At 46.8% G+C, this 72089-nt stretch overlaps 1 long non-coding RNA gene across 1 annotated transcript; it reads left to right on the forward strand.

Moving 5' to 3' along the window:
* Nucleotides 1-21434: 21434 nt before the first annotated feature.
* LOC130646927 (uncharacterized) lies at nt 21435-51263 on the forward strand. Its single transcript, XR_008982794.1, has 2 exons — nt 21435-21492; nt 22884-51263. It is a non-coding gene; the product is annotated as an uncharacterized LOC130646927 (long non-coding RNA).
* The last annotated feature ends 20826 nt before the right edge of the window (nt 51264-72089 follow it).

The following is a 72089-nucleotide window of genomic DNA, read 5'->3' on the forward strand; positions in this document are numbered from 1 at the left end:
CGTAAACCACACGCACACGCCATGAAAAGGCTATGATACGGCCTCTGGACGCCTAATAAAGTCCTTACACGTAAATCACAAGGTTCCACGCGTCCAAGCTTGTTACCATTGGTCTAGTTCTTCCACTCTCGATACACTACGCCGTCCTAAGTAGTTTTTTCTGGTTCCATGGCTTTACAACGCCGTAAATCACATGTACACGCCATGAAAAGGCCATAATACGGCCTTTTGACGCCTATTAAATGCCTTACACGTAATCGTGTGGTTTCGCGTGCCTGCGCAGGTTACCATTGGTCTAGTCCTTCCTCCCTCAATACACTAGAACGTCCTAAGTTGTTTTCTCTGGTTCCATGTGTTTAGAACGCCGTAAACCACATGCACACGCTATTGAAAGGCCATAATACGGCCATTTGCCGCCTATTAAAAGCCTTACACGTAAATCGCGTGTTTCCGCGTGACTGCGCAGGTTACTATTGGTCTAGTTCTTCCACTCTCAATGAACTACGCCGTCCTAAGTTGTTTTTCCTGGTTCCATGGCTTTACAACGCCGTAAACCACATGCACACGCCATGAAAATGCTATAATACGGCCTTTTGACGCCTATTAAATGCCTTACACGTAAATCACCGGGTTCCACGCGTCCAAGCTTGTTATTATTGGTCTAGTTCTTCCACTCTCAATACACTACGCCGTCCTAAGTTGTTTTCTCTGGCTCCATAGCTTTGGAACGCCGTCAACTACATGCACACGCCTTTGAAAAGCTATAATACCGCCTTTGCCGCCTAATAAAGTCCTTACACGTAAATCACGTTGGTCTGCGTGCCTGCGCTGGTTACCATTGGTTTAGTCTTTCCACTCTCAATACACAAGAGCGTCCTAAGTTGTTTTTCCTGTGTCCATGGCTCTACAACGCCGTAAACCACATGCACACGCCATAAAAAGGCTATAATACGGCCTTTTGACGCCTATTAAATGCCTTACACGTAAATCACCGGGTTCCACGCGTCCAAGCTTGTTACCATTGGTCTAGTTCTTCCACTCCCAACACATTACGCCGTCCAAAGTTGTTTTTCCTGGTTCCATGGCTTTACAACGCCGTAAACCACGTGTACACGCCATGAAAAGGCTATAATACGGCCTTTTGACGCCCATTAAATGCCTTACACGTAAATCACGGGGTTCCACGCGTCCAAGCTTGTTACCATTGGTCCAGTTCTTCCACTCTCAATACACTACGCCGTCCTAAGTTGTTTTCCCTGGCTTCATGGCTTTACAACGCCGTAATCAACATGCACACGCCATGAAAAGGCTATAATACGGCCTCTGGACGCCTAATAAAGGCCTTACACGTAAATCACAAGGTTCCACGCGTCCAAGCTTGTTACCATTGGTCTAGTTCTTCCACTCTCAATACACTACGCCGTCCTAAGTTGTTTTCCCTGGTTCCATGGCTTTACAACGCCGTAATCCACATGCACACGCCATGAAAAGGCTATAATACGGCCTCTGGACGCCTAATAAAGGCCTTACACGTAAATCACGTGGTTCCACGCGTCCAAGCTTGGTACCATTGGTCTAGTTCTTCCACTCTCAATACACTACGCCGTCCTAAGTTGTTTTCCCTGGCTCCATGGCTTTACAACGCCGTAATCCACATGCACACGCCATGAAGGCTATAATACGGCCTCTGGACGCCTAATAAAGGCCTTACACGTAAATCACGTGGTTCCACGCGTCCAAGCTTGTTACCATTGGTCTAGTTCTTCCACTCTCAATACACTACGCCGTCCTAAGTTGTTTTTCCTGGTTCCATGGCTTTACAACGCCGTAAACCACACGCACACGCCATGAAAAGGCTATGATACGGCCTCTGGACGCCTAATAAAGTCCTTACACGTAAATCACAAGGTTCCACGCGTCCAAGCTTGTTACCATTGGTCTAGTTCTTCCACTCTCGATACACTACGCCGTCCTAAGTTGTTTTTTCTGGTTCCATGGCTTTACAACGCCGTAAATCACATGTACACGCCATGAAAAGGCCATAATACGGCCTTTTGACGCCTATTAAATGCCTTACACGTAATCGTGTGGTTTCGCGTGCCTGCGCAGGTTACCATTGGTCTAGTCCTTCCTCCCTCAATACACTAGAACGTCCTAAGTTGTTTTCTCTGGTTCCATGTGTTTAGAACGCCGTAAACCACATGCACACGCCATTGAAAGGCCATAATACGGCCTCTGGACGCCTAATAAAGGCCTTACACGTAAATCACGTGGTTCCACGCGTCCAAGCTTGGTACCATTGGTCTAGTTCTTCCACTCTCAATACACTACGCCGTCCTAAGTTGTTTTCCCTGGCTCCATGGCTTTACAACGCCGTAATCCACATGCACACGCCATGAAGGCTATAATACGGCCTCTGGACGCCTAATAAAGGCCTTACACGTAAATCACGTGGTTCCACGCGTCCAAGCTTGTTACCATTGGTCTAGTTCTTCCACTCTCAATACACTACGCCGTCCTAAGTTGTTTTTCCTGGTTCCATGGCTTTACAACGCCGTAAACCACACGCACACGCCATGAAAAGGCTATGATACGGCCTCTGGACGCCTAATAAAGTCCTTACACGTAAATCACAAGGTTCCACGCGTCCAAGCTTGTTACCATTGGTCTAGTTCTTCCACTCTCGATACACTACGCCGTCCTAAGTTGTTTTTTCTGGTTCCATGGCTTTACAACGCCGTAAATCACATGTACACGCCATGAAAAGGCCATAATACGGCCTTTTGACGCCTATTAAATGCCTTACACGTAATCGTGTGGTTTCGCGTGCCTGCGCAGGTTACCATTGGTCTAGTCCTTCCTCCCTCAATACACTAGAACGTCCTAAGTTGTTTTCTCTGGTTCCATGTGTTTAGAACGCCGTAAACCACATGCACACGCCATTGAAAGGCCATAATACGGCCATTTGCCGCCTATTAAAGGCCTTACATGTAAATCGCGTGTTTCCGCGTGACTGCGCAGGTTACTATTGGTCTAGTTCTTCCACTCTCAATGCACTACGCCGTCCTAAGTTGTTTTTCCTGGTTCCATGGCTTTACAACGCCGTAAACCACATGCACACGCCATGAAAAGGCTATAATACGGCCTTTTGACGCCCATTAAATGCCTTACACGTAAATCACGGGGTTCCACGCGTCCAAGCTTGTTACCATTGGTCTAGTTCTTCCACTCTCAATACACTACGCCGTCCTAAGTTGTTTTCCCTGGCTCCATGGCTTTACAACGCCGTAATCAACATGCACACGCCATGAAAAGGCTATAATACGGCCTCTGGACGCCTAATAAAGGCCTTACACGTAAATCACAAGGTTCCACGCGTCCAAGCTTGTTACCATTGGTCTAGTTCTTCCACTCTCAATACACTACGCCGTCCTAAGTTGTTTTCCCTGGTTCCATGGCTTTACAACGCCGTAAACCACATGCACACGCCATTGAAAGGCCATAATACGGCCATTTGCCGCCTGTTAAATGCCTTACACGTAAATCACCGGGTTCCACGCGTCCAAGCTTGTTACCATTGGTCTAGTTCTTCCACTCTCAATACACTACGCCGTCCTAAGTTGTTTTCCCTGGCTCCATGGCTTTACAACGCCGTAATCCACATGCACACGCCATGAAAAGGCTATAATACGGCCTCTGGACGCCTAATAAAGGCCTTACACGTAAATCACGTGGTTCCACGCGTCCAAGCTTGTTACCATTGGTCTAGTTCTTCCACTCTCGATACATTACGCCGTCCTAAGTTGTTTTTTCTGGTTCCATGGCTTTACAACGCCGTAAACCACATGTACACGCCATGAAAAGGCCATAATACGGCCTTTTGACGCCTATTAAATGCCTTACACGTAATCGTGTGGTTTCGCGTGCCTGCGCAGGTTACCATTGGTCTAGTCCTTCCTCTCTCAATACACTAGAACGTCCTAAGTTGTTTTCTCTGGTTCCATGTGTTTAGAACGCCGTAAACCACATGCACACGCCATTGAAAGGCCATAATACGGCCATTTGCCGCCTATTAAAAGCCTTACACGTAAATCGCGTGTTTCCGCGTGACTGCGCAGGTTACTATTGGTCTAGTTCTTCCACTCTCAATGAACTACGCCGTCCTAAGTTGTTTTTCCTGGTTCCATGGCTTTACAACGCCGTAAACCACATGCACACGCCATGAAAATGCTATAATACGGCCTTTTGACGCCTATTAAATGCCTTACACGTAAATCACCGGGTTCCACGCGTCCAAGCTTGTTATTATTGGTCTAGTTCTTCCACTCTCAATACACTACGCCGTCCTAAGTTGTTTTCTCTGGCTCCATAGCTTTGGAACGCCGTCAACTACATGCACACGCCTTTGAAAAGCTATAATACCGCCTTTGCCGCCTAATAAAGTCCTTACACGTAAATCACGTTGGTCTGCGTGCCTGCGCTGGTTACCATTGGTTTAGTCTTTCCACTCTCAATACACAAGAGCGTCCTAAGTTGTTTTTCCTGTGTCCATGGCTCTACAACGCCGTAAACCACATGCACACGCCATAAAAAGGCTATAATACGGGCTTTTGACGCCTATTAAATGCCTTACACGTAAATCACGGGGTTCCACGCGTCCAAACTTGTTACCATTGGTCTAGTCCTTCCACTCTCAATACACTACGCCGTCCTAAGTTGTTATTCCTGGTTCCATGGCTTCAGAACGCCGTAATCCACATGCACACGCCATGAAAAGGCTTGAATACGGCCCCTGGACGCCTAATAAAGGCCTTACACGTAAATCACAAGGTTCCACGCGTCCAAGCTTGTTACCATTGGTCTAGTTCTTCCACTCTCACTACACTACGCCATCCTAAGTTGTTTTCCCTGGTTCCATGGCTTTACAACGCCGCAATCCACATGCACACGCCATGAAAAGGCTATAATACGGCCTCTGGACGCCTAATAAAGGCCTTACACGTAAATCACAAGGTTCCACGCGTCCAAGCTTGTTACCATTGGTCTAGTTCTTCCACTCTCGATACACTACGCCGTCCTAAGTTGTTTTTTCTGGTTCCATGGCTTTACAACGCCGTAAACCACATGTACACGCCATGAAAAGGCTATAATACGGCCTTTTGACGCCTATTAAATGCCTTACACGTAATCGTGTGAATTCGTGTGCCTGCGCAGTTTACCATTGGTCTAGTCCTTCCACTCTCAATACACTAGAACGTCCTAAGTTGTTATTCCTGGTTCCATGGCTTCAGAACACCGTAATCCACATGCACACGCCATGAAAAGGCTTTAATACGGCCCCTGGACGCCTAATAAAGGCCTTACACGTAAATCACAAGGTTCCACGCGTCCAAGCTTGTTACCATTGGTCTAGTTCTTCCACTTTCAATACACTACGCCGTCCTAAGTTGTTTTCCCTGGTTCCATGGCTTTACAACGCCGTAATCCACATGCACACGCGATGAAAAGGCTATAATACGGCCTTTAAACGCCTAAAAAGGCCTTACACGTAAATCACGTGGTTTCACGCGTCCAAGCTTGTTACCATTGGTCTAGTTCTTCCACTCTCAATACACTACGCCGTCCTAAGTTGATTTCCCTGGCTCCATGGCTTTACAACGCCGTAATCCACATGCACACGCCATGAAAAGGCTATAATACGGCCTCTGGACGCCTAATAAAGGCCTTACACGTAAATCACGTGGTTCCACGCGTCCAAGCTTGTTACCATTGGTCTAGTTCTTCCACTCTCAATACACTACCCCGTCCTTAGTTGTTTTTCCTGGTTCCATGGCTTTACAACGCCGTAATCCACATGCACACGCCATGAAAAGGCTATAATACGGCCTTTTGACGCCTATTAAATGCCTTACACGTAATCGTGTGGTTTTGCGTGCCTGCGCAGGTTACCATTGGTCTAGTCCTTCCTCTCTCAATACACTAGAACGTCTTAAGTTGTTTTTGTCTGGTTCCATGTGTTTAGAACGCCGTAAACCACATCCACACGCCATTGAAAGGCCATAATACGGACATTTGCTGCATATTAAAGGCCTTACACGTAAATCGCGTGTTTTCGCGTGACTGCGCAGGTTACTATTGGTCTAGTTGTTCCACCCTCAATGCACTACGCCGTCCTAAGTTGTTTTTCCTGGTTCCATGGTTTTACAACGCCGTAAACCACATGCACACGCCATGAAAATGCTATAATACGGCCTTTTGACGCCTATTAAATGCCTTACACGTAAATCACCGGGTTCCACGCGTCCAAGCTTGTTATTATTGGTCTAGTTCTTCCACTCTCAATACACTACGCCGTCCTAAGTTGTTTTCCCTGGCTCCATGGCTTTACAACGCCGTAATCCACATGCACACGCCATGAAGGCTATAATACGGCCTCTGGACGCCTAATAAAGGCCTTACACGTAAATCACGTGGTTCCACGCGTCCAAGCTTGTTACCATTGGTCTAGTTCTTCCACTCTCAATACACTACGCCGTCCTAAGTTGTTTTTCCTGGTTCCATGGCTTTACAACGCCGTAAACCACACGCACACGCCATGAAAAGGCTATGATACGGCCTCTGGACGCCTAATAAAGTCCTTACACGTAAATCACAAGGTTCCACGCGTCCAAGCTTGTTACCATTGGTCTAGTTCTTCCACTCTCGATACACTACGCCGTCCTAAGTTGTTTTTTCTGGTTCCATGGCTTTACAACGCCGTAAATCACATGTACACGCCATGAAAAGGCCATAATACGGCCTTTTGACGCCTATTAAATGCCTTACACGTAATCGTGTGGTTTCGCGTGCCTGCGCAGGTTACCATTGGTCTAGTCCTTCCTCCCTCAATACACTAGAACGTCCTAAGTTGTTTTCTCTGGTTCCATGTGTTTAGAACGCCGTAAACCACATGCACACGCCATTGAAAGGCCATAATACGGCCTCTGGACGCCTAATAAAGGCCTTACACGTAAATCACGTGGTTCCACGCGTCCAAGCTTGGTACCATTGGTCTAGTTCTTCCACTCTCAATACACTACGCCGTCCTAAGTTGTTTTCCCTGGCTCCATGGCTTTACAACGCCGTAATCCACATGCACACGCCATGAAGGCTATAATACGGCCTCTGGACGCCTAATAAAGGCCTTACACGTAAATCACGTGGTTCCACGCGTCCAAGCTTGTTACCATTGGTCTAGTTCTTCCACTCTCAATACACTACGCCGTCCTAAGTTGTTTTTCCTGGTTCCATGGCTTTACAACGCCGTAAACCACACGCACACGCCATGAAAAGGCTATGATACGGCCTCTGGACGCCTAATAAAGTCCTTACACGTAAATCACAAGGTTCCACGCGTCCAAGCTTGTTACCATTGGTCTAGTTCTTCCACTCTCGATACACTACGCCGTCCTAAGTTGTTTTTTCTGGTTCCATGGCTTTACAACGCCGTAAATCACATGTACACGCCATGAAAAGGCCATAATACGGCCTTTTGACGCCTATTAAATGCCTTACACGTAATCGTGTGGTTTCGCGTGCCTGCGCAGGTTACCATTGGTCTAGTCCTTCCTCCCTCAATACACTAGAACGTCCTAAGTTGTTTTCTCTGGTTCCATGTGTTTAGAACGCCGTAAACCACATGCACACGCCATTGAAAGGCCATAATACGGCCATTTGCCGCCTATTAAAGGCCTTACATGTAAATCGCGTGTTTCCGCGTGACTGCGCAGGTTACTATTGGTCTAGTTCTTCCACTCTCAATGCACTACGCCGTCCTAAGTTGTTTTTCCTGGTTCCATGGCTTTACAACGCCGTAAACCACATGCACACGCCATGAAAAGGCTATAATACGGCCTTTTGACGCCCATTAAATGCCTTACACGTAAATCACGGGGTTCCACGCGTCCAAGCTTGTTACCATTGGTCTAGTTCTTCCACTCTCAATACACTACGCCGTCCTAAGTTGTTTTCCCTGGCTCCATGGCTTTACAACGCCGTAATCAACATGCACACGCCATGAAAAGGCTATAATACGGCCTCTGGACGCCTAATAAAGGCCTTACACGTAAATCACAAGGTTCCACGCGTCCAAGCTTGTTACCATTGGTCTAGTTCTTCCACTCTCAATACACTACGCCGTCCTAAGTTGTTTTCCCTGGTTCCATGGCTTTACAACGCCGTAAACCACATGCACACGCCATTGAAAGGCCATAATACGGCCATTTGCCGCCTGTTAAATGCCTTACACGTAAATCACCGGGTTCCACGCGTCCAAGCTTGTTACCATTGGTCTAGTTCTTCCACTCTCAATACACTACGCCGTCCTAAGTTGTTTTCCCTGGCTCCATGGCTTTACAACGCCGTAATCCACATGCACACGCCATGAAAAGGCTATAATACGGCCTCTGGACGCCTAATAAAGGCCTTACACGTAAATCACGTGGTTCCACGCGTCCAAGCTTGTTACCATTGGTCTAGTTCTTCCACTCTCGATACATTACGCCGTCCTAAGTTGTTTTTTCTGGTTCCATGGCTTTACAACGCCGTAAACCACATGTACACGCCATGAAAAGGCCATAATACGGCCTTTTGACGCCTATTAAATGCCTTACACGTAATCGTGTGGTTTCGCGTGCCTGCGCAGGTTACCATTGGTCTAGTCCTTCCTCTCTCAATACACTAGAACGTCCTAAGTTGTTTTCTCTGGTTCCATGTGTTTAGAACGCCGTAAACCACATGCACACGCCATTGAAAGGCCATAATACGGCCATTTGCCGCCTATTAAAAGCCTTACACGTAAATCGCGTGTTTCCGCGTGACTGCGCAGGTTACTATTGGTCTAGTTCTTCCACTCTCAATGAACTACGCCGTCCTAAGTTGTTTTTCCTGGTTCCATGGCTTTACAACGCCGTAAACCACATGCACACGCCATGAAAATGCTATAATACGGCCTTTTGACGCCTATTAAATGCCTTACACGTAAATCACCGGGTTCCACGCGTCCAAGCTTGTTATTATTGGTCTAGTTCTTCCACTCTCAATACACTACGCCGTCCTAAGTTGTTTTCTCTGGCTCCATAGCTTTGGAACGCCGTCAACTACATGCACACGCCTTTGAAAAGCTATAATACCGCCTTTGCCGCCTAATAAAGTCCTTACACGTAAATCACGTTGGTCTGCGTGCCTGCGCTGGTTACCATTGGTTTAGTCTTTCCACTCTCAATACACAAGAGCGTCCTAAGTTGTTTTTCCTGTGTCCATGGCTCTACAACGCCGTAAACCACATGCACACGCCATAAAAAGGCTATAATACGGGCTTTTGACGCCTATTAAATGCCTTACACGTAAATCACGGGGTTCCACGCGTCCAAACTTGTTACCATTGGTCTAGTCCTTCCACTCTCAATACACTAGAACGTCCTAAGTTGTTATTCCTGGTTCCATGGCTTCAGAACACCGTAATCCACATGCACACGCCATGAAAAGGCTTTAATACAGCCCCTGGACGCCTAATAAAGGCCTTACACGTAAATCACAAGGTTCCACGCGTCCAAGCTTGTTACCATTGGTCTAGTTCTTCCACTTTCAATACACTACGCCGTCCTAAGTTGTTTTCCCTGGTTCCATGGCTTTACAACGCCGTAATCCACATGCACACGCGATGAAAAGGCTATAATACGGCCTTTAAACGCCTAAAAAGGCCTTACACGTAAATCACGTGGTTTCACGCGTCCAAGCTTGTTACCATTGGTCTAGTTCTTCCACTCTCAATACACTACCCCGTCCTTAGTTGTTTTTCCTGGTTCCATGGCTTTACAACGCCGTAATCCACATGCACACGCCATGAAAAGGCTATAATACGGCCTTTTGACGCCTATTAAATGCCTTACACGTAATCGTGTGGTTTTGCGTGCCTGCGCAGGTTACCATTGGTCTAGTCCTTCCTCTCTCAATACACTAGAACGTCTTAAGTTGTTTTTGTCTGGTTCCATGTGTTTAGAACGCCGTAAACCACATCCACACGCCATTGAAAGGCCATAATACGGACATTTGCTGCATATTAAAGGCCTTACACGTAAATCGCGTGTTTCCGCGTGACTGCGCAGGTTACTATTGGTCTAGTTGTTCCACCCTCAATGCACTACGCCGTCCTAAGTTGTTTTTCCTGGTTCCATGGTTTTACAACGCCGTAAACCACATGCACACGCCATGAAAATGCTATAATACGGCCTTTTGACGCCTATTAAATGCCTTACACGTAAATCACCGGGTTCCACGCGTCCAAGCTTGTTATTATTGGTCTAGTTCTTCCACTCTCAATACACTACGCCGTCCTAAGTTGTTTTCTCTGGCTCCATAGCTTTGGAACGCCGTCAACTACATGCACACGCCTTTGAAAAGCTATAATACCGCCTTTGCCGCCTAATAAAGTCCTTACACGTAAATCACGTTGGTCTGCGTGCCTGCGCAGGTTACCGTTGGTCTAGTCTTTCCACTCTCAATACACGAGAACGTCCTAAGTTGTTTTTCCTGGTTACATGGCTTTACAACGCCGTAAACCACATGCACACGCCATGAAAATGCTATAATACGGCCTTTTGACGCCTATTAAATGCATTACACGTAAATCACCGGGTTCCACGCGTCCAAGCATGTTACCATTGGTCTAGTTCTTTCACTCTCAATACACTACGCCGTCCTAAGTTGTTTTTCCTGGTTCCATGGCTTTACAACGCCGTAAACCACTTGCACACGCCATGAAAATGCTATAATACGGCCTTTTGACGCCTATTAAATGTCTTACACGTAAATCACCGGGTTCCACGCGTCCAAGCTTGTTACCATTGGTATAGTTCTTCCACTCTCAATACACTACGCCGTCCTAAGTTGTTTTCCCTGGTTCCATGGCTTTACAACGCCGTAATCCACATGCACACGCCATGAAAAGGCTATAATACGGTCTTTTGACGCCCATTAAATGCCTTACACGTAAATCACGGGGTTCCACGCGTCCAAGCTTGTTACCATTGGTCTAGTTCTTCCACTCTCAATACACTATGCCGTCCTAAGTTGTTTTCCCTGGCTCCATGGCTTTACAACGCCGTAATCCACATGCACACGCCATGAAAAGGCTATAATACGGCCTCTGGACGCCTAATAAAGGCCTTACACGTAAATGACCGGGTTCCACGCGTCCAAGCTTGTTACCATTGGTCTAGTTCTTCCACTCTCAATACACTACGCCGTCCTAAGTTGTTTTCCCTGGTTCCATGGCTTTACAACGCCGTAATCCACATGCACACGCCATGAAAAGGCTATAATACGGCCTCTGGACGCCTAATAAAGGCCTTACACGTAAATCACGTGGTTCCACGCGTCCAAGCTTGGTACCATTGGTCTAGTTCTTCCACTCCCAATACACTACGCCGTCCTAAGTGGTTTTTCCTGGTTCCATGGCTCTACAACGCCGTAAACCACATGCACACGCCATAAAAAGGCTATAATACGGGCTTTTGACGCCTATTAAATGCCTTACACGTAAATCACGGGGTTCCACGCGTCCAAACTTGTTACCATTGGTCTAGTCCTTCCACTCTCAATACACTAGAACGTCCTAAGTTGTTATTCCTGGTTCCATGGCTTCAGAACACCGTAATCCACATGCACACGCCATGAAAAGGCTTTAATACGGCCCCTGGACGCCTAATAAAGGCCTTACACGTAAATCACAAGGTTCCACGCGTCCAAGCTTGTTACCATTGGTCTAGTTCTTCCACTTTCAATACACTACGCCGTCCTAAGTTGTTTTCCCTGGTTCCATGGCTTTACAACGCCGTAATCCACATGCACACGCGATGAAAAGGCTATAATACGGCCTTTAAACGCCTAAAAAGGCCTTACACGTAAATCACGTGGTTTCACGCGTCCAAGCTTGTTACCATTGGTCTAGTTCTTCCACTCTCAATACACTACGCCGTCCTAAGTTGATTTCCCTGGCTCCATGGCTTTACAACGCCGTAATCCACATGCACACGCCATGAAAAGGCTATAATACGGCCTCTGGACGCCTAATAAAGGCCTTACACGTAAATCACGTGGTTCCACGCGTCCAAGCTTGTTACCATTGGTCTAGTTCTTCCACTCTCAATACACTACCCCGTCCTTAGTTGTTTTTCCTGGTTCCATGGCTTTACAACGCCGTAATCCACATGCACACGCCATGAAAAGGCTATAATACGGCCTTTTGACGCCTATTAAATGCCTTACACGTAATCGTGTGGTTTTGCGTGCCTGCGCAGGTTACCATTGGTCTAGTCCTTCCTCTCTCAATACACTAGAACGTCTTAAGTTGTTTTTGTCTGGTTCCATGTGTTTAGAACGCCGTAAACCACATCCACACGCCATTGAAAGGCCATAATACGGACATTTGCTGCATATTAAAGGCCTTACACGTAAATCGCGTGTTTCCGCGTGACTGCGCAGGTTACTATTGGTCTAGTTGTTCCACCCTCAATGCACTACGCCGTCCTAAGTTGTTTTTCCTGGTTCCATGGTTTTACAACGCCGTAAACCACATGCACACGCCATGAAAATGCTATAATACGGCCTTTTGACGCCTATTAAATGCCTTACACGTAAATCACCGGGTTCCACGCGTCCAAGCTTGTTATTATTGGTCTAGTTCTTCCACTCTCAATACACTACGCCGTCCTAAGTTGTTTTCTCTGGCTCCATAGCTTTGGAACGCCGTCAACTACATGCACACGCCTTTGAAAAGCTATAATACCGCCTTTGCCGCCTAATAAAGTCCTTACACGTAAATCACGTTGGTCTGCGTGCCTGCGCAGGTTACCGTTGGTCTAGTCTTTCCACTCTCAATACACGAGAACGTCCTAAGTTGTTTTTCCTGGTTACATGGCTTTACAACGCCGTAAACCACATGCACACGCCATGAAAATGCTATAATACGGCCTTTTGACGCCTATTAAATGCATTACACGTAAATCACCGGGTTCCACGCGTCCAAGCATGTTACCATTGGTCTAGTTCTTTCACTCTCAATACACTACGCCGTCCTAAGTTGTTTTTCCTGGTTCCATGGCTTTACAACGCCGTAAACCACTTGCACACGCCATGAAAATGCTATAATACGGCCTTTTGACGCCTATTAAATGCCTTACACGTAAATCACCGGGTTCCACGCGTCCAAGCTTGTTACCATTGGTATAGTTCTTCCACTCTCAATACACTACGCCGTCCTAAGTTGTTTTCCCTGGTTCCATGGCTTTACAACGCCGTAATCCACATGCACACGCCATGAAAAGGCTATAATACGGTCTTTTGACGCCCATTAAATGCCTTACACGTAAATCACGGGGTTCCACGCGTCCAAGCTTGTTACCATTGGTCTAGTTCTTCCACTCTCAATACACTATGCCGTCCTAAGTTGTTTTCCCTGGCTCCATGGCTTTACAACGCCGTAATCCACATGCACACGCCATGAAAAGGCTATAATACGGCCTCTGGACGCCTAATAAAGGCCTTACACGTAAATGACCGGGTTCCACGCGTCCAAGCTTGTTACCATTGGTCTAGTTCTTCCACTCTCAATACACTACGCCGTCCTAAGTTGTTTTCCCTGGTTCCATGGCTTTACAACGCCGTAATCCACATGCACACGCCATGAAAAGGCTATAATACGGCCTCTGGACGCCTAATAAAGGCCTTACACGTAAATCACGTGGTTCCACGCGTCCAAGCTTGGTACCATTGGTCTAGTTCTTCCACTCCCAATACACTACGCCGTCCTAAGTGGTTTTTCCTGGTTCCATGGCTTTACAACGCCGTAAACCACGTGCACACGCCATGAAAAGGCTATAATACGGCCTTTTGACGCCCATTAAATGCCTTACACGTAAATCACGGGGTTCCACGCTTCCAAGCTTGTTACCATTGGTCTAGTTTTTCTAATCTCAATACACTACGCCGTCCTAAGTTGTTTTCCCTGGTTCCATGGCTTTACAACGCCGTAATCCACATGCACACGCCATGAAAGGCTATAATACGGCCTCTGGACGCCTAATAAAGGCCTTACACGTAAATCACATGGTTCCACGCGTTCAAGCTTGGTACCATTGGTCTAGTTCTTCCACTCTCAATACACTACGCCGTCCTAAGTTGTTTTCCCTGGCTCCATGGCTTTACAACGCCGTAATCCACATGCACACGCCATGAAGGCTATAATACGGCCTCTGGATGCCTAATAAAGGCCTTACACGTAAATCACGTGGTTCCACGCGTCCAAGCTTGTTACCATTGGTCTAGTTCTTCCACTCTCAATACACTACGCCGTCCTAAGTTGTTTTTCCTGGTTCCATGGCTTTACAACGCCGTAATCCACATGCACACGCCATGAAAAGGCTATAATACGGCCTTTTGACGCCTATTAAATGCCTTACACGTAATCGTGTGGTTTTGCGTGCCTGCGCAGGTTACCATTGGTCTAGTCCTTCCTCTCTCAATACACTAGAACGTCTTAAGTTGTTTTTGTCTGGTTCCATGTGTTTAGAACGCCGTAAACCACATCCACACGCCATTGAAAGGCCATAATACGGACATTTGCTGCATATTAAAGGCCTTACACGTAAATCGCGTGTTTCCGCGTGACTGCGCAGGTTACTATTGGTCTAGTTGTTCCACCCTCAATGCACTACGCCGTCCTAAGTTGTTTTTCCTGGTTCCATGGTTTTACAACGCCGTAAACCACATGCACACGCCATGAAAATGCTATAATACGGCCTTTTGACGCCTATTAAATGCCTTACACGTAAATCACCGGGTTCCACGCGTCCAAGCTTGTTATTATTGGTCTAGTTCTTCCACTCTCAATACACTACGCCGTCCTAAGTTGTTTTCTCTGGCTCCATAGCTTTGGAACGCCGTCAACTACATGCACACGCCTTTGAAAAGCTATAATACCGCCTTTGCCGCCTAATAAAGTCCTTACACGTAAATCACGTTGGTCTGCGTGCCTGCGCAGGTTAGCGTTGGTCTAGTCTTTCCACTCTCAATACACGAGAACGTCCTAAGTTGTTTTTCCTGGTTACATGGCTTTACAACGCCGTAAACCACATGCACACGCCATGAAAATGCTATAATACGGCCTTTTGACGCCTATTAAATGCATTACACGTAAATCACCGGGTTCCACGCGTCCAAGCATGTTACCATTGGTCTAGTTCTTTCACTCTCAATACACTACGCCGTCCTAAGTTGTTTTTCCTGGTTCCATGGCTTTACAACGCCGTAAACCACATGCACACGCCATGAAAATGCTATAATACGGCCTTTTGACGCCTATTAAATGCCTTACACGTAAATCACCGGGTTCCACGCGTCCAAGCTTGTTACCATTGGTCTAGTTCTTCCACTCTCAATACACTACGCCGTCCTAAGTTGTTTTCCCTGGTTCCATGGCTTTACAACGCCGTAATCCACATGCACACGCCATGAAAAGGCTATAATACGGCCTTTTGACGCCCATTAAATGCCTTACGCGTAAATCACAAGGTTCCACGCGTCCAAGCTTGTTACCATTGGTCTAGTTCTTCCACTCTCAATACACTACGCCGTCCTAAGTTGTTTTCCCTGGTTCCATGGCTTTACAACGCCGTAAACCACATGCACACGCCATTGAAAGGCCATAATACGGCCATTTGCCGCCTGTTAAATGCCTTACACGTAAATCACCGGGTTCCACGCGTCCAAGCTTGTTACCATTGGTCTAGTTCTTCCACTCTCAATACACTATGCCGTCCTAAGTTGTTTTCCCTGGCTCCATGGCTTTACAACGCCGTAATCCACATGCACACGCCATGAAAAGGCTATAATACGGCCTCTGGACGCCTAATAAAGGCCTTACACGTAAATCACGTGGTTCCACGCGTCCAAGCATGTTACCATTGGTCTAGTTCTTTCACTCTCAATACACTACGCCGTCCTAAGTTGTTTTTCCTGGTTCCATGGCTTTACAACGCCGTAAACCACTTGCACACGCCATGAAAATGCTATAATACGGCCTTTTGACGCCTATTAAATGCCTTACACGTAAATCACCGGGTTCCACGCGTCCAAGCTTGTTACCATTGGTATAGTTCTTCCACTCTCAATACACTACGCCGTCCTAAGTTGTTTTCCCTGGTTCCATGGCTTTACAACGCCGTAATCCACATGCACACGCCATGAAAAGGCAATAATACGGTCTTTTGACGCCCATTAAATGCCTTACACGTAAATCACGGGGTTCCACGCGTCCAAGCTTGTTACCATTGGTCTAGTTCTTCCACTCTCAATACACTACGCCGTCCTAAGTTGTTTTCCCTGGTTCCATGGCTTTACAACGCCGTAATCCACATGCACACGCCATGAAAAGGCTATAATACGGCCTCTGGACGCCTAATAAAGGCCTTACACGTAAATGACCGGGTTCCACGCGTCCAAGCTTGTTACCATTGGTCTAGTTCTTCCACTCTCAATACACTACGCCGTCCTAAGTTGTTTTCCCTGGTTCCATGGCTTTACAACGCCGTAATCCACATGCACACGCCATGAAAAGGCTATAATACGGCCTTTTGACGCCCATTAAATGCCTTACACGTAAATCACGTGGTTCCACGCGTCCAAGCTTGTTACCATTGGTCTAGTTTTTCTAATCTCAATACACTACGCCGTCCTAAGTTGTTTTTCCTGGTTCCATGGCTTTACAACGCCGTAAACCACGTGCACACGCCATGAAAAGGCTATAATACGGCCTTTTGACGCCCATTAAATGCCTTACACGTAAATCACGGGGTTCCACGCGTCCAAGCTTGTTACCATTGGTCTAGTTTTTCTAATCTCAATACACTACGCCGTCCTAAGTTGTTTTCCCTGGTTCCATGGCTTTACAACGCCGTAATCCACATGCACACGCCATGAAAGGCTATAATACGGCCTCTGGACGCCTAATAAAGGCCTTACACGTAAATCACATGGTTCCACGCGTTCAAGCTTGGTACCATTGGTCTAGTTCTTCCACTCTCAATACACTACGCCGTCCTAAGTTGTTTTCCCTGGCTCCATGGCTTTACAACGCCGTAATCCACATGCACACGCCATGAAGGCTATAATACGGCCTCTGGACGCCTAATAAAGGCCTTACACGTAAATCACGTGGTTCCACGCGTCCAAGCTTGTTACCATTGGTCTAGTTCTTCCACTCTCAATACACTACGCCGTCCTAAGTTGTTTTTCCTGGTTCCATGGCTTTACAACGCCGTAAACCACACGCACACGCCATGAAAAGGCTATAATACGGCCTTTTGACGCCTAATAAAGGCTTTACACGTAAATCACGTGGTTCCACGCGTCCAAACTTGGTACCATTGGTCTAGTTCTTGCACTCTCAATACACCACGCCGTCCTAAGTTGTTTTCTCTGCTTCCAAGTGTTTAGAACGCCGTAAACCACATGCACACGCCATTGAAAGGCCATAATACGGCCATTTGCCGCCTATTAAAACCCTTACACGTAAATCACCGGGTTCCACGCGTCCAAGCTTGTTACCATTGGTCTAGTTCTTCCACTCCCAACACACTACGCCGTCCTAAGTTGTTTTTCTGGTTCCATGGCTTTACAACGCCGTAATCCACATGCACACGCCATGAAAGGCTATAATACGGCCTCTGGACGCCTAATAAAGGCCTTACACGTAAATCACATGGTTCCACGCGTTCAAGCTTGGTACCATTGGTCTAGTTCTTCCACTCTCAATACACTACGCCGTCCTAAGTTGTTTTCCCTGGTTCCATGGCTTTACAACGCCGTAAACCACGTGCACACGCCATGAAAAGGCTATAATACGGCCTTTTGACGCCCATTAAATGCCTTACACGTAAATCACGGGGTTCCACGCGTCCAAGCTTGTTACCATTGGTCTAGTTCTTCCACTCTCAATACACTACGCCGTCCTAAGTTGTTTTCCCTGGCTCCATGGCTTTACAACGCCGTAATCAACATGCACACGCCATGAAAAGGCTATATAACAGGCCTCTGGACGCCTAATAAAGGCCTTACACGTAAATCACGGGGTTCCACGCGTCCAAGCTTGTTACCATTGGTCTAGTTCTTCCACTCTCAATACACTACGCCGTCCTAAGTTGTTTTCCCTGGCTCCATGGCTTTACAACGCCGTAATCAACATGCACACGCCATGAAAAGGCTATAATACAACCTCTGGACGCCTAATAAAGGCCTTACACGTAAATCACAAGGTTCCACGCGTCCAAGCTTGTTACCATTGGTCTAGTTCTTCCACTCTCAATACACTACGCCGTCCTAAGTTGTTTTCCCTGGTTCCATGGCTTTACAACGCCGTAAACCACATGCACCCGCCATGAAAAGGCTATAATACGGCCTTTTGACGCCTAATAAAGGCCTTACACGTAAATCACGTGGTTCCACGCGTCCAAGCTTGGTACCATTGGTATAGTTCTTCCACTCTCAATACACCACGCCGTCCTAAGTTGGTTTCTCTGGTTCCAGGTGTTTAGAACGCCGTAAACCACATGCACACGCCATTGAAAGGCCATAATACGGCCATTTGCCGCCTATTAAAACCCTTACACGTAAATCGCCTGTTTCCGCGTGACTGTGCAGGTTACTATTGGTCTAGTTCTTCCACTCTCAATGCACTACGCCGTCCTAAGTTGTTTTTCCTGGTTCCATGGCTTTATAACGCCGTAAACCACATGCAAACGCCATGAAAATGCTATAATACGGCCTTTTGACGCCTATTAAATGCGTTACACGTAAATCACCGGGTTCCACGCGTCCAAGCTTGTTACCATTGGTCTAGTTCTTCCACTCTCAATACACTACGCCGTCCTAAGTTGTTTTCCCTGGCTCCATGGCTTTACAACGCCGTAAACCACATGCACACGCTATGAAAAGGCTATAATACGGCCTTTTGACGCCTATTAAATGCCTTTCACGTAATCGTGTGGTTTCGCGTGCCTGCGCAGTTTACCATTGGTCTAGTCCTTCCACTCTCAATACACTAGAACGTCCTAAGTTGTTATTCCTGGTTCCATGGCTTCAGAACGCCGTAATCCACATGCACACGCCATGAAAAGGCTTTAATACGGCCCCTGGACGCCTAATAAAGGCCTTACACGTAAATCACAAGGTTCCACGCGTCCAAGCTTGTTACGATTGGTTTAGTTCTTCCACTCTCAATACACTACGCCATCCTAAGTTGTTTTCCCTGGTTCCATGGCTTTACAACGCCGTAATCCACATGCACACGCCATGAAAAGGCTATAATACGGCCTCTGGACGCCTAATAAAGGCCTTACACGTAAATCACAAGGTTTCACGCGTCCAAGCTTGTTACCATTGGTCTAGTTCTTCCACTCTCGATACACTACGCCGTCCTAAGTTGTTTTTTCTGGTTCCATGGCTTTACAACGCCGTAAACCACATGTACACGCCATGAAAAGGCTATAATACGGCCTTTTGACGCCTATTAAATGCCTTACACGTAATCGTGTGGTTTCGCATGCCTGCGCAGTTTACCATTGGTCTAGTCCTTCCACTCTCAATACACTAGAACGTCCTAAGTTGTTATTCCTGGTTCCATGGCTTCAGAACGCCGTAATCCACATGCACACGCCATGAAAAGGCTATAATACGGCCCCTGGACGCCTAATAAAGGCCTTACACGTAAATCACAAGGTTCCACGCGTCCAAGCTTGTTACCATTGGTCTAGTTCTTCCACTCTCAATACACTACGCCATCCTAAGTTGTTTTCCCTGGTTCCATGGCTTTACAACGCCGTAATCCACATGCACACGCCATGAAAAGGCTATAATACGGCCTTTGGACGCCTAATAAAGGCCTTACACGTAAATCACGGGGTTCCACGCGTCCAAACTTGTTACCATTGGTCTAGTTCTTCCACTCTCAATACACTACGCCATCCTAAGTTGTTTTCCCTGGTTCCATGGCTTTACAACGCCGTAATCCACATGCACACGCCATGAAAAGGCTATAATACGGCCTCTGGACGCCTAATAAAGGCCTTACACGTAAATCACAAGGTTCCACGCGTCCAAGCTTGTTACCATTGGTCTAGTTCTTCCACTCTCGATACACTACGCCGTCCTAAGTTGTTTTTTCTGGTTCCATGGCTTTACAACGCCGTAAACCACATGTACACGCCATGAAAAGGCTATAATACGGCCTTTTGACGCCTATTAAATGCCTTACACGTAATCGTGTGGTTTCGCGTGCCTGCGCAGTTTACCATTGGTCTAGTCCTTCCACTCTCAATACACTAGAACGTCCTAAGTTGTTATTCCTGGTTCCATGGCTTCAGAACGCCGTAATCCACATGCACACGCCATGAAAAGGCTTTAATACGGCCCCTGGACGCCTAATAAAGGCCTTACACGTAAATCACAAGGTTCCACGCGTCCAAGCTTGTTACCATTGGTCTAGTTCTTCCACTCTCAATACACTACGCCATCCAAAGTTGTTTTCCCTGGTTCCATGGCTTTACAACGCCGTAATCCACATGCACACGCCATGAAAAGGCTATAATACGGCCTTTGGACGCCTAATAAAGGCCTTACACGTAAATCACGGGGTTCCACGCGTCCAAACTTGTTACCATTGGTCTAGTTCTTCCACTCTCAATACACTACGCCGTCCTAAGTTGTTTTCCCTGGTTCCATGGCTTTACAACGCCGTAAACCACATGCACACGCCATAAAAAGGCTATAATACGGCCTTTTGACGCCTATTAAATGCCTTTCACGTAATCGTGTGGTTTCGTGTGCCTGCGCAGTTTACCATTGGTCTAGTCCTTCCACTCTCAATACACTAGAACGTCTTAAGTTGTTTTTCCTGGTTCCATGGCTTCAGAACGCCGTAATCCACATGCACACGCCATGAAAAGGCTATAATACGGCCCCTGGACGCCTAATAAAGGCCTTACACGTAAATCACAAGGTTCCACGCGTCCAAACTTGTTACCATTGGTAAACTGCGCAGGCACGCGAAACCACACGATTACGTGTAAGGCATTTAATAGGCGTCAAAAGGCCGTATTATAGCCTTTTCATGGCGTGTACATGTGGTTTACGGCGTTGTAAAGCCATGGAACCAGAAAAAACAACTTAGGACGGCGTAGTGTATCGAGAGTGGAAGAACTAGACCAATGGTAACAAGCTTGGACGCGTGGAACCTTGTGATTTACGTGTAAGGCCTTTATTAGGCGTCCAGAGGCCGTATTATAGCCTTTTCATGGCGTGTGCATGTGGATTACGGCGTTGTAAAGCCATGGAACCAGGGAAAACAACTTAGGATGGCGTAGTGTATTGAGAGTGGAAGAACTAGACCAATGGTAACAAGTTTGGACGCGTGGAACCCCGTGATTTACGTGTAAGGCCTTTATTAGGCGTCCAAAGGCCGTATTATAGCCTTTTCATGGCGTGTGCATGTGGATTACGGCGTTGTAAAGCCATGGAACCAGGGAAAACAACTTAGGATGGCGTAGTGTATTGAGAGTGGAAGAACTAGACCAATGGTAACAAGCTTGGACGCGTGGAACCTTGTGATTTACGTGTAAGGCCTTTATTAGGCGTCCAGGGGCCGTATTAAAGCCTTTTCATGGCGTGTGCATGTGGATTACGGCGTTCTGAAGCCATGGAACCAGGAATAACAACTTAGGACGTTCTAGTGTATTGAGAGTGGAAGGACTAGACCAATGGTAAACTGCGCAGGCATGCGAAACCACACGATTACGTGTAAATCATTTATTAGGCGTCAAAAGGCCGTATTATAGCCTTTTCATGGCGTGTACATGTGGTTTACGGCGTTGTAAAGCCATGGAACCAGAAAAAACAACTTAGGACGGCGTAGTGTATCGAGAGTGGAAGAACTAGACCAATGGTAACAAGCTTGGACGCGTGGAACCTTGTGATTTACGTGTAAGGCCTTTATTAGGCGTCCAGAGGCCGTATTATAGCCTTTTCATGGCGTGTGCATGTGGATTACGGCGTTGTAAAGCCATGGAACCAGGGAAAACAACTTAGGATGGCGTAGTGTATTGAGAGTGGAAGAACTAGACCAATCGTAACAAGCTTGGACGCGTGGAACCTTGTGATTTACGTGTAAGGCCTTTATTAGGCGTCCAGGGGCCGTATTAAAGCCTTTTCATGGCGTGTGCATGTGGATTACGGCGTTCTGAAGCCATGGAACCAGGAAAAACAACTTAGGACGGCGTAGTGCATTGAGAGTGGAAGAACTAGACCAATAGTAACCTGCACAGTCACGCGGAAACAGGCGATTTACGTGTAAGGGTTTTAATAGGCGGCAAATGGCCGTATTATGGCCTTTCAATGGCGTGTGCATGTGGTTTACGGCGTTCTAAACACCTGGAACCAGAGAAACCAACTTAGGACGGCGTGGTGTATTGAGAGTGGAAGAACTATACCAATGGTACCAAGCTTGGACGCGTGGAACCACGTGATTTACGTGTAAGGCCTTTATTAGGCGTCAAAAGGCCGTATTATAGCCTTTTCATGGCGGGTGCATGTGGTTTACGGCGTTGTAAAGCCATGGAACCAGGGAAAACAACTTAGGACGGCGTAGTGTATTGAGAGTGGAAGAACTAGACCAATGGTAACAAGCTTGGACGCGTGGAACCTTGTGATTTACGTGTAAGGCCTTTATTAGGCGTCCAGAGGCCTGTTATATAGCCTTTTCATGGCGTGTGCATGTTGATTACGGCGTTGTAAAGCCATGGAGCCAGGGAAAACAACTTAGGACGGCGTAGTGTATTGAGAGTGGAAGAACTAGACCAATGGTAACAAGCTTGGACGCGTGGAACCCCGTGATTTACGTGTAAGGCATTTAATGGGCGTCAAAAGGCCGTATTATAGCCTTTTCATGGCGTGTGCACGTGGTTTACGGCGTTGTAAAGCCATGGAACCAGAAAAACAACTTAGGACGGCGTAGTGTGTTGGGAGTGGAAGAACTAGACCAATGGTAACAAGCTTGGACGCGTGGAACCCGGTGATTTACGTGTAAGGGTTTTAATAGGCGGCAAATGGCCGTATTATGGCCTTTCAATGGCGTGTGCATGTGGTTTACGGCGTTCTAAACACTTGGAAGCAGAGAAAACAACTTAGAACGGCGTGGTGTATTGAGAGTGCAAGAACTAGACCAATGGTACCAAGTTTGGACGCGTGGAACCACGTGATTTACGTGTAAGGCCTTTATTAGGCGTCAAAAGGCCGTATTATAGCCTTTTCATGGCGTGTGCGTGTGGTTTACGGCGTTGTAAAGCCATGGAACCAGGAAAAACAACTTAGGACGGCGTAGTGTATTGAGAGTGGAAGAACTAGACCAATGGTAACAAGCTTGGACGCGTGGAACCACGTGATTTACGTGTAAGGCCTTTATTAGGCGTCCAGAGGCCGTATTATAGCCTTCATGGCTTGTGCATGTGGATTACTGCGTTGTAAAGCCATGGAGCCAGGGAAAACAACTTAGGACGGCGTAGTGTATTGAGAGTGGAAGAACTAGACCAATGGTACCAAGCTTGAACGCGTGGAACCATGTGATTTACGTGTAAGGCCTTTATTAGGCGTCCAGAGGCCGTATTATAGCCTTTCATGGCGTGTGCATGTGGATTACGGCGTTGTAAAGCCATGGAACCAGGGAAAACAACTTAGGACGGCGTAGTGTATTGAGATTAGAAAAACTAGACCAATGGTAACAAGCTTAGACGCGTGGAACCCCGTGATTTACGTGTAAGGCATTTAATGGGCGTCAAAAGGCCGTATTATAGCCTTTTCATGGCGTGTGCACGTGGTTTACGGCGTTGTAAAGCCATGGAACCAGGAAAAACAACTTAGGACGGCGTAGTGTATTGGGAGTGGAAGAACTAGACCAATGGTACCAAGCTTGGACGCGTGGAACCACGTGATTTACGTGTAAGGCCTTTATTAGGCGTCCAGAGGCCGTATTATAGCCTTTTCATGGCGTGTGCATGTGGATTACGGCGTTGTAAAGCCATGGAACCAGGGAAAACAACTTAGGACGGCGTAGTGTATTGAGAGTGGAAGAACTAGACCAATGGTAACAAGCTTGGACGCGTGGAACCCGGTCATTTACGTGTAAGGCCTTTATTAGGCGTCCAGAGGCCGTATTATAGCCTTTTCATGGCGTGTGCATGTGGATTACGGCGTTGTAAAGCCATGGAGCCAGGGAAAACAACTTAGGACGGCATAGTGTATTGAGAGTGGAAGAACTAGACCAATGGTAACAAGCTTGGACGCGTGGAACCCCGTGATTTACGTGTAAGGCATTTAATGGGCGTCAAAAGACCGTATTATAGCCTTTTCATGGCGTGTGCATGTGGATTACGGCGTTGTAAAGCCATGGAACCAGGGAAAACAACTTAGGACGGCGTAGTGTATTGAGAGTGGAAGAACTATACCAATGGTAACAAGCTTGGACGCGTGGAACCCGGTGATTTACGTGTAAGGCATTTAATAGGCGTCAAAAGGCCGTATTATAGCATTTTCATGGCGTGTGCAAGTGGTTTACGGCGTTGTAAAGCCATGGAACCAGGAAAAACAACTTAGGACGGCGTAGTGTATTGAGAGTGAAAGAACTAGACCAATGGTAACATGCTTGGACGCGTGGAACCACGTGATTTACGTGTAAGGCCTTTATTAGGCGTCAAAAGGCCGTATTATAGCCTTTTCATGGCGGGTGCATGTGGTTTACGGCGTTGTAAAGCCATGGAACCAGGGAAAACAACTTAGGACGGCGTAGTGTATTGAGAGTGGAAGAACTAGACCAATGGTAACAAGCTTGGACGCGTGGAACCTTGTGATTTACGTGTAAGGCCTTTATTAGGCGTCCAGAGGCCGTATTATAGCCTTTTCATGGCGTGTGCATGTTGATTACGGCGTTGTAAAGCCATGGAGCCAGGGAAAACAACTTAGGACGGCGTAGTGTATTGAGAGTGGAAGAACTAGACCAATGGTAACAAGCTTGGACGCGTGGAACCCCGTGATTTACGTGTAAGGCCTTTATTAGGCGTCCAGAGGCCTGTTATATAGCCTTTTCATGGCGTGTGCATGTTGATTACGGCGTTGTAAAGCCATGGAGCCAGGGAAAACAACTTAGGATGGCGTAGTGTATTGAGAGTGGAAGAACTAGACCAATGGTAACAAGCTTGGACGCGTGGAACCCCGTGATTTACGTGTAAGGCATTTAATGGGCGTCAAAAGGCCGTATTATAGCCTTTTCATGGCGTGTGCACGTGGTTTACGGCGTTGTAAAGCCATGGAACCAGAAAAACAACTTAGGACGGCGTAGTGTGTTGGGAGTGGAAGAACTAGACCAATGGTAACAAGCTTGGACGCGTGGAACCCGGTGATTTACGTGTAAGGGTTTTAATAGGCGGCAAATGGCCGTATTATGGCCTTTCAATGGCGTGTGCATGTGGTTTACGGCGTTCTAAACACTTGGAAGCAGAGAAAACAACTTAGGACGGCGTGGTGTATTGAGAGTGCAAGAACTAGACCAATGGTACCAAGTTTGGACGCGTGGAACCACGTGATTTACGTGTAAGGCCTTTATTAGGCGTCAAAAGGCCGTATTATAGCCTTTTCATGGCGTGTGCGTGTGGTTTACGGCGTTGTAAAGCCATGGAACCAGGAAAAACAACTTAGGACGGCGTAGTGTATTGAGAGTGGAAGAAGTAGACCAATGGTAACAAGCTTGGACGCGTGGAACCACGTGATTTACGTGTAAGGCCTTTATTAGGCGTCCAGAGGCCGTATTATAGCCTTCATGGCGTGTGCATGTGGATTACTGCGTTGTAAAGCCATGGAGCCAGGGAAAACAACTTAGGACGGCGTAGTGTATTGAGAGTGGAAGAACTAGACCAATGGTACCAAGCTTGAACGCGTGGAACCATGTGATTTACGTGTAAGGCCTTTATTAGGCGTCCAGAGGCCGTATTATAGCCTTTCATGGCGTGTGCATGTGGATTACGGCGTTGTAAAGCCATGGAACCAGGGAAAACAACTTAGGACGGCGTAGTGTATTGAGATTAGAAAAACTAGACCAATGGTAACAAGCTTGGACGCGTGGAACCCCGTGATTTACGTGTAAGGCATTTAATGGGCGTCAAAAGGCCGTATTATAGCCTTTTCATGGCGTGTGCACGTGGTTTACGGCGTTGTAAAGCCATGGAACCAGGAAAAACAACTTAGGACGGCGTAGTGTATTGGGAGTGGAAGAACTAGACCAATGGTACCAAGCTTGGACGCGTGGAACCACGTGATTTACGTGTAAGGCCTTTATTAGGCGTCCAGAGGCCGTATTATAGCCTTTTCATGGCGTGTGCATGTGGATTACGGCGTTGTAAAGCCATGGAACCAGGGAAAACAACTTAGGACGGCGTAGTGTATTGAGAGTGGAAGAACTAGACCAATGGTAACAAGCTTGGACGCGTGGAACACGGTCATTTACGTGTAAGGCCTTTATTAGGCGTCCAGAGGCCGTATTATAGCCTTTTCATGGCGTGTGCATGTGGATTACGGCGTTGTAAAGCCATGGAGCCAGGGAAAACAACTTAGGACGGCATAGTGTATTGAGAGTGGAAGAACTAGACCAATGGTAACAAGCTTGGACGCGTGGAACCCCGTGATTTACGTGTAAGGCATTTAATGGGCGTCAAAAGACCGTATTATAGCCTTTTCATGGCGTGTGCATGTGGATTACGGCGTTGTAAAGCCATGGAACCAGGGAAAACAACTTAGGACGGCGTAGTGTATTGAGAGTGGAAGAACTATACCAATGGTAACAAGCTTGGACGCGTGGAACCCGGTGATTTACGTGTAAGGCATTTAATAGGCGTCAAAAGGCCGTATTATAGCATTTTCATGGCGTGTGCAAGTGGTTTACGGCGTTGTAAAGCCATGGAACCAGGAAAAACAACTTAGGACGGCGTAGTGTATTGAGAGTGAAAGAACTAGACCAATGGTAACATGCTTGGACGCGTGGAACCACGTGATTTACGTGTAAGGCCTTTATTAGGCGTCCAGAGGCCGTATTATAGCCTTTTCATGGCGTGTGCATGTGGATTACGGCGTTGTAAAGCCATGGAGCCAGGGAAAACAACTTAGGACGGCATAGTGTATTGAGAGTGGAAGAACTAGACCAATGGTAACAAGCTTGGACGCGTGGAACCCCGTGATTTACGCGTAAGGCATTTAATGGGCGTCAAAAGGCCGTATTATAGCCTTTTCACGGCGTGTGCATGTGGATTACGGCGTTGTAAAGCCATGGAACCAGGGAAAACAACTTAGGACGGCGTAGTGTATTGAGAGTGGAAGAACTAGACCAATGGTAACAAGCTTGGACGCGTGGAACCCGGTGATTTACGTGTAAGGCATTTAATAGGCGTCAAAAGGCCGTATTATAGCATTTTCATGGCGTGTGCATGTGGTTTACGGCGTTGTAAAGCCATGGAACCAGGAAAAACAACTTAGGACGGCGTAGTGTATTGAGAGTGAAAGAACTAGACCAATGGTAACATGCTTGGACGCGTGGAACCCGGTGATTTACGTGTAATGCATTTAATAGGCGTCAAAAGGCCGTATTATAGCATTTTCATGGCGTGTGCATGTGGTTTACGGCGTTGTAAAGCCATGTAACCAGGAAAAACAACTTAGGACGTTCTCGTGTATTGAGAGTGGAAAGACTAGACCAACGGTAACCTGCGCAGGCACGCAGACCAACGTGATTTACGTGTAAGGACTTTATTAGGCGGCAAAGGCGGTATTATAGCTTTTCAAAGGCGTGTGCATGTAGTTGACGGCGTTCCAAAGCTATGGAGCCAGAGAAAACAACTTAGGACGGCGTAGTGTATTGAGAGTGGAAGAACTAGACCAATAATAACAAGCTTGGACGCGTGGAACCCGGTGATTTACGTGTAAGGCATTTAATAGGCGTCAAAAGGCCGTATTATAGCATTTTCATGGCGTGTGCATGTGGTTTACGGCGTTGTAAAGCCATGGAACCAGGAAAAACAACTTAGGACGGCGTAGTGTATTGAGAGTGGAAGAACTAGACCAATGGTAACAAGCTTGGACGCGTGGAACCTTGTGATTTACGTTTAAGGCCTTTATTAGGCGTCCAGAGGCCGTATTATAGCCTTTTCATGGCGTGTGCATGTGGATTACGGCGTTGTAAAGCCATGGAACCAGGGAAAACAACTTAGGACGGCGTAGTGTATTGAAAGTGGAAGAACTAGACCAATGGTAACAAGCTTGGACGCGTGGAACCTTGTGATTTACGTGTAAGGCCTTTATTAGGCGTCCAGGGGCCGTATTAAAGCCTTTTCATGGCGTGTGCATGTGGATTACGGTGTTCTGAAGCCATGGAACCAGGAATAACAACTTAGGACGTTCTAGTGTATTGAGAGTGGAAGGACTAGACCAATGGTAAACTGCGCAGGCACGCGAAACCACACGATTACGTGTAAGGCATTTAATAGGCGTCAAAAGGCCGTATTATAGCCTTTTCATGGCGTGTACATGTGGTTTACGGCGTTGTAAAGCCATGGAACCAGAAAAAACAACTTAGGACGGCGTAGTGTATCGAGAGTGGAAGAACTAGACCAATGGTAACAAGCTTGGACGCGTGGAACCTTGTGATTTACGTGTAAGGCCTTTATTAGGCGTCCAGAGGCCGTATTATAGCCTTTTCATGGCGTGTGCATGTGGATTACGGCGTTGTAAAGCCATGGAACCAGGGAAAACAACTTAGGATGGCGTAGTGTAGTGAGAGTGGAAGAACTAGACCAATGGTAACAAGCTTGGACGCGTGGAACCTTGTGATTTACGTGTAAGGCCTTTATTAGGCGTCCAGGGGCCGTATTAAAGCCTTTTCATGGCGTGTGCATGTGGATTACGGCGTTCTGAAGCCATGGAACCAGGAATAACAACTTAGGACGGCGTAGTGTATTGAGAGTGGAAGGACTAGACCAATGGTAACAAGTTTGGACGCGTGGAACCCCGTGATTTACGTGTAAGGCATTTAATAGGCGTCAAAAGCCCGTATTATAGCCTTTTTATGGCGTGTACATGTGGTTTACGGCGTTGTAGAGCCATGGACACAGGAAAAACAACTTAGGACGCTCTTGTGTATTGAGAGTGGAAAGACTAAACCAATGGTAACCTGCGCAGGCACGCAGACCAACGTGATTTACGTGTAAGGACTTTATTAGGCGGCAAAGGCGGTATTATAGCTTTTCAAAGGCGTGTGCATGTAGTTGACGGCGTTCCAAAGCTATGGAGCCAGAGAAAACAACTTAGGACGGCGTAGTGTATTGAGAGTGGAAGAACTAGACCAATAATAACAAGCTTGGACGCGTGGAACCCGGTGATTTACGTGTAAGGCATTTAATAGGCGTCAAAAGGCCGTATTATAGCATTTTCATGGCGTGTGCATGTGGTTTACGGCGTTGTAAAGCCATGGAACCAGGAAAAACAACTTAGGACGGCGTAGTTCATTGAGAGTGAAAGAACTAGACCAATGGTAACATGCTTGGACGCGTGGAACCACGTGATTTACGTGTAAGGCCTTTATTAGGCGTCCAGAGGCCGTATTATAGCCTTTTCATGGCGTGTGCATGTGGTTTACGGCGTTCTAAACACATGGAACCAGAGAAAACAACTTAGGACGTTCTAGTGTATTGAGAGAGGAAGGACTAGACCAATGGTAACCTGCGCAGGCACGCGAAACCACACGATTACGTGTAAGGCATTTAATAGGCGTCAAAAGGCCGTATTATGGCCTTTTCATGGCGTGTACATGTGGTTTACGGTGTTGTAAAGCCATGGAACCAGAAAAAACAACTTAGGACGGCGTAATGTATCGAGAGTGGAAGAACTAGACCAATGGTAACAAGCTTGGACGCGTGGAACCACGTGATTTACGTGTAAGGCCTTTATTAGGCGTCCAGAGGCCGTATTATAGCCTTTTCATGGCGTGTGCATGTGGATTACGGCGTTGTAAAGCCATGGAGCCAGGGAAAACAACTTAGGACGGCGTAGTGTATTGAGAGTGGAAGAACTAGACCAATGGTAACAAGCTTGGACGCGTGGAACCCGGTGATTTACGTGTAAGGCATTTAACAGGCGGCAAATGGCCGTATTATGGCCTTTCAATGGCGTGTGCATGTGGTTTACGGCGTTCTAAACACATGGAACCAGAGAAAACAACTTAGGACGGCGTGGTGTATTGAGAGTGGAAAAACTATACCAATGGTACCAAGCTTGGACGCTTGGAACCACGTGATTTACGTGTAAGGCCTTTATTAGGCGTCAAAAGGCCGTATTATAACCTTTTCATGGCGTGTGCATGTGGTTTACGGCGTTGTAAAGCCATGGAACCAGGGAAAACAACTTAGGACGGCGTAGTGTATTGAGAGTGGAAGAACTAGACCAATGGTAACAAGCTTGGACGCGTGGAACCTTGTGATTTACGTGTAAGGCCTTTATTAGGCGTCCAGAGGCCGTATTATAGCCTTTTCATGGCGTGTGCATGTTGATTACGGCGTTGTAAAGCCATGGAGCCAGGGAAAACAACTTAGGACGGCGTAGTGTATTGAGAGTGGAAGAACTAGACCAATGGTAACAAGCTTGGACGCGTGGAACCCCGTGATTTACGTTTAAGGCATTTAATGGGCGTCAAAAGGCCGTATTATAGCCTTTTCATGGCGTGTGCATGTGGTTTACGGCGTTGTAAAGCCATGGAACCAGGAAAAACAACTTAGGACGGCGTAGTGCATTGAGAGTGGAAGAACTAGACCAATAGTAACCTGCGCAGTCACGCGGAAACACGCGATTTACGTGTAAGGCATTTAATAGGCGTCAAAAGGCCGTATTATGGCCTTTTCATGGCGTGTACATGTGATTTACGGCGTTGTAAAGCCATGGAACCAGAAAAAACAACTTAGGACGGCGTAGTGTATCGAGAGTGGAAGGACTAGACCAATGGTAACAAGCTTGGACGCGTGGAACCTTGTGATTTACGTGTAAGGACTTTATTAGTCGTCCAGAGGCCGTATCATAGCCTTTTCATGGCGTGTGCGTGTGGTTTACGGCGTTGTAAAGCCATGGAACCAGGAAAAACAACTTAGGACGGCGTAGTGTATTGAGAGTGGAAGAACTAGACCAATGGTAACAAGCTTGGACGCGTGGAACCACGTGATTTACGTGTAAGGCCTTTATTAGGCGTCCAGAGGCCGTATTATAGCCTTCATGGCGTGTGCATGTGGATTACGGCGTTGTAAAGCCATGGAGCCAGGGAAAACAACTTAGGACGGCGTAGTGTATTGAGAGTGGAAGAACTAGACCAATGGTACCAAGCTTGGACGCGTGGAACCACGTGATTTACGTGTAAGGCCTTTATTAGGCGTCCAGAGGCCGTATTATGGCCTTTCAATGGCGTGTGCATGTGGTTTACGGCGTTCTAAACACATGGAACCAGAGAAAACAACTTAGGACGTTCTAGTGTATTGAGGGAGGAAGGACTAGACCAATGGTAACCTGCGCAGGCACGCGAAACCACACGATTACGTGTAAGGCATTTAATAGGCGTCAAAAGGCCGTATTATGGCCTTTTCATGGCGTGTACATGTGATTTACGGCGTTGTAAAGCCATGGAACCAGAAAAAACAACTTAGGACGGCGTAGTGTATCGAGAGTGGAAGAACTAGACCAATGGTAACAAGCTTGGACGCGTCGAACCTTGTGATTTACGTGTAAGGACTTTATTAGGCGTCCAGAGGCCGTATCATAGCCTTTTCATGGCGTGTGCGTGTGGTTTACGGCGTTGTAAAGCCATGGAACCAGGAAAAACAACTTAGGACGGCGTAGTGTATTGAGAGTGGAAGAACTAGACCAATGGTAACAAGCTTGGACGCGTGGAACCACGTGATTTACGTGTAAGGCCTTTATTAGGCGTCCAGAGGCCGTATTATAGCCTTTTCATGGCGTGTGCATGTGGATTACGGCGTTGTAAAGCCATGGAACCAGGGAAAACAACTTAGGACGGCGTAGTGTATTGAGAGTGGAAGAACTAGACCAATGGTAACAAGCTTGGACGCGTGGGACCACGTGATTTACGTGTAAGGCATTTAATAGGCGTCAAAAGGCCGTATTATAGCATTTTCATGGCGTGTGCATGTGGTTTACGGCGTTGTAAAGCCATGGAACCAGGAAAAACAACTTAGGACGGCGTAGTGCATTGAGAGTGGAAGAACTAGACCAATGGTAACAAGCTTGGACGCGTGGAACCACGTGATTTACGTGTAAGGCCTTTATTAGGCGTCCAGAGGCCGTATTATAGCCTTCATGGCGTGTGCATGTGGATTACGGCGTTCTAAAGCCATGGAGCCAGGGAAAACTACTTAGGACGGCGTAGTGTATTGAGAGTGGAAGAACTAGACCAATGGTACCAAGCTTGGACGCGTGGAACCACGTGATTTACGTGTAAGGCCTTTATTAGGCGTCCAGAGGCCGTATTATAGCCTTTTCATGGCGTGTGCATGTGGATTACGGCGTTGTAAAGCCATGGAACCAGGGAAAACAACTTAGGACGGCGTAGTGTATTGAGAGTAGAAAAACTAGACCAACGGTAACAAGCTTGGACGCGTGGAACCCAGTGATTTACGTGTAAGGCATTTAATGGGCGTCAAAAGGCCGTATTATAGCCTTTTCATGGCGTGTGCACGTGGTTTACGGCATTGTAAAGCCATGGAACCAGGAAAAACAACTTAGGACGGCGTAGTGTATTGGGAGTGGAAGAACTAGACCAATGGTACCAAGCTTGGACGCGTGGAACCACGTGATTTACGTGTAAGGCCTTTATTAGGTGTCCAGAGGCCGTATTATAGCCTTTTCATGGCGTGTGCATGTGGATTACGGCGTTGTAAAGCCATGGAACCAGGGAAAACAACTTAGGACGGCGTAGTGTATTGAGAGTGGAAGAACTAGACCAATGGTAACAAGCTTGGACGCGTGGAACCCGGTGATTTACGTGTGAGGCATTTAATAGGCGTCAAAAGGCCGTATTATAGCCTTTTCATGGCGTGTGCATGTGGTTTACGGCGTTGTAAAGCCATGGAACCAGGAAAAACAACTTAGGACGTTCTAGTGTATTGAGAGTGGAAGGACTAGACCAATGGTAACCTGCGCAGGCACGCGAAACCGCACGATTACGTGTAAGGCATTTAATAGGCGTCAAAAGGCCGTATTATAGCCTTTTCATGGCGTGTACATGTGGTTTACGGCGTTGTAAAGCCATGGAACCAGGAAAAACAACTTAGGACGGCGTAGTGTATTGGGAGTGGAAGAACTAGACCAATGGTAACAAGCTTGGACGCGTGGAACCACGTGATTTACGTGTAAGGCCTTTATTAGGCGTCCAGAGGCCGTATTATAGCCTTTTCATGGCGTGTGCATGTGGATTACGGCGTTGTAAAGCCATGGAACCAGGGAAAACAACTTAGGACGGCGTAGTGTATTGAGAGTGGAAGAACTAGACCAATGGTAACAAGCTTGGACGCGTGGAACCCGGTGATTTACGTGTGAGGCATTTAATAGGCGTCAAAAGGCCGTATTATAGCCTTTTCATGGCGTGTGCATGTGGTTTACGGCGTTGTAAAGCCATGGAACCAGGAAAAACAACTTAAGACGTTCTAGTGTATTGAGAGTGGAAGGACTAGACCAATGGTAACCTGCGCAGGCACGCGAAACCGCACGATTACGTGTAAGGCCTTTAATAGGCGGCAAATGGCCGTATTATGGCCTTTTCATGGCGTGTGCATGTGGTTTACGGCGTTGTAAAGCCATGGAACCAGGAAAAGCAACTTAGGACGTTCTAGTGTATTGAGAGTGGAAGGACTAGACCAATGGTAACCTGCGCAAGCACGCGAAACCACACGATTACGTGTAAGGCATTTAATGGGCGTCAAAAGGCCGTATTATAGCCTTTTCATGGCGTGTGCATGTGGTTTACGGCGTTGTAAAGCCATGGAACCAGGAAAAACAACTTAGGACGGCGTAGTGTATTGGGAGTGGAAGAACTAGACCAATGGTACCAAGCTTGGACGCGTGGAACCACGTGATTTACGTGTAAGGCCTTTATTAGGCGTCCAGAGGCCGTATTATAGCCTTTTCATGGCGTGTGCATGTGGATTACGGCGTTGTAAAGCCATGGAGCCAGAGAAAACAACTTTGGACTGCGTAGTGTATTGAGAGTGGAAGAACTAGACCAATAATAACAAGCTTGGACGCGTGGAACCCGGTGATTTACGTGTAAGGCATTTAATAGGCGTCAAAAGGCCGCATTATGGCCTTTCAATGGCGTGTGCATGTGGTTTACGGCGTTCTAAACACATGGAACCAGAGAAAACAACTTAGGACGTTCTAGTGTATTGAGAGTGGAAGGACTAGACCAATGGTAACAAGCTTGGACGCGTGGAACCCCGTGATTTACGTGTAAGGCATTTAATGGGCGTCAAAAGGCCGTATTATAGCCTTTTCATGTCGTGTGCATGTGGTTTACAGCGTTGTAAAGCCATGGAACCAGAGAAAAAAACTTAGGACGGCGTAGTGTATTGAGAGTGGAAGAACTAGACCAATGGTAACAAGCTTGGACGCGTGGAACCCCGTGATTTACGTGTAAGGCATTTAATAGGCGTCAAAAGGCCGTATTATAGTCTTTTCATGGCGTGTGTATGTGGTTTACAGCGTTGTAAAGCCATGGAACCAGGAAAAATAACTTAGGACGTTCTAGTGTATTGAGAGTGGAAGAACTAGACCAATGGTAACAAGCTTGGACGCGTGGAACCCCGTGATTTACGTGTAAGGCATTTATTGGGCGTCAAAAGGCCGTATTATAGCCTTTTCATGGCGTGTGCACGTGGTTTACGGCGTTGTAAAGCCATAGAACCAGGAAAAACAACTTAGGACGGCGTAGTGTATTGGGAGTGGAAGAACTAGACCAATAGTAACCTGCGCAGTCACGCGGAAACACGCGATTTACGCGTAAAGCCTTTAATAGGCGGCAAATGGCCGTATTATGGCCTTTCAATGGCGTGTGCATGTGGTTTACGGCGTTCTAAACACATGGAACCAGAGAAAACAACTTAGGACGGCGTGGTGTATTGAGAGTGGAAGAACTAGACCAATGGTACCAAGCTTGGACGCGTGGAACCACGTGATTTACGTGTAAGGCCTTTATTAGGCGTCAAAAGGCCGCGTTATAGCCTTTTCATGGCGTGTGCATGTGGTTTACGGCGTTGTAAAGCCATGGAACCAGAAAAAACAACTTAGGACGGGTAGTGTATTGGGAGTGGAAGAACTAGACCAATGGTAACAAGCTTGGACGCGTGGAACCCCGTGATTTACGTGTAAGGCATTTATTGGGCGTCAAAAGGCCGTATTATAGCCTTTTCATGGCGTGTGCACGTGGTTTACGGCGTTGTAAAGCCATGGAACCAGGAAAAACAACTTAGGACGTTCTAGTGTATTGAGAGTGGAAGAACTAGACCAATGGTAACAAGCTTGGACGCGTGGAACCCCGTGATTTACGTGTAAGGCATTTATTGGGCGTCAAAAGGCCGTATTATAGCCTTTTCATGGCGTGTGCACGTGGTTTACGGCGTTGTAAAGCCATAGAACCAGGAAAAACAACTTAGGACGGCGTAGTGTATTGAGAGTGGAAGAACTAGACCAATGGTAACAAGCTTGGACGCGTGGAACCCGGTGATTTACGTGTGAGGCATTTAATAGGCGTCAAAAGGCCGTATTATAGCCTTTTCATGGCGTGTGCATGTGGTTTACGGCGTTGTAAAACCATGGAACCAGGAAAAACAACTTAGGACGTTCTAGTGTATTGAGAGTGGAAGGACTAGACCAATGGTAACCTGCGCAGGCACGCGAAACCGCACGATTACGTGTAAGGCATTTAATAGGCGTCAAAAGGCCGTATTATAGCCTTTTCATGGCGTGTACATGTGGTTTACGGCGTTGTAAAGCCATGAAACCAGAAAAAACAACTTAGGACGGCGTAGTGTATCGAGAGTGGAAGAACTAGACCAATGGTAACAAGCTTGGACGCGTGGAACCTTGTGATTTAAGTGTAAGGCCTTTATTAGGCGTCCAGAGGCCGTATTATAGCCTTTTCATGGCGTGTGCTTGTGGATTACGGCGTTGTAAAGCCATGGAGCCAGGGAAAACAACTTAGGACAGCGTAGTGTATTGAGAGTGGAAGAACTAGACCAATGGTAACAAGCTTGGACGCGTGGAACCCCGTGATTTACGTGTAAGGCATTTAATGGGCGTCAAAGGCCGTATTATAGCCTTTTCATGGCGTGTGCACGTGGTTTACGGCGTTTTAAAGCCATGGAACCAGGGAAAACAACTTAGGACGGCGTAGTGTATTGAGAGTGGAAGAACTAGACCAATGGTAACAAGCTTGGACGCGTGGAACCCGGTGATTTAGGTGTGAGGCATTTAATAGGCGTCAAAAGGCCGTATTATAGCCTTTTCATGGCGTGTGCATGTGGTTTACGGCGTTGTAAAGCCATGGAACCAGGAAAAACAACTTAGGACGTTCTAGTGTATTGAGAGTGGAAGGACTAGACCAATGGTAACCTGCACAGGCACGCGAAACCGCACGATTCCGTGTAAGGCATTTAATAGGCGTCAAAAGGCCGTATTATAGCCTTTTCATGGCGTGTACATGTGGTTTACGGCGTTGTAAAGCCATGGAACCAGAAAAAACAACTTAGGACGGCGTAGTGTATCGAGAGTGGAAGAACTAGACCAATGGTAACAAGCTTGGACGCGTGGAACCTTGTGATTTACGTGTAAGGCCTTTATTAGGCGTCCAGAGGCCGTATTATAGCCTTTTCATGGCGTGTGCTTGTGGATTACGGCGTTGTAAAGCCATGGAACCAGAAAAAACAATTTAGGACGGCGTAGTGTATCGAGAGTGGAAGAACTAGACCAATATTAACAAGCTTGGACGCGTGGAACCTTGTAATTTACGTGTAAGGCATTTATTAGGCGTCCAGAGGCCGTAATAAAGCCTTTTCATGGCGTGTGCATGTGGATTACGGCGTTGTAAAGCCATGGAGCCAGGGAAAACAACTTAGGACGGCGTAGTGTATTGAGAGTGGAAGAACTAGACCAATGGTAACAAGCTTGGACGCGTGGAACCCCGAGATTTACGTGTAAGGCATTTAATGGGCGTCAAAGGCCGTATTATAGCCTTTTCATGGCGTGTGGACGTGGTTTACGGCGTTGTAAAGCCATGGAACCAGGAAAAACAACTTAGGACGGCGTAGTGTATTGGGAGTGGAAGAACTAGACCAATGGTAACAAGCTTAGACGCGTGGAACCTTGTGATTTACGTGTAAGGCCTTTATTAGGCGTCCAGAGGCCGTATTATAGCCTTTTCATGGCGTGTGCTTGTGGATTACGGCGTTGTAAAGCCATGGAACCAGAAAAAACAATTTAGGACGGCGTAGTGTATCGAGAGTGGAAGAACTAGACCAATATTAACAAGCTTGGACGCGTGGAACCTTGTAATTTACGTGTAAGGCATTTATTAGGCTTCCAGAGGCCGTATTAAAGCCTTTTCATGGCGTGTGCATGTGGATTACGGCGTTGTAAAGCCATGGAGCCAGGGAAAACAACTTAGGACGGCGTAGTGTATTGAGAGTGGAAGAACTAGACCAATGGTAACAAGCTTGGACGCGTGGAACCCCGAGATTTACGTGTAAGGCATTTAATGGGCTTCAAAGGCCGTATTATAGCCTTTTCATGGCGTGTGGACGTGGTTTACGGCGTTGTAAAGCCATGGAACCAGGAAAAACAACTTAGGACGGCGTAGTGTATTGGGAGTGGAAGAACTAGACCAATGGTAACAAGCTTGGACGCGTGGAACCACGTGATTTACGTGTAAGGCCTTTATTAGGCGTCCAGAGGCCGTATTATAGCCTTTTCATGGCGTGTGCATGTGGATTACGGCGTTGTAAAGCCATGGAACCAGGGAAAACAACTTAGGACGGCGTAGTGTATTGAGAGTGGAAGAACTAGACCAATGGTAATAAGCTTGGACGCGTGGAACCCGGTGATTTACGTATAAGGCATTTAGTAGGCGTCAAAAGGCCGTATTATAGCATTTTCATGGCGTGTGCATGTGGTTTACGGCGTTGTAAAGCCATGGAACCAGGAAAAACAACTTAGGACGGCGTAGTGCATTGAGAGTGGAAGAACTAGACCAATAGTAACCTGCGCAGTCAGGCGGAAACACGCGATTTACGTGTAAGGCCTTTAATAGGCGGCAAATGGCCGTATTATGGCCTTTCAATGGCGTGTGCATGTGGTTAACGGCGTTCTAAACACATGGAACCAGAGAAAACAACTTAGGACGTTCTAGTGTATTGAGAGTGGAAGGACTAGACCAATGGTAAACTGCGCAGGCACGCGAAACCACACGATTACGTGTAAGGCATTTAATAGGCGTCAAAAGGCCGTATTATAGCCTTTTCATGGCGTGTGCATGTGGTTTACGGCGTTGTAAAGCCATGGAACCAGGGAAAACAACTTAAGACGGCGTAGTGTATTGGGAGTGGAAGAACTAGACCAATGGTACCAAGCTTGGACGCGTGGAACCACGTGATTTACGTGTAAGGCCTTTATTAGGCGTCCAGAGGCCGTATTATAGCCTTTTCATGGCGTGTGCATGTGGATTACGGCGTTGTAAAGCCATGGAACTAGGGAAAAAACTTAGGACGGCGTAGTGTATTAAGAGTGGAAGAACTAGACCAATGGTAACAAGCTTGGACGCGTGGAACCCGGTGATTTACGTGTAAGGCATTTAATAGGCGTCAAAAGGCCGTATTATAGCATTTTCATGGCGTGTGCATGTGGTTTACGGCGTTGTAAAGCCATGGAACCAGGAAAAACAACTTAGGACGTTCTAGTGTATTGAGAGTGGAAGGACTAGACCAATGGTAACCTGCACAGGTACGCGGAACTACGCGATATACGTGTGAGGCATTTAATAGGCGTCAAAAGGACGTATTAGAGCCTTTTCATGGCGTGTGCATGTGGTTTACGGCGTTTTAAAGCCATGGAACCAGGGAAAACAACTTAGGACGGCGTAGTGTATTGAGAGTGGAAGAACTAGACCAATGGTAACAAGCTTGGACGCGTGGAACCCGGTGATTTACGTGTGAGGCATTTAATAGGCGTCAAAAGGCCGTATTATAGCCTTTTCATGGCGTGTGCATGTGGTTTACGGCGTTGTAAAGCCATGGAACCAGGGAAAACAACTTAAGACGGCGTAGTGTATTGGGAGTGGAAGAACTAGACCAATGGTACCAAGCTTGGACGCGTGGAACCACGTGATTTACGTGTAAGGCCTTTATTAGGCGTCCAGAGGCCGTATTATAGCCTTTTCATGGCGTGTGCATGTGGATTACGGCGTTGTAAAGCCATGGAACTAGGGAAAAAACTTAGGACGGCGTAGTGTATTAAGAGTGGAAGAACTAGACCAATGGTAACAAGCTTGGACGCGTGGAACCCGGTGATTTACGTGTAAGGCATTTAATAGGCGTCAAAAGGCCGTATTATAGCATTTTCATGGCGTGTGCATGTGGTTTACGGCGTTGTAAAGCCATGGAACCAGGAAAAACAACTTAGGACGTTCTAGTGTATTGAGAGTGGAAGGACTAGACCAATGGTAACCTGCACAGGTACGCGGAACTACGCGATATACGTGTGAGGCATTTAATAGGCGTCAAAAGGACGTATTAGAGCCTTTTCATGGCGTGTGCATGTGGTTTACGGCGTTTTAAAGCCATGGAACCAGGGAAAACAACTTAGGACGGCGTAGTGTATTGAGAGTGGAAGAACTAGACCAATGGTAACAAGCTTGGACGCGTGGAACCCGGTGATTTACGTGTGAGGCATTTAATAGGCGTCAAAAGGCCGTATTATAGCCTTTTCATGGCGTGTGCATGTGGTTTACGGCGTTGTAAAGCCATGGAACTAGGAAAAACAACTTAGGACGTTCTAGTGTATTGAGAGTGGAAGGACTAGACCAATGGTAACCTGCACAGGCACGCGAAACCGCACGATTACGTGTAAGGCATTTAATAGGCGTCAAAAGGCCGTATTATAGCCTTTTCATGGCGTGTACATGTGGTTTACGGCGTTGTAAAGCCATGGAACCAGAAAAAACAACTTAGGACGGCGTAGTGTATCGAGAGTGGAAGAACTAGACCAATGGTAACAAACTTGGACGCGTGGAACCTTGTGATTTACGTGTAAGGCCTTTATTAGGCGTCCAGAGGCCGTATTATAGCCTTTTCATGGCGTGTGCTTGTGGATTACGGCGTTGTAAAGCCATGGAACCAGAAAAAACAATTTAGGACGGCGTAGTGTATCGAGAGTGGAAGAACTAGACCAATATTAACAAGCTTGGACGCGTGGAACCTTGTGATTTACGTGTAAGGCATTTAATGGGCGTCAAAGGCCGTATTATAGCCTTTTCATGGCGTGTGGACGTGGTTTACGGCGTTGTAAAGCCATGGAACCAGGGAAAACAACTTAGGACGGCGTAGTGTATTGAGAGTGGAAGAACTAGACCAATGGTAACAAGCTTGGACGCGTGGAACCCGGTGATTTACGTGTAAGGCATTTAGTAGGCGTCAAAAGGCCGTATTATAGCATTTTCATGGCGTGTGCATGTGGTTTACGGCGTTGTAAAGCCATGGAACCAGGAAAAACAACTTAGGACGGCGTAGTGCATTGAGAGTGGAAGAACTAGACCAATAGTAACCTGCGCAGTCAGGCGGAAACACGCGATTTACGTGTAAGGCCTTTAATAGGCGGCAAATGGCCGTATTATGGCCTTTCAATGGCGTGTGCATGTGGTTAACGGCGTTCTAAACACATGGAACCAGAGAAAACAACTTAGGACGTTCTAGTGTATTGAGAGTGGAAGGACTAGACCAATGGTAAACTGCGCAGGCACGCGAAACCACACGATTACGTGTAAGGCATTTAATAGGCGTCAAAAGGCCGTATTATAGCCTTTTCATGGCGTGTGCATGTGGTTTACGGCGTTGTAAAGCCATGGAACCAGGGAAAACAACTTAAGACGGCGTAGTGTATTGGGAGTGGAAGAACTAGACCAATGGTAACAAGTTTGGACGCGTGGAACCCCGTGATTTACGTGGAAGGCATTTAATAGGCGTCAAAAGGCCGTATTATAGCTTTTTCATGGCGTGTGCATGTGGTTTACGGCGTTGTAAAGCCATGGAACCAGGAAAAGCAACTTAGGACGTTCTAGTGTATTGAGAGTGCAAGGACTAGACCAATGGTAACCTGCGCAAGCACGCGAAACCACACGATTACGTGTAAGGCATTTAATGGGCGTCAAAAGGCCGTATTATAGCCTTTTCATGGCGTGTGCATGTGGTTTACGGCGTTGTAAAGCCATGGAACCAGGAAAAAAACTTAGGACGGCGTAGTGTATTGGGAGTGGAAGAACTAGACCAATGGTACCAAGCTTGGACGCGTGGAACCACGTGATTTACGTGTAAGGCCTTTATTAGGCGTCCAGAGGCCGTATTATAGCCTTTTCATGGCGTGTGCATGTGGATTACGGCGTTGTAAAGCCATGGAACAAAGGGAAAAAACTTAGGACGTTCTAGTGTATTAAGAGTGGAAGAACTAGACCAATGGTAACAAGCTTGGACGCGTGGAACCCGGTGATTTACGTGTAAGGCATTTAATAGGCGTCAAAAGGCCGTATTATAGCATTTTCATGGCGTGTGCATGTGGTTTACGGCGTTGTAAAGCCATGGAACCAGGAAAAACAACTTAGGACGTTCTAGTGTATTGAGAGTGGAAGGACTAGACCAATGGTAACCTGCAAAGGTACGCGGAACTACGCGATTTACGTGTGAGGCATTTAATAGGCGTCAAAAGGACGTATTATAGCCTTTTCATGGCGTGTGCATGTGGTTTACGGCGTTGTAAAGCCATGGAACCAGGAAAAACAACTTAGGACGCTCTCGTGTATTGAGAGTGGAAAGACTAGACCAATGGTAACCTGCGCAGGCACGCAGACTAACGTGATTTACGTGTAAGGACTTTATTAGGCGGCAAAGGCGGTATTATAGCCTTTTCATGGCGTGTGCATGTGGATTACGGCGTTCTGAAGCCATGGAACCAGGAATAACAACTTAGGACGTTCTAGTGTATTGAGAGTGGAAGGACTAGACCAATGGTAAATTGCGCAGGCACGCGAAACCACACGATTACCTGTAAGGCATTTAATAGGCGTCAAAAGGCCGTATTATAGCCTTTTCATGTCGTGTGCATGTGGTTTACAGCGTTGTAAAGCCATGGAACCAGAGAAAAAAACTTAGGACGGCGTAGTGTATTGAGAGTGGAAGAACTAGACCAATGGTAACAAGCTTGGACGCGTGGAACCCCGTGATTTACGTGTAAGGCATTTAATAGGCGTCAAAAGGCCGTATTATAGTCTTTTCATGGCGTGTGCATGTGGTTTACAGCGTTGTAAAGCCATGGAACCAGGAAAAACAACTTAGGACGTTCTAGTGTATTGAGAGTGGAAGGACTAGACCAATGGTAACAAGCTTGGACGCGTGGAACCACGTGATTTACGTGTAAGGCCTTTATTAGGCGTCCAGAGGCCGTATTATAGCCTTTTCATGGCGTGTGCATGTGGATTACGGCGTTGAAAAGCCATGGAACCAGGGAAAACAACTTAGGACGGCGTAGTGTATTGAGAGTGGAAGAACTAGACCAATGGTAACAAGCTTGGACGCGTGGAACCCGGTGATTTACGTGTAAGGCATTTAATAGGCGTCAAAAGGCCGTATTATAGGATTTTCATGCCGTGTGCATGTGGTTTACAGCGTTGTAAAGCCATGGAACCAGGAAAAACAACTTAGGACGGCGTAGTGCATTGAGAGTGGAAGAACTAGACCAATAGTAACCTGCGCAGTGACGCGGAAACACGCGATTTACGCGTAAAGCCTTTAATAGGCGGCAAATGGCCGTATTATGGCCTTTCAATGGCGTGTGCATGTGGTTTACGGCGTTCTAAACACATGGAACCAGAGAAAACAACTTAGGACGGCGTGGTGTATTGAGAGTGGAAGAACTAGACCAATGGTACCAAGCTTGGACGCGTGGAACCACGTGATTTACGTGTAAGGCCTTTATTAGGCGTCAAAAGGCCGCGTTATAGCCTTTTCATGGCGTGTGCATGTGGTTTACGGCGTTGTAAAGCCATGGAACCAGAAAAAACAACTTAGGACGGGTAGTGTATTGGGAGTGGAAGAACTAGACCAATGGTAACAAGCTTGGACGCGTGGAACCCCGTGATTTACGTGTAAGGCATTTATTGGGCGTCAAAAGGCCGTATTATAGCCTTTTCATGGCGTGTGCACGTGGTTTACGGCGTTGTAAAGCCATGGAACCAGGAAAAACAACTTAGGACGTTCTAGTGTATTGAGAGTGGAAGGACTAGGCCAATGGTAACCTGCACAGGCACACGAAACCACACGATTACGTGTAAGGCATTTAATAGGCGTCAAAAGGCCGTATTATAGCCTCTTCATGGCGTGTGTATGTGGTTTACATCGTTGTAAAGCCATGGAACCAGGGAAAACAACTTAGGACGGCGTAGTGTATTGAGAGTGGAAGAACTAGACCAATGGTAACAAGCTTGGACACGTGGAACCCCGTGATTTACGTGTAAGGCATTTAATAGGCGTCAAAAGGCCGTATTATAGCCTTTTCATGGCGTGTGCATGTGGTTTACGGCGTTGTAAAGCCATGGAACCAGGAAAAACAACTTAGGACGGCGTAGTGTATTGGGAGTGGAAGAACTAGACCAATGGTACCAAGCTTGGACGCGTGGAACCACGTGATTTACGTGTAAGGCCTTTATTAGGCGTCCAGAGGCCGTATTATAGCCTTTTCATGGCGTGTGCATGTGGATTACGGCGTTGTAAAGCCATGGAACCAGGGAAAAAACTTAGGACGGCGTAGTGTATTGAGAGTGGAAGAACTAGACCAATGGTAACAAGCTTGGACGCGTGAAACCCCGTGATTTACGTGTAAGGCATTTAATGGGCGTCAAAAGGCCGTATTATAGCATTTTCATGGCGTGTGCATGTGGTTTACGGCGTTGTAAAGCCATGGAACCAGAGAAAAAAACTTAGGACGTTCTAGTGTATTGAGAGTGGAAGGACTAGACCAATGGTAACAAGCTTGGACGCGTGGAACCACGTGATTTACGTGTAAGGCCTTTATTAGGCGTCCAGAGGCCGTATTATAGCCTTTTCATGGCGTGTGCATGTGGATTACGGCGTTGAAAAGCCATGGAACCAGGGAAAACAACTTAGGACGGCGTAGTGTATTGAGAGTGGAAGAACTAGACCAATGGTAACAAGCTTGGACGCGTGGAACCCGGTGATTTACGTGTAAGGCATTTAATAGGCGTCAAAAGGCCGTATTATAGGATTTTCATGCCGTGTGCATGTGGTTTACAGCGTTGTAAAGCCATGGAACCAGGAAAAACAACTTAGGACGGCGTAGTGCATTGAGAGTGGAAGAACTAGACCAATAGTAACCTGCGCAGTGACGCGGAAACACGCGATTTACGCGTAAAGCCTTTAATAGGCGGCAAATGGCCGTATTATGGCCTTTCAATGGCGTGTGCATGTGGTTTACGGCGTTCTAAACACATGGAACCAGAGAAAACAACTTAGGACGGCGTGGTGTATTGAGAGTGGAAGAACTAGACCAATGGTACCAAGCTTGGACGCGTGGAACCACGTGATTTACGTGTAAGGCCTTTATTAGGCGTCAAAAGGCCGCGTTATAGCCTTTTCATGGCGTGTGCATGTGGTTTACGGCGTTGTAAAGCCATGGAACCAGAAAAAACAACTTAGGACGGGTAGTGTATTGGGAGTGGAAGAACTAGACCAATGGTAACAAGCTTGGACGCGTGGAACCCCGTGATTTACGTGTAAGGCATTTATTGGGCGTCAAAAGGCCGTATTATAGCCTTTTCATGGCGTGTGCACGTGGTTTACGGCGTTGTAAAGCCATGGAACCAGGAAAAACAACTTAGGACGTTCTAGTGTATTGAGAGTGGAAGGACTAGGCCAATGGTAACCTGCACAGGCACACGAAACCACACGATTACGTGTAAGGCATTTAATAGGCGTCAAAAGGCCGTATTATAGCCTCTTCATGGCGTGTGTATGTGGTTTACATCGTTGTAAAGCCATGGAACCAGGGAAAACAACTTAGGACGGCGTAGTGTATTGAGAGTGGAAGAACTAGACCAATGGTAACAAGCTTGGACACGTGGAACCCCGTGATTTACGTGTAAGGCATTTAATAGGCGTCAAAAGGCCGTATTATAGCCTTTTCATGGCGTGTGCATGTGGTTTACGGCGTTGTAAAGCCATGGAACCAGGAAAAACAACTTAGGACGGCGTAGTGTATTGGGAGTGGAAGAACTAGACCAATGGTACCAAGCTTGGACGCGTGGAACCACGTGATTTACGTGTAAGGCCTTTATTAGGCGTCCAGAGGCCGTATTATAGCCTTTTCATGGCGTGTGCATGTGGATTACGGCGTTGTAAAGCCATGGAACCAGGGAAAAAACTTAGGACGGCGTAGTGTATTGAGAGTGGAAGAACTAGACCAATGGTAACAAGCTTGGACGCGTGGAACCCGGTGATTTACGTGTAAGGCATTTAATAGGCGTCAAAAGGCCGTATTATAGCATTTTCATGGCGTGTGCATGTGGTTTACGGCGTTGTAAAGCCATGGAACCAGAAAAAACAACTTAGGACGTTTTAGTGTATTGAGAGTGGAAGGACTAGACCAATGGTAACAAGCTTGGACGCGTGAAACCCCGTGATTTACGTGTAAGGCATTTAATGGGCGTCAAAAGGCCGTATTATAGCCTTTTCATGTCGTGTGCATGTGGTTTACGGCGTTGTAAAGCCATGGAACCAGAGAAAAAAACTTAGGACGTTCTAGTGTATTGAGAGTGGAAGGACTAGACCAATGGTAACAAGCTTGGACGCGTGGAACCACGTGATTTACGTGTAAGGCCTTTATTAGGCGTCCAGAGGCCGTATTATAGCCTTTTCATGGCGTGTGCATGTGGATTACGGCGTTGAAAAGCCATGGAACCAGGAAAAACAACTTAGGACGGCGTAGTATATTGAGAGTGGAAGAACTAGACCAATGGTAACCAGCTTGGACGCGTGGAACCACGTGATTTACGTGTAAGGCCTTTATTAGGCGTCCAGAGGCCGTATTATAGCCTTTTCATGGCGTGTGCATGTGGTTTACGGCGTTCTAAACACATGGAACCAGAGAAAACAACTTAGGACGGCGTGGTGTATTGAGAGTGGAAGAACTAGACCAATGGTACCAAGCTTGGACGCGTGGAACCACGTGATTTACGTGTAAGGCCTTTATTAGGCGTCAAAAGGCCGCGTTATAGCCATTTCATGGCGTGTGCATGTGGTTTACGGCGTTGTAAAGCCATGGAACCAGAAAAAACAACTTAGGACGATTAGTGTATTGGGAGTGGAAGAACTAGACCAATGGTAACAAGCTTGGACGCGTAGAACCCCGTGATTTACGTGTAAGGCATTTATTGGGCGTCAAAAGGCCGTATTATAGCCTTTTCATGGCGTGTGCACGTGGTTTACGGCGTTGTAAAGCCATGGAACCAGGAAAAACAACTTAGGACGTTCTAGTGTATTGAGAGTGGAAGGACTAGACCAATGGTAACCTGCGCAGGCACGCGAAACCACACGATTACGTGTAAGGCATTTAATAGGCGTCAAAAGGCCGTATTATAGCCTCTTCATGGCGTGTGTATGTGGTTTACATCGTTGTAAAGCCATGGAACTAGGGAAAACAACTTAGGACGGCGTAGTGTATTGAGAGTGGAAGAACTAGACCAATGGTAACAAGCTTGGACACGTGGAACCCCGTGATTTACGTGTAAGGCATTTAATAGGCGTCAAAAGGCCGTATTATAGCCTTTTCATGGCGTGTGCATGTGGTTTACGGCGTTGTAAAGCCATGGAACCAGGAATAACAACTTAGGACGTTCTAGTGTATTAAGAGTGGAAGGACTAGACCAATGGTAACCTGTGCAGGCACGCGAAACCACACGATTACGTGTAAGGCATTTAATAGGCGTCAAAAGGCCGTATTACAGCCTTTTCATGGCGTGTGCATGTGGTTTACGGCGTTGTAAAGCCATGGAACCAGGAAAACAACTTAGGACGGCGTAGTGTATTGAGAGTGGAAGAACTAGACTAATGGTAACAAGCTTGGACACGTGGAACCACGTGATTTACGTGTAAGGCCTTTATTAGGCGTCCAGAGGCCGTTCTATAGCCTTTTCATGGCGTGTGCATGTGGATTACGGCGTTGTAAAGCCATGGAACCAGGGAAAACAACTTAGGACGGCGTAGTGTATTGAGAGTGGAAGAACTAGACCAATGGTAACATGCTTGGACGCGTGGAACCCGGTGATTTACGTGTAAGGCATTTAATAGGCGTCAAAAGGCCGTATTATAGCATTTTCATGGCGTGTGCATGTGGTTTACGGCGTTGTAAAGCCATGGAACCAGGAAAAACAACTTAGGACGGCGTAGTGCATTGGGAATGGAAGAACTAGACCAATAGTAACCTGCGCAGTCACGCGGAAACACGCCATTTACGTGTAAGGCCTTTAATAGGCGGCAAATGGCCGTATTATGGCCTTTCAATGGCGTGTGCATGTGGTTTACGGCGTTCTAAACACATGGAACCAGAGAAAACAACTTAGGACGTTTTAGTGTATTGAGAGTGGAAGGACTAGACCAATGGTAACAAGCTTGGACGCGTGGAACCCCGTGATTTACGTGTAAGGCATTTAATAGGCGTCAAAAGGCCGTATTATAGCATTTTCATGGCGTGTGCATGTGGTTTACGGCGTTGTAAAGCCATGGAACCAGAAAAAACAACTTAGGACGTTTTAGTGTATTGAGAGTGGAAGGACTAGACCAATGGTAACAAGCTTGGACGCGTGGAACCCCGTGATTTACGTGTAAGGCATTTAATGGGCGTCAAAAGGCCGTATTATAGCCTTTTCATGTCGTGTGCATGTGGTTTACGGCGTTGTAAAGCCATGGAACCAGAGAAAACAACTTAGGACGTTTTAGTGTATTGAGAGTGGAAGGACTAGACCAATGGTAACAAGCTTGGACGCATGGAACCCCGTGATTAACGTGTAAGGCATTTAATGGGCGTCAAAAGGCCGTATTATAGCCTTTTCATGTCGTGTGCATGTGGTTTACGGCGTTGTAAAGCCATGGAACCAGAGAAAAAAACTTAGGACGTTCTAGTGTATTGAGAGTGGAAGGACAAGACCAATGGTAACAAGCTTGGACGCGTGGAACCACGTGATTTACGTGTAAGGCCTTTATTAGGCGTCCAGAGGCCGTATTATAGCCTTTTCATGGCGTGTGCATGTGGATTACGGCGTTGAAAAGCCATGGAACCAGGAAAAACAACTTAGGACGGCGTAGTGTATTGAGAGTGGAAGAACTAGACCAATGGTAACAAGCTTGGACGCGTGGAACCCGGTGATTTACGTGTAAGGCATTTAATAGGCGTCAAAAGGCCGTATTATAGGATTTTCATGCCGTGTGCATGTGGTTTACAGCGTTGTAAAGCCATGGAACCAGGAAAAACAACTTAGGACGGCGTAGTGCATTGAGAGTGGAAGAACTAGACCAATAGTAACCTGCGCAGTCACGCGGAAACACGCGATTTACGCGTTAAGCCTTTAATAGGCGGCAAATGGCCGTATTATGGCCTTTCAATGGCGTGTGCATGTGGTTTACGGCGTTCTAAACACATGGAACCAGAGAAAACAACTTAGGACGGCGTGGTGTATTAAGAGTGGAAGAACTAGACCAATGGTACCAAGCTTGGACGCGTGGAACCACGTGATTTACGTGTAAGGCCTTTATTAGGTGTCAAAAGGCCGCGTTATAGCCTTTTCATGGCGTGTGCATGTGGTTTACGGCGTTGTAAAGCCATGGAACCAGAAAAAACAACTTAGGACGATTAGTGTATTGGGAGTGGAAGAACTAGACCAATGGTAACAAGCTTGGACGCGTAGAACCCCGTGATTTACGTGTAAGGCATTTATTGGGCGTCAAAAGGCCGTATTATAGCCTTTTCATGGCGTGTGCACGTGGTTTACGGCGTTGTAAAGCCATGGAACCAGGAAAAACAACTTAGGACGTTCTAGTGTATTGAGAGTGGAAGGACTAGACCAATGGTAACCTGCGCAGGCACGCGAAACCACACGATTACGTGTAAGGCATTTAATAGGCGTCAAAATGCCGTATTATAGCCTCTTCATGGCGTGTGTATGTGGTTTACATCGTTGTAAAGCCATGGAACCAGGGAAAACAACTTAGGACGGCGTAGTGTATTGAGAGTGGAAGAACTAGACCAATGGTAACAAGCTTGGACACGTGGAACCCCGTGATTTACGTGTAAGGCATTTAATAGGCGTCAAAAGGCCGTATTATAGCCTTTTCATGGCGTGTGCATGTGGTTTACGGCGTTGTAAAGCCATGGAACCAGGAATAACAACTTAGGACGTTCTAGTGTATTAAGAGTGGAAGGACTAGACCAATGGTAACCTGCGCAGGCACGCGAAACCACACGATTACGTGTAAGGCATTTAATAGGCGTCAAAAGGCCGTATTACAGCCTTTTCATGGCGTGTGCATGTGGTTTACGGCGTTGTAAAGCCATGGAACCAGGAAAAACAACTTAGGACGGCGTAGTGTATTGAGAGTGGAAGAACTAGACTAATGGTAACAAGCTTGGACGCGTGGAACCACGTGATTTACGTGTAAGGCATTTAATAGGCGTCAAAAGGCCGTATTATAGCATTTTCATGGCGTGTGCATGTGGTTTACGGCGTTGTAAAGCCATGGAACCAGGAAAAACAACTTAGGACGGCGTAGTGCATTGGGAATGGAAGAACTAGACCAATAGTAACCTGCGCAGTCACGCAGAAACACGCCATTTACGTGTAAGGCCTTTAATAGGCGGCAAATGGCCGTATTATGGCCTTTCAATGGCGTGTGCATGTGGTTTACGGCGTTCTAAACACATGGAACCAGAGAAAACAACTTAGGACGGCGTGGTGTATTGAGAGTGGAAGAACTAGACCAATGGTACCAAGCTTGGACGCGTGGAACCACGTGATTTACGTGTAAGGCCTTTATTAGGCGTCCAGAGGCCGTATTATAGCCTTTTCATGGCGTGTGCATGTGGATTACGGCGTTGTAAAGCCATGGAACCAGGGAAAAAACTTAGGACGGCGTAGTGTATTGAGAGTGGAAGAACTAGACCAATGGTAACAAGCTTGGACGCGTGGAACCCGGTGATTTACGTGTAAGGCATTTAATAGGCGTCAAAAGGCCGTATTATAGCATTTTCATGTCGTGTGCATGTGGTTTACGGCGTTGTAAAGCCATGGAACCAGAGAAAAAAACTTAGGACGTTCTAGTGTATTGAGAGTGGAAGGACTAGATCAATGGTAACAAGCTTGGACGCGTGGAACCACGTGATTTACGTGTAAGGCCTTTATTAGGCGTCCAGAGGCCGTATTATAGCCTTTTCATGGCGTGTGCATGTGGATTACGGCGTTGAAAAGCCATGGAACCAGGGAAAACAACTTAGGACGGCGTAGTGTATTGAGAGTGGAAGAACTAGACCAATGGTAACAAGCTTGGACGCGTGGAACCCATGGATTTACGTGTAAGGCATTTAATAGGCGTCAAAAGGCCGTATTATAGGATTTTCATGCCGTGTGCATGTGGTTTACAGCGTTGTAAAGCCATGGAACCAGGAAAAACAACTTAGGACGGCGTAGTGCATTGAGAGTGGAAGAACTAGACCAATAGTAACCTGCGCAGTCACGCGGAAACACGCGATTTACGCGTAAAGCCTTTAATAGGCGGCAAATGGCCGTATTATGGCCTTTTAATGGCGTGTGCATGTGGGTTACGGCGTTCTAAACACATGGAACCAGAGTAAACAACTTAGGACGGCGTGGTGTATTGAGAGTGGAAGAACTAGACCAATGGTACCAAGCTTGGACGCGTGGAACCACGTGATTTACGTGTAAGGCCTTTATTAGGCGTCAAAAGGCCGCGTTATAGCCTTTTCATGGCGTGTGCATGTGGTTTACGGCGTTGTAAAGCCATGGAACCAGAAAAAACAACTTAGGACGATTAGTGCATTGGGAGTGGAAGAACTAGACCAATGGTAACAAGCTTGGACGCGTAGAACCCCGTGATTTACGTGTAAGGCATTTATTGGGCGACAAAAGGCCGTATTATAGCCTTTTCATGGCGTGTGCACGTGGTTTACGGCGTTGTAAAGCCATGGAACCAGGAAAAACAACTTAGAACGTTCTAGTGTATTGAGAGTGGAAGGACTAGACCAATGGTAACCTGCGCAGGCACGCGAAACCACACGATTACGTGTAAGGCATTTAATAGGCGTCAAAAGGCCGTATTATAGCCTCTTCATGGCGTGTGTATGTGGTTTACATCGTTGTAAAGCCATGGAACCAGGGAAAACAACTTAGGACGGCGTAGTGTATTGAGAGTGGAAGAACTAGACCAATGGTAACAAGCTTGGACACGTGGAACCCCGTGATTTACGTGTAAGGCATTTAATAGGCGTCAAAAGGCCGTATTATAGCCTTTTCATGGCGTGTGCATGTGGTTTACGGCGTTGTAAAGCCATGGAACCAGGAATAACAACTTAGGACGTTCTAGTGTATTAAGAGTGGAAGGACTAGACCAATGGTAACCTGCGCAGGCACGCAAAACCACACGATTACGTGTAAGGCATTTAATAGGCGTCAAAAGGCCGTATTACAGCCTTTTCATGGCGTGTGCATGTGGATTACGGCGTTGTAAAGCCATGGAACCAGGGAAAACAACTTAGGACGGCGTAGTGTATTGAGAGTGGAAGAACTAGACCAATGGTAACATGCTTGGACGCGTGGAACCCGGTGATTTACGTGTAAAGCATTTAATAGGCGTCAAAAGGCCGTATTATAGCATTTTCATGGCGTGTGCATGTGGTTTACGGCGTTGTAAAGCCATGGAACCAGGAAAAACAACTTAGGACGGCGTAGTGCATTGGGAATGGAAGAACTAGACCAATAGTAACCTGCGCAGTCACGCGGAAACACGCCATTTACGTGTAAGGCCTTTAATAGGCGGCAAATGGCCGTATTATGGCCTTTCAATGGCGTGTGCATGTGGTTTACGGCGTTCTAAACACATGGAACCAGAGAAAACAACTTAGGACGGCGTGGTGTATTGAGAGTGGAAGAACTAGACCAATGGTACCAAGCTTGGACGCGTGGAACCACGTGATTTACGTGTAAGGCCTTTATTAGGCGTCAAAAGGCCGCGTTATAGCCTTTTCATGGCGTGTGCATGTGGTTTACGGCGTTGTAAAGCCATGGAACCAGGAAAAACAACTTAGGACGTTCTAGTGTATTGAGAGTGGAAGGACTAGCCCAATGGTAACCTGCGCAGGCACGCGAAACCACACGATTACGTGTAAGGCCTTTATTCGGCGTCCAAAGGCCGTATTATAGCCTTTTCATGGCGTGTGCATGTGGATTACGGCGTTGTAAAGCCATGGAACCAGGGAAAACAACTTAGGACGGCGTAGTGTATTGAGAGTGGAAGAACTAGACCAATGGTAACAAGCTTGGACGCGTGGAACCTTGTGATTTACGTGTAAGGCCTTTATTAGGCTTCCAGAGGCCGTATTATAGCCTTTTCATGGCGTGTGCATGTGGATTACGGCGTTGTAAAGCCATGGAACCAGGGAAAACAACTAAGGACGGCGTAGTGTATTAAGAGTGGAAGAACTAGACCAATAGTAACCTGCGCAGTCACGCGGAAACACGCGATTTACGTGTAAGGCCTTTAATAGGCGGCAAATGGCCGTATTATGGCCTTTCAATGTCGTGTGCATGTGGTTTACGGCGTTCTAAACACATGGAACCAGAGAAAACAACTTAGGACGGCGTGGTGTATTGAGAGTGGAAGAACTAGACAAATGGTACCAAGCTTGGACGCGTGGAACCACGTGATTTACGTGTAAGGCCTTTATTAGGCGTCAAAAGGCCGCGTTATAGCCTTTTCATGGCGTGTGCATGTGGTTTACGGCGTTGGAAAAGCCATGGAACCAGGGAAAAACAACTTAGGACGGCGTAGTGTATTGGGAGTGGAAGAACTAGACCAATGGTAACAGGCTTGGACGCGTGGAACCACGTGATTTACGTGTAGGGCCTTTATTAGGCGTCCAGACGCCGTTCTATAGCCTTTTCATGGCGTGTGCATGTGGATTACGGCGTTGTAAAGCCATGGAACCAGGGAAAACAACTTAGGACGGCGTAGTGTATTGAGAGTGGAAGAACTAGACCAATGGTAACATGCTTGGACGCGTGGAACCCGGTGATTTACGTGTAAGGCATTTAATAGGCGTCAAAAGGCCGTATTATAGCATTTTCATGGCGTGTGCATGTGGTTTACGGCGTTGTAAAGCCATGGAACCAGGAAAAACAACTTAGGACGGCGTAGTGCATTGAGAGTAGAAGAACTAGACCAGTAGTAACCTGCGCAGTCACGCGGAAACACGCGATTTACGTGTAAGGCCTTTAATAGGCGGCAAATGGCCGTATTATGGCCTTTCAATGGCGTGTGCATGTGGTTTACGGCGTTCTAAACACATGGAACCAGAGAAAACAACTTGGGACGGCGTGGTGTATTGAGAGTGGAAGAACTAGACAAATGGTACCAAGCTTGGACGCGTGGAACCACGTGATTTACGTGTAAGGCCTTTATTAGGCGTCAAAAGGCCGCGTTAAAGCCTTTTCATGGCGTGTGCATGTGGTTTACGGCGTTGTAAAGACATGGAACCAGGCAAAAACAACTTAGGACGGCGTAGTGTATTGGGAGTGGAAGAACTAGACCAATGGTAACAGGATTGGACGCGTGGAACCACGTGATTTACGTGTAGGGCCTTTATTAGGCGTCCAGAGGCCGTATTATAGCCTCTTCATGGCGTGTGCATGTGGATTACGGCGTTGTAAAGCCATGGAACCAGGGAAAACAACTTAGGACGGCGTAGTGCATTGAGAGTGGAAGGACTAGCCCAATGGTAACCTGCACAGGCACGCGAAACCACACGATTACGTGTAAGGCATTTAATAGGCGTCAAAAGGCCGTATTATAGCCTTTTCATGGCGTGTGCATGTGGTTTACGGCGTTGTAAAGCCATGGAACCAGGAAAAACAACTTAGGACGGCGTAGTGTATTGAGAGTGGAAGAACTAGACCAATGGTAACAAGCTTGGACGCGTGGAACCACGTGATTTACGTGTTGGGCCTTTATTAGGCGTCCAGAGGCCGTATTATAGCATTTTCATGGCGTGTGCATGTGGTTTACGGCGTTGTAAAGCCATGGAACCAGGAAAAACAACTTAGGACGTTCTAGTGTATTGAGAGTGGAAGGACTAGCCCAATGGTAACCTGCGCAGGCACGCGAAACCACACGATTACGTTTTAAGGCATTTAATAGGCGTCAAAAGGCCGTATTATAGCCTTTTCATGTCGTGTGCATGTGGTTTACGGCGTTGTAAAGCCATGGAACCAGGGAAAACAACTTAGGACGGCGTAGTGTATTGAGAGTGGAAGAACTAGACCAATGGTAACAAGCTTGGATGCGTGAGACCACGTGATTTACGTGTAAGGCATTTAATAGGCGTCAAAAGGCCGTATTATAGGATTTTCATGGCGTGTGCATGTGGTTTACGGCGTTGTAAAGCCATGGAACCAGGAAAAACGACTTAGGACGTTCTAGTGTATTGAGAGTGGAAGGACTAGACCAATGGTAACCTGCGCAGGCACGCGAAACCACACGATTACGTGTAAGGCATTTAATACGCGTCAAAAGGCCGTATTTTAGCCTCTTCATGGCGTGTGCATGTGGTTTACGGCGTTGTAAAGCCATGGAACCAGGGAAAACAACTTAGGACGGCGTAGTGTATTGAGAGTGGAAGAACTAGACCAATGGTAACAAGCTTGGACGCGTGGAACCACGTGATTTACGTGTAAGGCCTTTATTAGGCGTCAAAAGGCCGCGTTATAGCCTTTTCATGGCGTGTGCATGTGGTTTACGGCGTTGGAAAAGCCATGGAACCAGGAAAAAACAACTTAGGACGGCGTAGTGTATTGGGAGTGGAAGAACTAGACCAATGGTAACAGGCTTGGACGCGTGGAACCACGTGATTTACGTGTAGGGCCTTTAATAGGCGGCAAATGGCCGTATTATGGCCTTTCAATGGCGTGTGCATGTGGTTTACGGCGTTCTAAACACATGGAACCAGAGAAAACAACTTGGGACGGCGTGGTGTATTGAGAGTGGAAGAACTAGACAAATGGTACCAAGCTTGGACGCGTGGAACCACGTGATTTACGTGTAAGGCCTTTATTAGGCGTCAAAAGGCCGCGTTATAGCCTTTTCATGGCGTGTGCATGTGGTTTACGGCGTTGTAAAGCCATGGAACCAGGGAAAAACAACTTAATACGGCGTAGTGTATTGGGAGTGGAAGAACTAGACCAATGGTAACAGGATTGGACGCGTGGAACCACGTGATTTACGTGTAGGGCCTTTATTAGGCGTCCAGAGGCCGTATTATAGCCTCTTCATGGCGTGTGCATGTGGATTACGGCGTTGTAAAGCCATGGAACCAGGGAAAACAACTTAGGACGGCGTAGTGCATTGAGAGTGGAAGGACTAGCCCAATGGTAACCTGCACAGGCACGCGAAACCACACGATTACGTGTAAGGCATTTAATAGGCGTCAAAAGGCCGTATTATAGCCTTTTCATGGCGTGTGCATGTGGTTTACGGCGTTGTAAAGCCATGGAACCAGGAAAAACAACTTAGGACGGCGTAGTGTATTGAGAGTGGAAGAACTAGACCAATGGTAACAAGCTTGGACGCGTGAAACCCGGTGATTTACGTGTAAGGCATTTAATAGGCGTCAAAAGGCCGTATTATAGCATTTTCATGGCGTGTGCATGTGGATTACGGCGTTGTAAAGCCATGGAACCAGGGAAAAACAACTTAGGACGGCGTAGTGTATTGGGAGTGGAAGAACTAGACCGATGGTAACAGGCTTGGACGCGTGGAACCACGTGATTTACGTGTTGGGCCTTTATTAGGCGTCCAGAGGCCGTATTATAGCCTCTTCATGGCGTGTGCATGTGGATTACGGCGTTGTAAAGCCATGGAACCAGGGAAAACAACTTAGGACGGCGTAGTGCATTGAGAGTGGAAGAACTAGACCAATGGTAACAAGCTTGGACGCGTGGAACCTTGTGATTTACGTGTAAGGCCTTTATTAGGTGTCCAGAGGCCGTATTATAGCCTTTTCATGGCGTGTGCATGTGGATTACGGCGTTCTGAAGCCATGGAACCAGGAATAACAACTTAGGACGTTCTAGTGTATTGAGAGTGGAAGGACTAGACCAATGGTAAATTGCGCAGGCACGCGAAACCACACGATTACGTGTAAGGCATTTATTAGGCGTCAAAAGGCCGTATTATAGCCTTTTCATGTCGTGTGCATGTGGTTTACGGCGTTGTAAAGCCATGGAACCAGAGAAAAAAACTTAGGACGGCGTAGTGTATTGAGAGTGGAAGAACTAGACCAATGGTAACAAGCTTGGACGCGTGGAACCCCGTGATTTACATGTAAGGCATTTAATAGGCGTCAAAAGGCCGTATTATAGTCTTTTCATGGCGTGTGCATGTGGTTTACGGCGTTGTAAAGCCATGGAAACAGGAAAAACAACTTAGGACGGCGTAGTGTATTGAGAGTGGAAGAACTAGACCAATGGTAACAAGCTTGGACGCGTGGAACCACGTGATTTACGTGTAAGGCCTTTATTCGGCGTCCAGAGGCCGTATTATAGCATTTTCATGGCGTGTGCATGTGGTTTACGGCGTTGTAAAGCCATGGAACCAGGAAAAACAACTTAGGACGTTCTAGTGTATTGAGAGTGGAAGGACTAGCCCAATGGTAACCTGCGCAGGCACGCGAAACCACACGATTACGTTTTAAGGCATTTAATAGGCGTCAAAAGGCCGTATTATAGCCTTTTCATGTCGTGTGCATGTGGTTTACGGCGTTGTAAAGCCATGGAACCAGAGAAAAAAACTTAGGACGGCGTAGTGTATTGAGAGTGGAAGAACTAGACCAATGGTAACAAGCTTGGACGCGTGGAACCCCGTGATTTACATGTAAGGCATTTAATAGGCGTCAAAAGGCCGTATTACAGTCTTTTCATGGCGTGTGCATGTGGTTTACAGCGTTGTAAAGCCATGGAACCAGGAAAAACAACTTAGGACGTTCTAGTGTATTGAGAGTGGAAGGACTAGACCAATGGTAAGAAGCTTGGACGCGTGGAACCACGTGATTTACGTGTAAGGCCTTTATTAGGCGTCCAGAGGCCGTATTATAGCCTTTTCATGGCGTGTGCATGTGGATTACAGCGTTGTAAAGCCATGGAACCAGGGAAAACAACTTAGGACGGCGTAGTGTATTGAGAGTGGAAGAACTAGACCAATGGTAACAAGCTTGGATGCGTGAGACCACGTGATTTACGTGTAAGGCATTTAATAGGTGTCAAAAGGCCGTATTATAGGATTTTCATGGCGTGTGCATGTGGTTTACGGCGTTGTAAAGCCATGGAACCAGGAAAAACGACTTAGGACGTTCTAGTGTATTGAGAGTGGAAGGACTAGACCAATGGTAACCTGCGCAGGCACGCGAAACCACACGATTACGTGTAAGGCATTTAATACGCGTCAAAAGGCCGTATTTTAGCCTCTTCATGGCGTGTGCATGTGGTTTACGGCGTTGTAAAGCCATGGAACCAGGGAAAACAACTTAGGACGGCGTAGTGTATTGAGAGTGGAAGAACTAGACCAATGGTAACAAGCTTGGACGCGTGGAACCCGGTGATTTACGTGTAAGGCATTTGATAGGCGTCAAAAGGCCGTATTATAGCCTTTTCATGGCCTGTGCATGTGGTTTACGGCGTTGTAAAGCCATGGAACCAGGAAAAACAACTTAGGACGTTCTAGTGTATTGAGAGTGGAAGGACTAGACCAATGGTAACAAGCTTGGACGCGTGGAACCCCGTGATTTACGTGTAAGGCATTTAATAGGCGTCAAAAGGCCGTATTATAGTCTTTTCATGGCGTGTGCATGTGGTTTACAGCGTTGTAAAGCCATGGAACCAGGAAAAACAACTTAGGACGGCGTAGTGTATTGGGAGTGGAAGAACTAGACCAATGGTAACAGGCTTGGACGCGTGGAACCACGTGATTTACGTGTAGGGCCTTTATTAGGCGTCCAGAGGCCGTATTATAGCCTCTTCATGGCGTGTGCATGTGGATTACGGCGTTGTAAAGCCATGGAACCAGGGAAAACAACTTAGGACGGCGTAGTGCATTGAGAGTGGAAGAACTAGACCAATGGTAACAAGCTTGGACGCGTGGAACCCGGTGATTTACGTGTAAGGCATTTAATAGGCGTCAAAAGTCCGTATTATAGCATTTTCATGGCGTGTGCATGTGGTTTACGGCGTTGTAAAGCCATGGAACCAGGAAAAACAACTTAGGACGTTCTAGTGTATTGAGAGTGGAAGGACTAGACCAATGGTAAGAAGCTTGGACGCGTGGAACCACGTGATTTACGTGTAAGGCCTTTATTAGGCGTCCAGAGGCCGTATTATAGCCTTTTCATGGCGTGTGCATGTGGATTACAGCGTTGTAAAGCCATGGAACCAGGGAAAACAACTTAGGACGGCGTAGTGTATTGAGAGTGGAAGAACTAGACCAATGGTAACAAGCTTGGATGCGTGAGACCACGTGATTTACGTGTAAGGCATTTAATAGGTGTCAAAAGGCCGTATTATAGGATTTTCATGGCGTGTGCATGTGGTTTACGGCGTTGTAAAGCCATGGAACCAGGAAAAACGACTTAGGACGTTCTAGTGTATTGAGAGTGGAAGGACTAGACCAATGGTAACCTGCGCAGGCACGCGAAACCACACGATTACGTGTAAGGCATTTAATACGCGTCAAAAGGCCGTATTTTAGCCTCTTCATGGCGTGTGCATGTGGTTTACGGCGTTGTAAAGCCATGGAACCAGGGAAAACAACTTAGGACGGCGTAGTGTATTGAGAGTGGAAGAACTAGACCAATGGTAACAAGCTTGGACGCGTGGAACCCGGTGATTTACGTGTAAGGCATTTGATAGGCGTCAAAAGGCCGTATTATAGCCTTTTCATGGCCTGTGCATGTGGTTTACGGCGTTGTAAAGCCATGGAACCAGGAAAAACAACTTAGGACGTTCTAGTGTATTGAGAGTGGAAGGACTAGACCAATGGTAACAAGCTTGGACGCGTGGAACCCCGTGATTTACGTGTAAGGCATTTAATAGGCGTCAAAAGGCCGTATTATAGTCTTTTCATGGCGTGTGCATGTGGTTTACAGCGTTGTAAAGCCATGGAACCAGGAAAAACAACTTAGGACGGCGTAGTGTATTGGGAGTGGAAGAACTAGACCAATGGTAACAGGCTTGGACGCGTGGAACCACGTGATTTACGTGTAGGGCCTTTATTAGGCGTCCAGAGGCCGTATTATAGCCTCTTCATGGCGTGTGCATGTGGATTACGGCGTTGTAAAGCCATGGAACCAGGGAAAACAACTTAGGACGGCGTAGTGCATTGAGAGTGGAAGAACTAGACCAATGGTAACAAGCTTGGACGCGTGGAACCCGGTGATTTACGTGTAAGGCATTTAATAGGCGTCAAAAGTCCGTATTATAGCATTTTCATGGCGTGTGCATGTGGTTTACGGCGTTGTAAAGCCATGGAACCAGGAAAAACAACTTAGGACGTTCTAGTGTATTGAGAGTGGAAGGACTAGAACAATTGTAACCTGCGCAGGCACGCGAAACCACACGATTACGTGTAAGGCATTTAATAGGCTTCAAACGGCCGTATTATAGCCTTTTCATGGCGTGTGCATGTGGTTTACGGCGTTGTAAAGCCATGGAACCAGGAAAAACAACTTAGGACGGCGTAGTGTATTGAGAGTGGAAGAACTAGACCAATGGTAACAAGCTTGGACGCGTGGAACCACGTGATTTACGTGTAAGGCCTTTATTCGGCGTCCAGAGGCCGTATTATAGCTTTTTCATGGCGTGTGCATGTGGATTACGGCGTTGTAAAGCCATGGAACCAGGAAAAACAACTTAGGACGGCGTAGTGCATTGGGAGTGGAAGAACTAGACCAATGGTAACAGGCTGGGACTCGTGGAACCACGTGATTTACGTGTAGGGCCTTTATTAGCCGTCCAGAGGCCGTATTATAGCATTTTCATGGCGTGTGCATGTGGATTACGGCGTTCTAAAGCCATGGAACCAGGAATAACAACTTAGGACGTTCTAGTGTATTGAGAGTGGAAGGACTAGACCAATGGTAAATTGCGCAGGCATGCGAAACCACACGATTACGTGTAAGGCATTTAATAGGCGTCAAAAGGCCGTATTATAGCCTTTTCATGTCGTGTGCATGTGGTTTACGGCGTTGTAAAGCCATGGAACCAGAGAAAAAAACTTAGGACGTTCTAGTGTATTGAGAGTGGAAGGACTAGACCAATGGTAACAAGCTTGGACGCGTGGAACCAAGTGATTTACGTGTAAGGCCATTATTAGGCGTCCAGAGGCCGTATTATAGCCTTTTCATGGCGTGTGCATGTGGATTACGGCGTTGAAAAGCCATGGAACCAGGGAAAACAACTTAGGACGGCGTAGTGTATTGAGAGTGGAAGAACTAGACCAATGGTAACAAGCTTGGACGCGTGGAACCCCGTGATTTACGTGTAAGGCATTTAATAGGCGTCAAAAGGCCGTACTATAGGATTTTCATGGCGTGTGCATGTGGTTTACGGCGTTGTAAAGCCATGGAACCAGGAAAAACGACTTAGGACGTTCTAGTGTATTGAGAGTGGAAGGACTAGACCAATGGTAACCTGCGCAGGCACGCGAAACCACACGATTACGTGTAAGGCATTTAATAGGCGTCAAAAGGCCGTAATTTAGCCTCTTCATGGCGTGTGCATGTGGTTTACGGCGTTGTAAAGCCATGGAACCAGAGAAAAAAACTTAGGACGGCGTAGTGTATTGAGAGTGGAAGAACTAGACCAATGGTAACAAGCTTGGACGCGTGGAACCCCGTGATTTAAGTGTAAGGCATTTAATAGGCGTCAAAAGGCCGTATTATAGAATTTTCATGGCGTGTGCATGTGGTTTACGGCGTTGTAAAGCCATGGAACCAGGAAAAACAACTTAGGACGGCGTAGTGTATTTGGAGTGGAAGAACTAGACCAATGGTAACAAGCTTGGACGCGTGGAACCCGGTGATTTACGTGTAAGGCATTTAATAGGCGTCAAAAGGCGTGTTATAGCATTTTCATGGCGTGTGCATGTGGTTTACGGCGTTGTAAAGCCATGGAACCAGGAAAAACAACTTAGGACGGCGTAGTGCATTGAGAGTGGAAGAACTAGACCAATGGTACCAAGCTTGGACGCGTGGAACCACGTGATTTACGTGTAAGGCCTTTATTAGGCGTCAAAAGGCCGCGTTATAGCCTTTTCATGGCGTGTGCATGTGGTTTACGGCGTTGTAAAGCCATGGAACCAGGAAAAACAACTTAGGACGGCGTAGTGTATTGAGAGTGGAAGAACTAGACCAATGGTAACAAGCTTGGACGCGTGGAACCACGTGATTTACGTGTAAGGCCTTTATTCGGCGTCCAGAGGCCGTATTATAGCTTTTTCATGGCGTGTGCATGTGGATTACGGCGTTGTAAAGCCATGGAACCAGGAAAAACAACTTAGGACGGCGTAGTGCATTGGGAGTGGAAGAACTAGACCAATGGTAACAGGCTGGGACTCGTGGAACCACGTGATTTACGTGTAGGGCCTTTATTAGCCGTCCAGAGGCCGTATTATAGCATTTTCATGGCGTGTGCATGTGGATTACGGCGTTCTAAAGCCATGGAACCAGGAATAACAACTTAGGACGTTCTAGTGTATTGAGAGTGGAAGGACTAGACCAATGGTAAATTGCGCAGGCATGCGAAACCACACGATTACGTGTAAGGCATTTAATAGGCGTCAAAAGGCCGTATTATAGCCTTTTCATGTCGTGTGCATGTGGTTTACAGTGTTGTAAAGCCATGGAACCAGGAAAAACAACTTAGGACGTTCTAGTGTATTGAGAGTGGAAGGACTAGACCAATGGTAACAAGCTTGGACGCGTGGAACCAAGTGATTTACGTGTAAGGCCATTATTAGGCGTCCAGAGGCCGTATTATAGCCTTTTCATGGCGTGTGCATGTGGATTACGGCGTTGAAAAGCCATGGAACCAGGGAAAACAACTTAGGACGGCGTAGTGTATTGAGAGTGGAAGAACTAGACCAATGGTAACAAGCTTGGACGCGTGGAACCCCGTGATTTACGTGTAAGGCATTTAATAGGCGTCAAAAGGCCGTACTATAGGATTTTCATGGCGTGTGCATGTGGTTTACGGCGTTGTAAAGCCATGGAACCAGGAAAAACGACTTAGGACGTTCTAGTGTATTGAGAGTGGAAGGACTAGACCAATGGTAACCTGCGCAGGCACGCGAAACCACACGATTACGTGTAAGGCATTTAATAGGCGTCAAAAGGCCGTAATTTAGCCTCTTCATGGCGTGTGCATGTGGTTTACGGCGTTGTAAAGCCATGGAACCAGAGAAAAAAACTTAGGACGGCGTAGTGTATTGAGAGTGGAAGAACTAGACCAATGGTAACAAGCTTGGACGCGTGGAACCCCGTGATTTAAGTGTAAGGCATTTAATAGGCGTCAAAAGGCCGTATTATAGAATTTTCATGGCGTGTGCATGTGGTTTACGGCGTTGTAAAGCCATGGAACCAGGAAAAACAACTTAGGACGGCGTAGTGTATTTGGAGTGGAAGAACTAGACCAATGGTAACAAGCTTGGACGCGTGGAACCCGGTGATTTACGTGTAAGGCATTTAATAGGCGTCAAAAGGCGTGTTATAGCATTTTCATGGCGTGTGCATGTGGTTTACGGCGTTGTAAAGCCATGGAACCAGGAAAAACAACTTAGGACGGCGTAGTGCATTGAGAGTGGAAGAACTAGACCAATGGTACCAAGCTTGGACGCGTGGAACCACGTGATTTACGTGTAAGGCCTTTATTAGGCGTCAAAAGGCCGCGTTATAGCCTTTTCATGGCGTGTGCATGTGGTTTACGGCGTTGTAAAGCCATGGAACCAGGAAAAACAACTTAGGACGGCGTAGTGTATTGGGAGTGGAAGAACTAGACCAATGGTAACAGGCTTGGACGCGTGGAACCACGTGATTTACGTGTAGGGCCTTTATTAGGCGTCCAGAGTCCGTATTATAGCCTCTTCATGGCGTGTGCATGTGGATTACGGCGTTGTAAAGCCATGGAACCAGGGAACACAACTTAGGACGGCGTAGTGCATTGAGAGTGGAAGAACTAGACCAATTATAACAAGCTTGAACGCGTGGAACCTGGTGATTTACGTGTAAGGCATTTAATAGGCGTCAAAAGTCCGTATTATAGCATTTTCATGGCGTGTGCATGTGGTTTACGGCGTTGTAAAGCCATGGAACCAGGAAAAACAACTTAGGACGTTCTAGTGTATTGAGAGTGGAAGGACTAGACCAATGGTAGCCTGCGCAGGCACGCGAAACCACACGATTACGTGTAAGGCATTTAATAGGCGTCAAAAGGCCGTATTATAGCCTTTTCATGGCGTGTGCATGTGGTTTACGGCGTTGTAAAGCCATAGAACCAGGAAAAACAACTTAGGACGGCGTAGTGTTTTGAGAGTGGAAGAACTAGACCAATGGTAACAAGCTTGGACGCGTGGAACCCCGTGATTTACGTGTAAGGCATTTAATAGGCGTCAAAAGGCCGTATTATAGTCTTTTCATGGCGTGTGCATGTGGTTTACAGCGTTGTAAAGCCATGGAACCAGGAAAAACAACTTAGGACGTTCTAGTGTATTGAGAGTGGAAGGACTAGACCAATGGTAACAAGCTTGGACGCGTGGAACCACGTGATTTACGTGTAAGGCATTTAATAGGCGTCAAAAGGCCGTATTATAAAATTTTCATGGCGTGTGCATGTGGTTTACGGCGTTGTAAAGCCATGGAACCAGGAAAAACAACTTAGGACGGCGTAGTGTATTGGGAGTGGAAGAACTAGACCAATGGTAACAGGCTTGGACGCGTGGAACCACGTGATTTACGTGTAGGGCTTTTATTAGGCGTCAAAAGGCCGTATTATATTCTTTTCATGGCGTGTGCATGTGGTTTACAGCGTTGTAAAGCCATGGAACCAGGAAAAACAACTTAGGACGTTCTAGTGTATTGAGAGTGGAAGGACTAGACCAATGGTAACAAGCTTGGACGCGTGGAACCAAGTGATTTACGTGTAAGGCCATTATTAGGCGTCCAGAGGCCGTATTATAGCCTTTTCATGGCGTGTGCATGTGGATTACGGCGTTGAAAAGCCATGGAACCAGGGAAAACAACTTAGGACGGCGTAGTGTATTGAGAGTGGAAGAACTAGACCAATGGTAACAAGCTTGGACGCGTGGAACCCCGTGATTTACATGTAAGGCATTTAATAGGCGTCAAAAGGCCGTATTATAGTCTTTTCATGGCGTGTGCATGTGGTTTACAGCGTTGTAAAGCCATGGAACCAGGAAAAACAACTTAGGACGTTCTAGTGTATTGAGAGTGGAAGGACTAGACCAATGGTAACAAGCTTGGACGCGTGGAACCACGTGATTTACGTGTAAGGCCTTTATTAGGCGTCCAGAGGCCGTATTATACCCTTTTCATGGCGTGTGCATGTGGATTACGGCGTTCTGAAGCCATGGAACCAGGAATAACAACTTAGGACGTTCTAGTGTATTGAGAGTGGAAGGACTAGACCAATGGTAAATTGCGCAGGCACGCGAAACCACACGATTATGTGTAAGGCATTTATTAGGCGTCGAAAGGCCGTATTGCCTTTTCATGGCGTGTGCATGTGGTTTACAGCGTTGTAAAGCCATGGAACCAGGAAAAACAACTTAGGACGTTCTAGTGTATTGAGAGTGGAAGGACTAGACCAATGGTAACAAGCTTGGACGCGTGGAACCACGTGATTTACGTGTAAGGCCTTTATTAGGCGTCCAGAGGCCGTATTATAGCCTTTTCATGGCGTGTGCATGTGGATTACGGCGTTCTGAAGCCATGGAACCAGGAATAACAACTTAGGACGTTCTAGTGTATTGAGAGTGGAAGGACTAGACCAATGGTAAATTGCGCAGGCACGCGAAACCACACGATTATGTGTAAGGCATTTAATAGGCGTCAAAAGGCCGTATTATAGCCTTTTCATGTCGTGTGCATGTGGTTTACGGCGTTCTAAAGCCATGGAACCAGGAAAAACAACTTAGGACGTTCTAGTGTATTGAGAGTGGAAGGACTAGACCAATGGTAACAAGCTTGGACGCGTGGAACCACGTGATTTACGTGTAAGGCATTTAATAGGCGTCAAAAGGCCGTATTATAAAATTTTCATGGCGTGTGCATGTGGTTTACGGCGTTGTAAAGCCATGGAACCAGGAAAAACAACTTAGGACGGCGTAGTGTATTGGGAGTGGAAGAACTAGACCAATGGTAACAGGCTTGGACGCGTGGAACCACGTGATTTACGTGTAGGGCTTTTATTAGGCGTCAAAAGGCCGTATTATAGTCTTTTCATGGCGTGTGCATGTGGTTTACAGCGTTGTAAAGCCATGGAACCAGGAAAAACAACTTAGGACGTTCTAGTGTATTGAGAGTGGAAGGACTAGACCAATGGTAACAAGCTTGCACGCGTGGAACCAAGTGATTTACGTGTAAGGCCATTATTAGGCGTCCAGAGGCCGTATTATAGCCTTTTCATGGCGTGTGCATGTGGATTACGGCGTTGAAAAGCCATGGAACCAGGGAAAACAACTTAGGACGGCGTAGTGTATTGAGAGTGGAAGAACTAGACCAATGGTAACAAGCTTGGACGCGTGGAACCCCGTGATTTACATGTAAGGCATTTAATAGGCGTCAAAAGGCCGTATTATAGTCTTTTCATGGCGTGTGCATGTGGTTTACAGCGTTGTAAAGCCATGGAACCAGGAAAAACAACTTAGGACGTTCTAGTGTATTGAGAGTGGAAGGACTAGACCAATGGTAACAAGCTTGGACGCGTGGAACCACGTGATTTACGTGTAAGGCCTTTATTAGGCGTCCAGAGGCCGTATTATAGCCTTTTCATGGCGTGTGCATGTGGATTACGGCGTTGTAAAGCCATGGAACCAGGGAAAACAACTTAGGACGGCGTAGTGCATTGAGAGTGGAAGAACTAGACCAATGGTAACAAGCTTGGACGCGTGGAACCCGGTGATTTACGTGTAAGGCATTTAATAGGCGTCAAAAGGCCGTATTATAGCCTTTTCATGGCGTGTGCATGTGGTTTACGGCGTTGTAAAGCCATGGAACCAGGAAAAACAACTTAGGACGGCGTAGTGTATTGAGAGTGGAAGAACTAGACCAATGGTAACAAGCTTGGACGCGTGGAACCACGTGATTTACCTGTAAGGCCTTTATTCGGCGTCCAGAGGCCGTATTATAGCTTTTTCATGGCGTGTGCATGTGGATTACGGCGTTGTAAAGCCATGGAACCAGGAAAAACAACTTAGGACGGCGTAGTGTATTGGGAGTGGAAGAACTAGACCAATGGTAACAGGCTGGGACACGTGGAACCCCGTGATTTACGTGTAGGGCCTTTATTAGCCGTCCAGAGGCCGTATTATAGCCTTTTCATGGCGTGTGCATGTGGATTACGGCGTTCTGAAGCCATGGAACCAGGAATAACAACTTAGGACGTTCTAGTGTATTGAGAGTGGAAGGACTAGACCAATGGTAAATTGCGCAGGCACGCGAAACCACACGATTACGTGTAAGGCATTTAATAGGCGTCAAAAGGCCGTATTATAGCCTTTTCATGTCGTGTGCATGTGGTTTACGGCGTTGTAAAGCCAAGGAACCAGAGAAAAAAACTTAGGACGGTGTAGTGTATTGAGAGTGGAAGAACTAGACCAATGGTAACAAGCTTGGACGCGTGGAACCCCGTGATTTACGTGTAAGGCATTTAATAGGCGTCAAAAGGCCGTATTATAGTCTTTTCATGGCGTGTGCATGTGGTTTACAGCGTTGTAAAGCCATGGAACCAGGAAAAACAACTTAGGACGTTCTAGTGTATTGAGAGTGGTAGGACTAGACCAATGGTAACAAGCTTGGACGCGTGGAACAAAGTGATTTACGTGTAAGGCCATTATTAGGCGTCCAGAGGCCGTATTATAGCCTTTTCATGGCGTGTGCATGTGGATTACGGCGTTGAAAAGCCATGGAACCAGGGAAAACAACTTAGGACGGCGTAGTGTATTGAGAGTGGAAGAACTAGACCAATGGTAACAAGCTTGGACGCGTGGAACCCCGTGATTTACATGTAAGGCATTTAATAGGCGTCAAAAGGCCGTATTATAGTCTTTTCATGGCGTGTGCATGTGGTTTACAGCGTTGTAAAGCCATGGAACCAGGAAAAACAACTTAGGACGTTCTAGTGTATTGAGAGTGGAAGGACTAGACCAATGGTAACAAGCTTGGACGCGTGGAACCACGTGATTTACGTGTAAGGCATTTAATAGGCGTCAAAAGGCCGTATTATAGGATTTTCATGGCGTGTGCATGTGGTTTACGGCGTTGTAAAGCCATGGAACCAGGAAAAACGACTTAGGACGTTCTAGTGTATTGAGAGTGGAAGGACTAGACCAATGGTAACCTGCGCAGGCACGCGAAACCACACGATTACGTGTAAGGCATTTAATAGGCGTCACAAGGCCGTATTTTAGCCTCTTCATGGCGTGTGCATGTGGTTTACGGCGTTGTAAAGCCATGGAACCAGGGAAAACAACTTAGGACGGCGTAGTGTATTGAGAGTGGAAGAACTAGACCAATGGTAACAAGCTTGGACGCGTGGAACCCCGTGATTTACGTGTAAGGCATTTAATAGGCGTCAAAAGGCCGTATTATAGCCTTTTCATGGCCTGTGCATGTGGTTTACGGCGTTGTAAAGCCATGGAACCAGGAAAAACAACTTAGGATGTTCTAGTGTATTGAGAGTGGAAGGACTAGACCAATGGTAACCTGCGCAGGCACGCGAAACCACACGATTACGTGTAAGGCATTTAATAGGCGTCAAAAGGCCGTATTATAGTCTTTTCATGGCGTGTGCATGTGGTTTACAGCGTTGTAAAGCCATGGAACCAGGAAAAACAACTTAGGACGTTCTAGTGTATTGAGAGTGGTAGGACTAGACCAATGGTAACAAGCTTGGACGCGTGGAACAAAGTGATTTACGTGTAAGGCCATTATTAGGCGTCCAGAGGCCGTATTATAGCCTTTTCATGGCGTGTGCATGTGGATTACGGCGTTGAAAAGCCATGGAACCAGGGAAAACAACTTAGGACGGCGTAGTGTATTGAGAGTGGAAGAACTAGACCAATGGTAACAAGCTTGGACGCGTGGAACCCCGTGATTTACATGTAAGGCATTTAATAGGCGTCAAAAGGCCGTATTATAGTCTTTTCATGGCGTGTGCATGTGGTTTACAGCGTTGTAAAGCCATGGAACCAGGAAAAACAACTTAGGACGTTCTAGTGTATTGAGAGTGGAAGGACTAGACCAATGGTAACAAGCTTGGACGCGTGGAACCACGTGATTTACGTGTAAGGCATTTAATAGGCGTCAAAAGGCCGTATTATAGGATTTTCATGGCGTGTGCATGTGGTTTACGGCGTTGTAAAGCCATGGAACCAGGAAAAACGACTTAGGACGTTCTAGTGTATTGAGAGTGGAAGGACTAGACCAATGGTAACCTGCGCAGGCACGCGAAACCACACGATTACGTGTAAGGCATTTAATAGGCGTCACAAGGCCGTATTTTAGCCTCTTCATGGCGTGTGCATGTGGTTTACGGCGTTGTAAAGCCATGGAACCAGGGAAAACAACTTAGGACGGCGTAGTGTATTGAGAGTGGAAGAACTAGACCAATGGTAACAAGCTTGGACGCGTGGAACCCCGTGATTTACGTGTAAGGCATTTAATAGGCGTCAAAAGGCCGTATTATAGCCTTTTCATGGCCTGTGCATGTGGTTTACGGCGTTGTAAAGCCATGGAACCAGGAAAAACAACTTAGGATGTTCTAGTGTATTGAGAGTGGAAGGACTAGACCAATGGTAACCTGCGCAGGCACGCGAAACCACACGATTACGTGTAAGGCATTTAATAGGCGTCAAAAGGCCGTATTACAGCCTTTTCATGGCGTGTGCATGTGGTTTACGGCGTCGTAAAGCCATGGAACCAGGAGAAACAACTTAGGACGGCGTAGTGTATTGGGAGTGGAAGAACTAGACCAATGGTAACAAGCTTGGACGCGTGGAACCACGTGATTTACGTGTAAGGCCTTTATTCGGCGTCCAGAGGCCGTATTATAGCTTTTTCATGGCGTGTGCATGTGGATTACGGCGTTGTAAAGCCATGGAACCAGGAAAAACAACTTAGGACGGCGTAGTGTATTGGGAGTGGAAGAACTAGACCAATGGTAACAGGCTGGGACGCGTGGAACCACGTGATTTACATGTAGGGCCTTTATTAGCCGTCCAGAGGCCGTATTATAGCCTTTTCATGGCGTGTGCATGTGGATTACGGCGTTCTGAAGCCATGGAACCAGGAATAACAACTTAGGACGTTCTAGTGTATTGAGAGTGGAAGGACTAGACCAATGGTAAATTGCGCAGGCACGCGAAACCACACGATTACGTGTAAGGCATTTAATAGGCGTCAAAAGGCCGTATTGCCTTTTCATGTCGTGTGCATGTGGTTTACGGCGTTGTAAAGTCATGGAACCAGAGCAAAAAACTTAGGACGGCGTAGTGTTTTGAGAGTGGAAGAACTAGACCAATGGTAACAAGCTTGGACGCGTGGAACCCCGTGATTTACGTGTAAGGCATTTAATAGGCGTCAAAAGGCCGTATTATAGTCTTTTCATGGCGTGTGCATGTGGTTTACAGCGTTGTAATGCCATGGAACCAGGAAAAACAACTTAGGACGTTCTAGTGTATTGAGAGTGGAAGGACTAGACCAATGGTAACAAGCTTGGACGCGTGGAACCACGTGATTTACGTGTAAGGCATTTAATAGGCGTCAAAAGGCCGTATTATAAAATTTTCATGGCGTGTGCATGTGGTTTACGGCGTTGTAAAGCCATGGAACCAGGAAAAACAACTTAGGACGGCGTAGTGTATTGGGAGTGGAAGAACTAGACCAATGGTAACAGGCCTGGACGCGTGGAACCACGTGATTTACGTGTATGGCTTTTATTAGGCGTCAAAAGGCCGTATTATAATCTTTTCATGGCGTGTGCATGTGGTTTACAGCGTTGTAAAGCCATGGAACCAGGAAAAACAACTTAGGACGTTCTTGTGTATTGAGAGTGGAAGGACTAGACCAATGGTAACAAGCTTGGACGCGTGGAACCAAGTGATTTACGTGTAAGGCCATTATTAGGCGTCCAGAGGCCGTATTATAGCCTTTTCATGGCGTGTGCATGTGGATTACGGCGTTGAAAAGCCATGGAACCAGGGAAAACAACTTAGGACGGCGTAGTGTATTGAGAGTGGAAGAACTAGACCAATGGTAACAAGCTTGGACGCGTGGAACCCCGTGATTTACATGTAAGGCATTTAATAGGCGTCAAAAGGCCGTATTATAGTCTTTTCATGGCGTGTGCATGTGGTTTACAGCGTTGTAAAGCCATGGAACCAGGAAAAACAACTTAGGACGTTCTAGTGTATTGAGAGTGGAAGGACTAGACCAATGGTAACAAGCTTGGACGCGTGGAACCACGTGATTTACGTGTAAGGCCTTTATTAGGCGTCCAGAGGCCGTATTATAGCCTTTTCATGGCGTGTGCATGTGGATTACGGCGTTCTGAAGCCATGGAACCAGGAATAACAACTTAGGACGTTCTAGTGTATTGAGAGTGGAAGGACTAGACCAATGGTAAATTGCGCAGGCACGCGAAACCACACGATAACGTGTAAGGCATTTAATAGGCGTCGAAAGGCCGTATTGCCTTTTCATGTCGTGTGCATGTGGTTTACGGCGTTGTAAAGCCATGGAACCAGAGCAAAAAACTTAGGACGGCGTAGTGTATTGAGAGTGGAAGAACTAGACCAATGGTAACAAGCTTGGACGCGTGGAACCCCGTGATTTACATGTAAGGCATTTAATAGGCGTCAAAAGGCCGTATTATAGTCTTTTCATGGCGTGTGCATGTGGTTTACAGCGTTGTAAAGCCATGGAACCAGGAAAAACAACTTAGGACGTTCTAGTGTATTGAGAGTGGAAGGACT

The sequence above is a fragment of the Hydractinia symbiolongicarpus genome, chromosome 6 (genome assembly GCF_029227915.1).
Source record: "Hydractinia symbiolongicarpus strain clone_291-10 chromosome 6, HSymV2.1, whole genome shotgun sequence".
NCBI lineage: Eukaryota > Metazoa > Cnidaria > Hydrozoa > Anthoathecata > Hydractiniidae > Hydractinia > Hydractinia symbiolongicarpus.